Here is a 63,748-nt window from a genome sequence, read left to right on the forward strand (position 1 = left end):
TTACAAGGTCTACCAGAAGCCCCCAACAAACATGGAGATCAACTCTGCATTCGCCAAGGGGTTTGTAAAAGAATTCAGCGCGACGGCAATTGCAAGTAGCTCATCCATGCAATTCAATTGGGTTGAATTCGCTGTCCAGCATTTGCAGGACCTCCTAGAGAAAGGGTACTACGAGGCCCATGTCGAAAAGTGGAGGATGTGCAATGTATGTCAAAACATCGAGGAGGCGCAAGCTGAAATGAAGGAGGATACCAAGGAGACACCCATCTCTCGCCACAACACTCATCGGCAGGCTGAAAGCCTGTCATTTTTCGGTGTTGAGAATTTGCAGCACATAAAGGCTGCCTCTGAAATTCTCAGCAAACAACTGCAAGATGCTAAAGAACATCTTCTAACTGCAAAATCAGACTTTGAAGCTGCGAGGGTTGTCCAAGCAAGCAATGCTAGGGTCACCCCAATTGTGGATTGCTATGAGACAAAAGCTTCACGACGCTGAAAATGAATTACAGAGGTTACTACAGAGCGACAACGTGGATGCAAAGGGGAAATAGAGTGTAAAGTAAAAATAGAGACATTTAAAGAGACATTGGAAGGTTTGGCATTTCCTGACAGTGAGGACACTCTTGCTGCTGACTCAACTTGTCAGCGTGTAAGTGCGTGACTTTTATGCTTCTACCGTATGATTGGAACATGTGCACAACAAACCTATGTACTTACCATGCTCCTCTTTTTTTTGGTGTGCAGATTAATGTGGAGGTTATGGAAGCAAAAGTGAATGCATGTGAAGGTCAACTGCAGCTCCTAATGCACATGAGCAAGATGCTACAAGGCTCCTCCATTCCCACTACCCTGTGTAATATGGCTATGGGAACTTTTATAGAAAGTATAGAAGGGGTATGTGATGGGACGATGATCAACCCATGCAGTGGCTGCAGTTTTCCACTTGAAGTAAAGGGAACCAATGCCACGGTCAAGATGCCCTGTGGGAATAGCTACCACTTTCTCTGCTTTGCAGCTGCATGCTCCGTGTTGAAAAAATGTAGAGCTGTGACCTGCCAGCAAAGGATACCACAAGAATGGTGTTGGAAACCCACAGGGCAAAGACATCCAATCACACCAACATCTGGTAAGATTGTATAGGGTATCCTAATTAGCATACCCAGTGTGTTAATTAGAATATTGAGTGTGTTAACTGGATATGTTGATTAGCATACTTGATATGCTAATTAGAACACAAGATATGCTAATTAGCATACTGGGTATGCTAATTAGCATACCTTGTATGCTAATTAGCATACCCAGTGAGAATATTGAGTGTGTTAACTGGATATGCTAATTAGCATATCTTGTATGCTAATCAGCATACCCTGTGCTCAGTGTACAGATTAGAGTAAGTTTGGCATATTAGCATATCTAGTAAGTTAACTACTGTATCCAAATGCTAACTAGCAAACTGTATATGCTGATTAGCATACTGGGTATGCTGATTAGCATACTCGATATGCTTATTAGCATATTGGATATGCTAATTAGCATAGTGGGAATGCTCATTAGCATATTGGGTATGCTGATTCACGTACTGAGTATGTTGATTAGCATACTGGGAATGCTTATTAGCATATTGGACATGCTAATTAGCATACTAGATATGCTAAATAGCATACTTGGTATGCTAATTAGAATACTGGGAATACTAAATAGCATACTGGGTATGCTAATTAGCATACTGAAGACAATCCTTGTATGCTAGCTACTAGCAGTCCCAGTATGCTAATTAGCATACCCAGTATGCTCATTAGCATACCCAGTATGCTAATTAGCATATCTTGTATGCTAATTAGCATACTTGTGCTCAGTGTATAGACTAGAGTAAGTTTGTCATAATGGAAAATCTAGTAAGTAAGCTACCATCTCCAGATGCAAACTAGCATATTGGATATGCTCGTTAGCATACTCAGCAATTCGAATTAGCATACTGGGCTTGTCAGCATAATGGATTCCAATGTGTGCCAGGCCGGACACATAGTCACAGCATATCAAACATTTTCTAGCATACATGACATGCTTATATGAGTCTTAATCCACGTTTTTTTGTTGCAGGCCTATGGCAGTCCCTCCGTGATGTGGACAGTGTGCATGACACGAAGGGCAAGGGAAAGGCTGTAATGGAGGACCTTTCGATCGAGGCGAGTCATGAGCTGGATATAGGTGAGAACCCTTCGACGGAGAAGGGTGTTGAGCTGGATGCAAGGAGTGAAGGGGTGGATGAGGGCTCCTAGCAGATGCCAAATGAAAGCATGAAAACAACGGACGAAGGCGGTGATGTGAGCAGGAACTCAGAAGATGAAAAAGAAGATGATTTTTTTGTCATGGCTCCTCGTGTGCCTCGTATGCCAGCGATGCCTGCTGCAACTGACAAAGCAGAAGCTTCTCAGCAGACAGTGGCTACTGGCTCAGGGGAAACTTTGAAGAATGACAACATAGAAGATGAGCAAGAATGGGTGCCTAAGCATTTATGTGATGAAAAAAGGGCTCTGGTGCTGGACCTGAATGGTATTTTGGTGGCAGTGGTAGAGCCTTGCTTTGGTGAAAAGCCCCCGGCATATGCAGATGGAATGCTGAAATACGATGTACTTGAGAAGCAGGTGTTCTGTCGCAAGGACATCCATTTTTTTTTGGACTGGTGCCTGCAGTTCTTTAATGTTTTTATATGGAGCACAAGCCTCCGTAGTAAAGTCATGAGTATTTGCCGTACTGTTTTTAAAGAGCAGGTGCCAAAGATTACTGGGTTTTTTGCTCAAGCGCACTGTACAAAGCAATCCTGGTAGATCCAGAGAAAACCTGTGTTTATGAAAGACTTATCCTTGTTCTGGAAACACACTCCGGGGTACAACGCCCAAAACACACTTGTAATCGATAATAGCTTCTACAAAGTGATTTAGAACCCACCACAAACTTGGCTTGTTACTCCCAGTCTAGAGCACCAGAGTGCTGAGTAGAGGGAAAAGTTCCTTATAGAAACTTTGAAGTCCTGGCTTTTTCTTTGGCTGCAAATGGATGATCAGAAAGCATATGTTGCTGATAATGTGTTTGAGACAGGCTCAGATGAGTTTTCTGATGCAGTCGTCAAACGTTTGCTTGACATTCAAAAGAGGGATATAGAGGCTAAAAGACTGGAATAAATTCATCGCAAACACTGGGAAGCTGACCTAGAAGCAGAAAGAGAGAAAGAAAAGCTGGAGAGGGAAAGAAGAGAAAGTGAGCAGCATAGTGCCAACCTAGAAGCAGAGGAGGAAGCAGAGAGAAAAGAAAAGAGGCAGTAGGAAGAAGACAAATAGCAAGGACAGCCCGGTCACTACAAGCACCCTCCGAGGAGGCCTTAAGGGTTTTTGGGGCAGTGACTGTCATTGTAAAATTGGACCCTATGTAAATAATTTGATGCTGGAAATTAATGTAAACAGTTTGATAGTTAGCATGTTGACCAACTTTATAATAAAACTCCATACCCTTACAGCAAAGTGGTATATAGAAAATCTAGTGGATACAACTTAAAAGATGAAGGGCATGCTATTACAGATTGCTTCATAGCTTTCTGGAGTGATTGTGTACACCTTCCTTCTCCTTGGGACGTGCTCCATGGGTATTTTGATACATCGCACCAGATGTGAAAGTAGGTGGACGATAGGCTGCTTGTGGTCTAGCTTGAAGGTGTATGCATCCAATTTCTTGTAATACAGTCCTTGCACAACATATGAGACTCTGTCAATTACATTGCTCCATTCATCAATGTACCCCTTCTCCACCTTCTCCTTTTCTGCAACACACTTGACCAGATAGAAATCCACATCTTCGGCGTTGGTTAAAGCATCTGGATTTACAACAAATGTGTCTCCAAAACATAGAGCGCTACTCAACACATCATGATGACCTTCATATGTGAAGTCATCATAGCCAACGACTTCCTCTGTCGAAACTTCATCTGTTTGCTCAAGTAATGGCTGCAGAATCTGATAATCCCAAGCCTCCAGGTGAGCTTTATTGATGCAACGATTCCACCTTCTGTTCATGCATGCATCACAGAAGCATGCCAACTTTCTTGTTGCAAGGACAGTTGGATCCTACGGGTTGTGACCACGAATAGCATGCAAAGAGCAAGGTTTTTCCATAGTGGCACAATTCCACTTAACTTCCCTGTTAACATCTCCCTCTTTAACCTCCCAGAACACACGAGCACATTCCCTTTCTTTTGAAGGATATGATGCAAGTGCTCCATACGATAGGTTGGCCTGGCAATAAGCAACCACATCTACTGCACACTGCAATATAGATCCATTAGGTTTTAGTTGTTCATGGGTCAATGTTATTTTCACAACTGCTCCTGCACCATCATGCTCGCCCTTGCCATGCCCTGATCCAAAGAAGAACCAGCTCATCCCAATCCCTGTGAGTCCACCATATCTTACAACAAAATAGAAAGGCCTGGCTCCCTTGAATTGCGAGGCCGCACCATCTGATCACACCCAATGTTGTTTACAAGCGACACCCTCTTGTTGTAACCAGTCACGGTGTAGCATGAAGCAATGTTGCACAAATAGTGTGTCATGCACCCTATCATTTGATATGAAGAAGTGGATTGTTTTGACTACCTCCCCTGCCTTGCGGTAGTGCGTTATGTGTACAAAAATAGTTACTTGACTAGAGTGCCAATGCATTGACTGAATCTCATTTTGCTCCTTGAAGGCGTACTTTTCAGCAAAGTCAACAACTGAGACAATGACATCATCTGGAAAGCGAAGTATACAATCCTTAAATTTTTGTCCTTGCCATCGTGCCACATAGTTAGTGATGAAGAGCTTCAACTTGGCCTGCAACAGTCGAAGAAACTCCCAGCACTATATTTCTTTATGCAAAAGATATTTTCTTTTCTTACTGTTTCCATGCTTGTCTTTTGCTTATACATACGCAAATACTTTCATATTAATACTCTTACCTGGCTTTGTTGTTTCTAAGCAACATAATTCTAACTTCTTTACTCCACATATCTTACAGTCTCCCATCAGGCATTCCCTTCTATGGAAAACTGCATCTGCTGGCTTTGGACAGAGAACGGACTCCCACATCTATGTGACACCTTTGAACGTGTGATGTGAAGCCAGGCAGCCGTGCTAATGTTCTTGCATGTAGCACATATATTGCATACACAGTTGCAACATGTATCATGCAACCCAAAAGCACGAGAGCGCACGTGGTTCAGTGCGTCTTTCAAAAAGGTCATCTGCACATGTATTCGCAACAGCATGTGTACCTATCCTTCAGCCTCCTGCAAAATAATGGCTTTAACATCTCAAACATCCTCATGCCAATCTTGCAATCTGGATGTTTTTGTTTGAATCTTTGAAAGAGCTCAACCTGCAATATCCATATTTGATCAGTATGTTTACTAGGAGAAATAATCCAAACAGGACTATACGCATTGCTACTTAATACATCCACCATAGAAACAAATTGGTGTGTTAAACAACACATTGTATGGTCCTAACATGCATGTAATTGGGTATAACATTGTATACTAAGCATGCTAGTTAGCATGCTGAGTATGCTAACTAGCATGTTGAGTATGCTAACTAGAATACTAGCTGTGCTAACAAGCACAATCAGTGTGTAGTGTAGCATACGAGGCATACTCATCAGCATGCTGAGTATACTCATCAGCATGCTGAGTATACTCATCAGCATGCTGAGTATGCTAACTAGCATGCTGAGTTAGCATACTAGCTGTGCTAACTAGCATACTCATTAGCATACTAGTTAGCATACTCATCAGCATGCTAACTGCATGCTAGTTAGCATGTTGAGTATGCTAACTAGCATACTAGTTGTGCTAACAAGCACAATCAGTGTGTAGTTTAGCGAGAGTTTAGCATACGAGGCATACTCATCAGCATGCTAGTTAGCATGCTGAGTATGCTAGTTAGCATAGCTGAATATGCTAACTAGCATACTAGCTGTGATAACAAGCATAATCAGTGTGTAATTTATCATATGAGTCATTGTTAACCACATGAATGTCTGCTAAGAAGAATAGAAGGTATGATAACTAGCATACATATTGTGCTAACGAGCACACTTATTATGTTGAACAGCATAGCCAGCACACTACGAATCCTAACTAGCATAAATCGGGTTACCCGTTATGCTACTTAGCATTCTCAGTTGTGCTAACTAGAATACTCATGAGCATGCTAGTTAGCATAGCTGAATATGCTAACTAGCATACTAGCATAAACCAACTTACTCGTTATGCTACTTAGCATTCTTAGCTGTGCTAACTAGCATACTCAGCATGCTAGTTAGCTAGCTGAGTATGCTTACTAACATGCTATATTGCTAGTTATCACAGCTGAGTATGCTAACTAGCATACTAGCCGTGCTAACAAGCAAAATCAGTGTTGTGTAGTTTAACATATGAGTCATGGTTAACCACACAAAGTGTGCTAAGAAGAATAGAAGGTATGCTAACTATCATACATATTGTGTTAGCCAACACACTTGTTATGTTGAATAGCATAGCCATCACACTAGCATAAAAGGTGTTAAAGTAGCATACATATTGTGCTAACGAGCGTAGTCCTCAAGATCACTAGGCATGCTAACTAGCAGAAGATTTATTCTGAACACCATACCCACCATACAGGAATGCTAACTAGCATATACCATAAACCAACTTACCCATTATGCTAGTTAGCATACTACGAAAGGTAGCTAGCATACTCATTGTGTCAAAGAACATACAGAGCATGCTAGTTAGCATAATAGGTATGCTAACTAGCATAAAGGGTTTTATAGTAGCTCACATATTGTGCTAGACAACATACTTATCATGCTAAACAGCATACCCAACATACTAGGAGTGAGACTATGCTAACTAGCACACATGCTAGGTGGCATACATAGCATAACATATTGTGATAACTAGCATGCTCTGTATGGTAGGTAGATTACTAGCATGCTAGAATGCATAAGTTATGGCGCAAGTATGTCATTCATCACCTGAGACTCATCCAGGAGGTGCACAGGGTGTTTTATGTAGCTTTTCCTTCCCACTCTCTTTCAACAAACATCCTTCTTGTTGGGTGAAACATGAGTCTCCTCTATCCAAATGTGTAGACCAATTCCTTAATTTCATCTGTGATAGGGCTATGACGGTGTTGCTTATGAAATTCAGCCAATGAAAACAGTCGAGCATTGACACCAGACTTCACCTGCCATGATTTTGCTTTGAACAAGCTACGACGGTCGACTTAGGACTCTGGAGAATTTGGCAATAGGCATGTTTTCCTTTGAATTTATCATCATCTGCAATGCTGCATTCTTCAAAAACAGCTCCTCGTTAGAAGCTAGCTGCTTGACGATAGCTAGTGTGTTGCGGACATTGGAGACAATTGCACTCTGCACAGCAGCCTCCTCCTCTAAAGACTGATCATGGATTTCCTGAACAAGCGGATGTTGAGCAACAAGATTCCAGATTTCACACTTTGCTTCTTTGTTGAGACCTTCAGTCCTGCTCTTGAAATCTTTCACAATCTTGAAGGAGATTTTCCTTTTCTCCTCATCGTCGACGGCATGATGTTCTCGTTTAGTTGTCATCTGTCGGTGCTCCCGCTGTTTACGCTTTCTTTCTGTCTCATATTTCCTGATAATAGAAAGAGATGGATATTGGTAGTTGTGATTCATTTCCTGTAATGGCTCCCTTCTGCCTCCATTTCTAGTGGCAATAATGTTGTCTGCTGGCTTTCCATATCTGCAAGTCTGCTAAGCTTTGACAACTCAACTTCGAGGCAAGAAGCAATGCGGGAGAGAGAGAGAGAGAGAGAGAGAGAGAGAGAGAGAGAGAGAGAGAGAGAGAGAGAGAGAGAGAGAGAGAGAGAGAGAGAGAACAGAGGTCACACCCCACGTCGTCGTCGTAACTGAAAACAGAGGCCACACCCCATATGGAAGGGAACAAATAATATATCTTATGGTTATTAAAATTTCAAAATTCACTTGCTCTTTGATTTTGAATAGATGCTAACAAGCACCTCTTACTAGCATTGTCCGGGACACCAAAAAGCATGACAAGTTAACATGCTTATACCCAACTCTCTCTCTTGCACAATAACATATCCCTGCTCCATGTCTATCGACCATGGGCGGGATTTCAAAATAACGTGATCACACTATAATTTTAGGTTAATAACAACAGAAATGCAAAATAACAAATATTTTGTTAATTGACATTCATCTTTTTGGACCTCCAGAGAGACCTAGAGACCGGCTCGTAGCCCGCCGGGCTAATTAGTTGGCCCGCCGGGCTAGTGAGTCTTCCCGGTGGTCACGCCGGGTAAAGGTATTTGCCCCCCGGGCCCGCTGTAGCTCAGTATGTTATCTCTTCTTTCAAGTATTATTCAAACCAAACATTAGTGTTATAATCAATATTACACACAAGCGTAGTAGTGAAGCCTGAAGGGAATAAACCTCAATCTACTCAAACACGAGCAAGCAAATACAATGGTGAATCAAATATGTGATTAGTCCATCCCAAAAGTAGAGATATCGACCCAAAGATTCACCTTCCTACCTCCTTTTATGAATCACTCCAGTCCAAAAAAGAACTAATGACCCATGATTGGAGCTCTAATCGAAATAGCAAGCAAATACAGCGGTGAATCAAATATGTGATCAGTCCATCCCAAAGGTAGAGATATCGACCCAAGGATTCACCTTCCTACCTCCTTTCATGAATCAGTCCAGTCCAAAAAAGAACTAATGACCCATGATCGGAGCTCTAATCGGAATAGCAAGCAAATACAGCGGTGAATCAAACATGTGATCAGTCCATCCCAAAAGTAGAGATATCGACCCAAAGATTCACCTTTCTACCTCCTTTCGTGAATCAGTCCAGTCCAAAAAAGAACTAATGACCCATGATTGGAGCTCTAATCGAAATGGCAAGCAAATACATCGGTGAATCAAACATGTGATCAGTCCATCCCAAAGGTAGAGATATTGACCCAAAGATTCACCTTCCTACCTCCTTTCATGAATCAGTCCAGTCCAAAAAAGAACTAATGACCCATGATTGGAGCTCTAATCGGAATAGCAAGCAAATACAACGGTGAATCAAACATGTGATCAGTCCATCCCAAAAGTAGAGATATCAACCCAAAGATTCACCTTTCTACCTCCTTTCATGAATCAGTCCAGTCCAAAAAAGAACTAATGACCCATAATTGGAGCTCTAATCGGAATAGCAAGCAAATACAGCGGTGAATCAAACATGTAATCAGTCTATCCCAAAAGTAGAGATATCGACCCAAACATTCACCTTTCTATCTCTTTTCAAGAATCAGTTCAGTCCAAAAAAGAACTAATGACCCATGATAGAAGTTCTAATCAATATAGCAATCAATTTAGCAAATATAACGGTGAACCAAACATGAAATCATTCCATCCCAAATGTAGAGATACCGACCCAAAGATTCACCTTTCTACCTCCTTTCAAGAATCAGTTCAGTCCAAAAAAGAACTAATGATCCATGATCAGAGTTACATTAAGTTTTAATTTTTTTTAAAGACTATTCATTTTTTTACCTTTAGTTTTTCTTCTAAATTTTAAAGGATGACCAAATTTAGAGGAAGAGGTGATGTGATGTGATGTGATGTGAAGGGTTATATAGAGCCGCCAAATATGGAGGGGGTACATGACGGGCTCCGCAGGATTCTTGCTTGTCCCGCCGGCCCCGCCTGGTTTCGTATTAAACCCGGCGGGCCCGCTGGGATTGTTGGTTGTCCCGCCAGTTCTACGTTTTCTACCGGTTTTCGTAGGTCATGACATTAGATATGTTATTAACATGAAAAAAATACTGATAATAACAACAATAATTAACATTTAACAAAATGCGTCATCGCGTAATGAAAATCCCTGACCATGGGCAATGATCTAGCTCCCATTGGGGACGACTATGCATAGTTGAAGGATACATGCATGCCTCTCCACTATCAAGCTGAGTCCATGATTGTGCTAGCAGAGGAATGGCCACAATATGCCACATCCCAAGTAAATGATAGAAATATCTATAAAACATTTAGCATGCAAAAGTAAGAAAAGAACCAAATGCTTGCTAACAATTTCAAAGAAGTTTTGTAGTGATGAACTCCACCTGTAGAGAAGCCTCTGAGATGCCATACGGTAATAGTCAGTCCTTTTTAGTGTTTGCAACTCCACCTCACTATTTCTGCTCTCTAGGGACACCTCAATAGGAAATAGAAATTTCCTTGCCTCCACAACAATCTCTCTAGGAAAGATCTAGTATGGAGTATGGTGGGATAATGATTCCTCCTGGCATATCAACATAGTCAATCAAGACCGCAGTAGCACCATCGAGGAATCTTTGAATGGATCCCTCTCTCTTGAGCCAACTATACACACACATGTTTGACATAGAATTTAATGCAAATGATCACTAAAAAAGCACAAGAGGCAAAAATGTTAACTCTTTGGACTCACCTACAAAATTTGTAGTCACCATTGGACAAACCACATGAGGCTCGAGTAATCTTGCTAGCCTCCAACAAAGATAGCCAAAGAACTTTATTCTCTATCTTTGCATCGTGTAATGCTATGAGGTTTAGTTTTTCTAGTGTAGCACAACTATCAATATCCCATTTTAAACTCAGCACTTTAGTATACCACTCTTTTCCAAGGCGAGGGTATACTATATTTAGAATTTGAAACATAGAGTTTAAGATTATGCAAAAACTTATAAAACATAGAGAACTATTATCAATGCCTGAAACAAACAAGAAACATACCTTTCCAACATAATCTCCATATTTGCCGTACAACTCACCAATTATGCGTTTCTCTTCCTTCTTAAGATCATTCGGAGAGAGGATATCCTTCTTGCTATCTAATCTACTATGAAGCTCTTTGGACATTTGAACCTTTTCATATATATTTAAAAGATGATAAAAATGACATCTATCTATACTTAAAAAACCAAATATAAAATACTTTATGAAAATGAAATTTTAAATTTCAAAACGTACTTACATCAAACAGTAGACGTGCTAGATATCTCCTAGTCAATGGATAACATGGTTCTTCTCCTTTTGTGCCTCTTCTATGAAGTTTTTCATTGAGTTTTTGATCTGCTTCGGGCAATGCATGAAGATAACCCTCATGATTGGTTGCACATATGTTGTTGCAGTTCACAAGATCATCCCTCAAGTGAGAGGACCCCAAAGCATGTGTGTTCATACTAGAGAAAGCCACACAAAATTTGAGTTTGAGTACAAGAGAATTATAAGCAGATAATTTTTTCCAAAATTAAGCTATGAATTCACAAATTCATTCTTTGTAAACTTGTCAGCAAAGCTATCTCCGACACCTTTGTAGCATCAATAACAGTGCACAAAACACGGCAATGCCTATCTTTGTTGGTGGAGTACATTTCGTTGATGGCAACCAGCCACGTCACAATTCTGTGATTTCCTTCCCACACAAAAAACATCTTTTGACAAAGAGATTCAAATTCTGACTGAGCAATAAGCTCTTCTTCGTACTCCATATTAATTTGTCTCCATGTACGATCCCACGCCTCCATAACAACATCTTAAGTAGAAAACAAAACTAACATAATTTGAAAGAAACTGTTGCAATTTTCTTTTTAAAGTAAAAAGCAAGAGTAGCCAACAAAAAATACCTATCACATAAGCTTTCTCTATTTGGCATGTGGTCAAGGATACAATAAATGCACCCTTATCCTTGATGTATCCTTCTCTAGAAAATGCTGACTTTAAACCACTGACATCTGATCTCAAGCCTCGAACTTTAGCATGCGGAATGAGACGACATAATGGCACGGGAGGACACTCAAAGTAGCTAAAAATTCTGGTTTTTGAAAGGATATCCTCCCCTCTATCTAAATGCAGTGAGCTGTTGTCATCATCAATAAAACTTGGTTGGATCTCTGGTCTCATTTCAAAAGGTATTATTTGTAGCGAGGCTTCAATTGTTGCTTCCTCTAGATCTATCTCAGGCAAAGATCCCAGACCTAGATTCTGGCTATCACTGTCATCATGAAGCTACGTCTCTGCAACCGAACTAACCTGGTCACTACAAATTGGTAATGGTGTAGATGCACCTCGACCACATCTTCTAGAACCGACTCTAGAAGAATAGGTACTGCATATACAAAAAGCTTTGATTTTGATAAGATTTTTGACTAATTATTCTACTAATTTAACAATTGTCAAGTCATACAATCAATAGTTTTTTTCTCCAAACTATACCACGTCGACGCGGCATGGTTTGGACAAAAAACCCACCTTCAATGGTTTTCTGTTCGAAACTATACTGCGTCAACACGGTATGGTTTGGGGCATTAAATGCTGCTAATCAGTTGTCATGACAAACTTATCATTCAACTAGTTTTTAACAATGTGAGACAACTAGCAAAGTGCTCTTAGATACGGAATCACCAAGTTCTTCCCCATTGTCCTCATAAATTCAAAGAAAAATGCTTTAATGATAAAGAGAAATAGTTTATTGACAACACTCTTATGCTGCCATCTTGACAACATCTAGGGAAAGAATGACGGGTTTTCTATCCAAAACCATACCGCGTCGACGCGGTATAGTTTCAGACAAAAAACCTAGGCATCTATCCTCAAACTCATCATATGTTTCAAAAGATTTTCAGTTCCTACTAGGTCTTGCTTTTCACTTTCCATATGAACTAAACCACCCTTTTTAAAATATCCCACCTCACTGCATGCTTGAAGAATGGGAAGGTAGGTAATAGCATTCGGGCAGACACCTATAATTTTCTACTGTTTGAGACACTCAAGTGCCTCAGCATATTGCCATTGACCCACATAACCTGATATCATCACATTCTAGGAAACTATTGTTACCATATACATGTTATAGTGATGTGTGTGAACACACTAGGACCGCCGGGGCATTTTTTCCCTCTTTAGGAGGTTTTTCCCCCCAAGCATTGTATATACGCCCATCACTCTAGGGCTATCTATCTTTCCATTGCACACTAAGTAACACACTCTCTATTGTGTTTCTTGAGCTTCCTTCGTCTTCTCCAAGCTGTGTGCGTTTCTCGACAACCCTAATTCCAACAATTGGTATCAGAGCACATTACGTTCTCCCAGGCTTAGTCGCCAACTGCTCCAGCACATGCCTGCTCACTTTCTCCAATTACAGTGAGGTTTGGCGAGTGGTCGTAGGTCAAGAAGTATTTTGGGTTATCTCGGAGAGCTAAGTCTGCTCAAATTTCTGATTTGGGCTCATTTCGGCCTCCGTTTCCACTACAGGTAGGTCTGCACAAGCAATTTTGTCATTTTGTGCAGAATTTTTGTCAATGCCGTTTTCTGCATAAAAGGTGCCTTACAGTCTTCTACGGTTTGTGCTATATAGCATGTGTTGTTCCCGCTCCCTTTCTCCTATTTTCAGGTAGTTTTCACATTAGGTATAGCATTTACCATGGCTGACAACAACACAGATGTCTCCAAGATGTTTGCTGTTGAGCACAGGTTGGATGGGGACAATTACCCCATGTGGGCTTATATGATGCAACACGTTCTTGTGTCAAAGGGTGTATGGAATATTGTGCACGGCATTGATGTACGTCCTGGTTCTGAGGATGTAGGCGATGTTGAGGATGTTGTAGGTCTTGCTGCAAGGATTCCTGCTATTAGAGTTGTTTTGCCTACGGTAGAACAAGCTCGTTGGGATGTAAAGGATGTGCAGGCTCGTTCATTGATTGCATTTTCTGTGAAGCTCATTATTGTTCCTCACATCCACTCAACAAAATCTGCAAAACAGGCTTGGGATATTCTAGTAGGTCTTTATGCAAGCCGCAATGAGGCTAAAATTGGTTTGCTGCGTAAAGAGCTGGAGTCAAAGATTATGCATGAGGAAGATGATATGGACACTTTCCTTGCTAGTGTCAGGGATATCAATGAGCAAATTATTTTTGCACGTGAAGACATTTCAGACATTTCCCTTGTGCAGACTGTTTTTGATGGCTTACCAAATTCCTACCAGACTTTTGCTAGTACTTGGAGACTTATGACCCAAGGAAATCCAGAAGTTGTCAAGTTTGATGCATTATGCACATTGTTGTTGCAAGAGTCACTTTCCAGAAAAAATAGAACTAGACAGCGTGCAGTTGAATATGATATTATTGCCTTTCAAAGAAAGGGTGGTAACAGCAATGCAACCACTTCTTATGGTTCTGCTGCAAGTGGCAAAACTTCTATTCCCAATGCTTCTACTGGCAGTAATTCGTCTGGAAATTCTCGTGATAATGGCAAAAAGAAAATGTGTTGCAATTTTTTTAAAGCTAATGATCACTTGATCAAGTCGTTTCCTAAGTTGAAGGCCAAAGAGGCTAAGAAGAAAGAGGGTGGTTCCACTGCAAATGCTGGTTCCACTACAAATGCAACCATTGTTGAGTCTTCTGTGAAAGGAGACTGTGTTGCTGATGTTGATGCAGAATGGGCTTGTAGCACAGAGTGCACTTACAATCCTGCTATCCATGATGCATGCTTGTCAATTGCTGCAGATTCACATGTGTGGTATTTTGGCAGTGGTGCTACAAAGCACATTAGCTCACTTCATGAATTGTTCACCTCTCTCGAGTCTGTCCGTCATGGGAATTTTGTCACTTGTGCCAACAATGCCTCTTATCCAGTTCAGGGAGTTGGAAAGATTGTACTTACTGCAGCTAATGGTAGTTCTTTCACACTTGTTGACGCACTTTATGTACCTGGATCAAGAAGAATCTTGTGTCTGTATCTGCACTTGCTAGACTTGGACTTGTACTCAAATTTGTGGATGACAGATGTACAGTTCATGATCTCAGTTTTGGTGATGAAATTGTTGCATCTGGGCTTTTCTGCCGTGGGCTGTATAAGATCACTTTGTATGACAAGTGTGGACAAAATATTGCAAATGCAGTTGTAGATTCAAGGGCTATTTCAGATGCAAAACTTTGGCATGCACGTTTTGGTCATCTGAATTTTACCATTTTGCTGCGTTTGCAGAAATCTGATATGGTTGCTTCTTTGCCGCCTCTTGAAGCACTTGTCAAACATGTTTGTGAAGGCTTTATTTTGGGTAAGATGCAGCGTTCTAAGTTTCCAAAGGATGGTTCAGTTCGGGCCACATGCAGGTTGCAGCTTGTGCATAGTGATGTTTGTGGGCCCATGCAAACTCCGTCCTTGGGCAATTACCTTTACTTCATGACTTTCATTGATGATTACTCTAGGCTTGCATGGGTATTTCCGCTTAAAGCGAAGTCCTAAGTTTTTATGTGCTTCAAACAATTTTTGGCTATGGTTGAAAATGTCTCGAAGTGTACTATGGGCACCCCGGGGGTTCACTATGTGTAAAACTACCATATCACGTGCGTGCAAGACATGTTTGTAAAACCCCTCATCTGTGAATTTTTTAAAGAATATAATGTACCCTTTTCTCTTAGCATCTGTAAGGTTTTTTCAAATTTGAAAAAATAATGCCCTTCGATATATATATTTTTGTAAGTTTCAAGAACTTTAAATACCCTTATGTTGAACTCACATGTTAGGTTATACTTTTATTAGGTGACCTCCCCGGTATGGGCACCCTCCGTTCCGATCGAGGGGGGGAGTATATGTCTCATGAATTCAATGCATTTCTGGCTAGTCGTGGGATAAAACACCAATGTACAGTGCCTTATACACCTTAGCAAAATGGTGTTGCTGAGAGGAAAAACAAGTCACTTATGGAAATGGCACGGTGTATGGTCAAAAGTCAAGCTTTGCCGCAGTCTTTTTGGCTTGAGTCCATCATGTGTGCCACTTATGTACTAAACAGGTGTCCTAAGAAAGCTTTGCAGTCTATTACTCCATATGAAGCATGGCATGATAGAAAGACTTCTATTGAGCACATGCGTGTTTTTGGCCGTTTGACATATGCTTTGGTGCCACAAACACAATGCAAAAAATTGGATGATAGGGCTGTCAAATGTATTTTTGTTGGTTATAGTGCTGAAAGCAAAGGTTACAGGTTGTATCATTCGCAAACAAAACGTATTCTTGTTTCACGGGATGTAGTGTTTGTGGAAGATTCCGTTCAGCCCTTGCTGTCATGTAGTAGAGATAGTAATGTAAGCTCACATGACATTTATGACACTTTGTTGCCTCCTTTCAGTGATGGAAATACTAATGTAAGTTCGAATGAGGCAAATGTACAGCCTATGGGGGTTTCTGAAAATGTTACAGATCAGCCTATTACTGATGCAGATGTACATGATGTACTTGATGAGGAAAGGGCTAAAAATGAGCAGGCTAGAGGTATGCCAAAATGGCTGGTGCACACTTTGCGTGACAGTAAATTGGATGCGCCTTTGTCTAGTCGTACTCATTCAGGCTCTTGCCATGCATCAGATTGTTATGCTTTGGCTGTGTCTAGCTTACATGATGTTGAAGAGCCTCTGTCTTTTGATGAAGCACAGAATTCAGAAAATTGGATGGCTGCCATGCAATCAGAATATGATGCACTTATAGGAAATGACACATGGACTTTATGTGAATTGCCTCCTGGCAAAAAGGCCATTGGTACGAAGTGGGTTTAAAAGTTGAAACAAATCCGGATGGTGAGATCGATCGCCATTAGGCTCGACTTGTTGCAAAGGGTTATGCACATCAAAAAGGCATAGATTATGAAGAGACCTTTGCTCCCACTTGTTCTATGACTACTGTGCATTCTCTATGTGCATTGGCAGCTCATTTTGGTTGGGGTGTACATCAATTCGACATTGTTACTGCTTTCTTGAATGGTGACATATTTGAGGAAGTTTATGTAACGCAGCCTCGCAGTTTTGTCAAGAAAGGACAAGAGGACAAAGTGTGCAAATGTAACAAGGTTTGGTATGGGTTGAAGCAATCTCCTCGTGCTTGGTATGAGAAAGTTGACACTCATTTGGTCAAACAAGGCTTTCGTAACAGTCCAACAGAAAGCACATTGTATGTAAAGCGTGAGGGTGATGTACTTCACATTGTGGTTCTTTATGTCGATGATTTGCTTATCACTAGACCAAATGAGAGACATATTGCTGAATTTAAGGCTGATTTGAATGCTACTTTCAAGATGAAAGATTTGGGGTTGTTGCATCATTACTTGGGTATACAGTTTAAGCAGTGTGATGGTGGTATTGCCTTGTGACAGAAAAGTTACATAGAGACATTGCTATGGTAAGTTTGGACTTGAGGATTGTAAACCTATTGCCACTCCCATGGAAACAAGTTTGAAGTTGAGTCTACATAATGTTGGTGATCCTGCTGATGTCACTCTTTACCAAACTGTTGTTGGCTACCTCATTTATGTATGCAACACAAGGCCGGATATGCAGTTTGCAGTCTCACAAGTCAGTAGATTTATGCATAGCCCAAGGTCTAAGCATTGGTAGGCCCTCGAGAGGATTTTTTGCTACCTTAGTGGCACTTTACATCTTGGCTTGTTTTATCCCAAGGGGGGATCATTGCCGTCAGACTTACATGCTTTTCCGGACTCAGATTGGGCTGGTTGTTTTGACACGCAAGTGTCCACAAGTGGTTTTTGTTTCTTGCTTGGCAGTTCATGTATATCATGGTTGAGCAAGAAGCAACCTACTGTGGCCACTTCGAGTTGTGAGGCTGAGTACAGGGCAGTCTTCTCAGCTACGGTTGAGTGTGTATGGCTCAGACGCCTTATGGTTGGTCTGGGTGTTGGACAGGACACTACCAACAGTATCTACACTGACAGTCAGAGCGCATTAGCAGTTGCGGGGAACCTGCTCGCACAAAGCACATTTAGGTGCATTACCACTATGTCAGGGAGAGGCTCTCAGCAGGAGAGATCAGCTTGGCTTATGTGCCAACACAGGACAACCTTGCAGATCTTTTCACAAAGGCATTGTCTCGTGAGAAGCTTGAAGCTTTCCGCAAAGCTTTGGGCTTTCTCCCCTTTGTGGACTGATCATATCCTCAGGACATGGCACTTCCCTTTACTCATGTGCTAGCTCTCGTTCACCGCATCACTCCATTGGGAATTTGTTACCATATACATGTGGTAGTGATGTGTGTGAACACACTAGGACCATTGGGGCATTTTTCCCCACTTTAGGAGGTGTTTTCCCCCGAGCATGGTATATACGCCCATCACTCTAGGGATATCTATCTTTCCATTGCACACTAAGTAACACACTCTCTAATGTGTGCCTTGAGCTTCCTTCGTCTTCTCCAAGCTGTGTGTGTTTCTGTGCAACCCTAATTCCAACAACTACATCCCTTACCTGGAGAGAATCAAACACTTCTTGTGAGTTGCGCACTTCTTGTATACAGATCCATAATAGTGTTGCCAACGACGACATTTATTTCAAGTATTCCTTTCGTTTCAAGTATGTGCAACAAGCTGTTGCCAATTCTATTTTCTGTTTGATACTCCAAAATGATATTTTGGACAGGGAACCTACAAGGCCTAACAACCCATTCTCTACATACATGTGCAACAAGCTGCTGCCGTTGATACTCAGTTTTCAGTTTGAAACTCAGTTTTCAAACTGAAAACTCATAGGCGCATGGAATTTTGCTCAAAACCATGCCACGTTGATGCGGCATACTTTCGAGCAAAATCACAGGGTCATTGCGCAACAAGCTGTTGCCATTGATACTCAGTTTTCAATTAGCACAGTGTCGAATCGCAAACTCACCGAAGGCAAAAACTGCTTCTCAAAAAACTCACAGGTGCATGAGATATTGCTCAAAACCATCCTGCATCAACACGTCATACTTTTGAGCGAAATCATAGGGGCATTTTGGGAAATGAAACTGACCGTTTGGGAGGCATTTTGGGTAGCATGTAGGGTCGATGCTAAGCAACGGCGCGTGTCGATGCCGAACCGAGACAAGTGTAGCAGGAACCAGGAATCGGGCACGTCTCTCTCTCTCTCTCTCTCTCTCTCTCTCTGCTACTCTATTTGAGCCATACGTGTTCTGTTGAATAATAACATAAGAGTTAAAAAATTTCAATTTCCCAAAATATCTCTTGAAGGGCACAAGAAGAGAGAAGAAGAAGAAAAAGAAGAAGAGATCTTAAAGATCTAGTCGATTAAGAGAGTTGAACTCAATACCTGTTATTCAAGAGAGAGAGAGAGAGAGAGAGAGAGAGAGAGAGAGAGAGAGAGAGAGAGAGAGAGAGAGAGAGAGAGAGAGAGAGAGAGAGAGAAACCTTAATTACTTTACATTAAAAAAATCCCAAGAGATCTTAAAGATCTAGTCGACTAGAAGAGTTGAACTCAATACCTGTTATTCAAGGAGAGAGAGAGAGAGAGAGAGAGAGAGAGAGAGAGAGAGAGAGAGAGAGAGAGAGAGAGAGAGAGAGAGAGAGAGAGAGAGAGAGAGAGAGAGAGAGAGAGAGAGAGAGACAGATAGATAGATAGTTCTATTATCGTCCTGGGAGGTCAAATATGACCTATGGGACCAAATGAACATGTCACGTGGTGTGAGTGGAGTTCATAAGTGACTCTCGATGCTCAAAAATGGCTGAAATGAGCGTCGCAATAGAGAGTCCACATTGTGGTTGGGAGAGGAAGGTATGTAGGGAGAGATCATGGCTGAATATATGGGGAAAAGAGGACCTAATGTGGTCAAAAGCTGAGCACTCAAGTAGTGTGTGGTACTCACTCTCTCGCACTTGACGAGGGCATAAGGTGCAAAGTCGATGACACTCCTCGCCAGTGCCCCAACGTCCTGTCTCGCAGCGTAGAGAATGGGAGCTAAGACGAATGGAGGCAATGGTGCGGATCGCACTCAACGGGATGGGCTCAAGGATGTAGGAATGGGTTCGGTTACCTCGTTCCGAGAAGAAGAGAGATTTGTAGTTTGGGGCAACGTGTGTGGTGTAAAGGCTGAAGCGAGAACCTCAGGATTTCTCCCATGCCGTGATACATTGGCGTTGTAAGAAGGCCTCATTAACTTGGGAGTCGATCGACGCATCCTTGACCAAGTGACATGCATCCCATCTTCCAAACCATTTCTTGATATCAAGCATCCACCCCGAACTTAGTATTTTGCTCTTGCATGTCTTTTGAACCATTTGACTTGCTTCATATGCGATTCTAGGAAGTCGATGCAAAGGGCTACATTGTGTCTTACGCATGTACTCCACAACCCTTTGCATGCCCAAGACCTCAATGGGAAGCAATCCGGACTCAAGAAGTAAGAGCATGTAGGGTGTTTGTGTCTTGACTTGGAGAAAGTTGGTGAGAAAACGCTTTTGGACATTCTCAAACTCTTTCCAAGTAGACTTCCCGATGCTTCCACCCCACACCTCCACTCCATAAAGAAGCACCGCTGTCACCAATGTGTCAAAGAGGTACTTTTTGAGAGCCCAACACTTGATCTCTCCTGCATTGCACATGTTCTCAAATGCATAATAGGCCCTCTTTCCGGCTTCCAAGCGACGCATTGCACAATCCTTCCATTTATGATTGGATGGAACCTCAAGGCCAAGGTACTTGAAGTGATCTACCACTTCAAGTTTCTCATTGTTATATACAATGCATGGATTTTCATCATTGAGGGTCTTTACAAGCATAACCTTGGTTTTGGATCCATTCACGATCAGCCCGCTATGTAGGCAAAAGCGTTCCAAGACACTCATAAGCTTTTGTGCATCTTCTAAGGTATGTGCCAAGAGCACTACATCATCGGCATAAAGCAAAAGCATGATCACCGCATTTCCAATCTTAACCTCTTCTATGCCTTCTTGCTGCATAAAGTCAAGAACCATGCATTCCAATTCATCAATGAGTAGCCCAAAGAGGGTTGGGGAAAGTGGGCATCCTTGTTTGACACCAATACTGCTTGCAAAAAATTCTGAAATTCCATCTCCCATACGTAATCGACATATCACTTTTTGGTAGATGCGAAAGACTGCATGCATAAATTCTCTCGGCACTTGAAGGCTTTGCATACGTCTCCAAAGATTTCCTCGCGGTATCATGTCAAAAGCTTTCTTGAAATCCACAAAGCAACAATATAACTTTTTTCCTTTCAATCGAGACGCTTCCATAAGAACTCGAAGAGTGACAAGGTGATCAATAGTGTTATGATGCTTTCGAAAACCTGCTTGGCCAAGTGCACGTTTGCCATTCTTTTCAGCCCATTCACTTATCTTCATCTCCATGATACATCCAAATAACTTTGCCATTAAAGAACCAACCATTATAGTGCGATAGTTGTTCACATTGTTTACATCTCCTCCATTGTGCAAAGGTTTGATCCAATTTGCACTCCAATCATGAGGCATGCCATACTGAAGTGCAAGGTTAAACATATCGCATATCCAATATTGTGTTTTCTTGCTTGTCCATTTAATCATTTCAGCCTTGACACCTTGAAGGTCACCTGCCTTACGAGTAGCAAGTTTCTCAAGCGCGCGGCATACATCTTCAATGGTAAAGAAGGGAGACATAAACGGAAGGGAGCTACAACACTCCATCTTATCAACATTGGGTTGCTCATAGAGATTCTTACAATGCATATACATATCCTCAAGAGTCAAGTCACCAAAGCTCTCAACGCGCTTGCCTTTTAGATTTTGCCAAAACTTGCCACATGCATGTGCTTTCTCTTGTGCTAAAAGAAGTTGTTTTTCGACTTCCCACCTTCTCCTCTTCTTTTGAACAAGTGCTTTGTATGTGTGTGAACATTCCAAGTAAACTTCCTTGTCTTTGATTGCATCCTATCTTAGCAAGTGTTTTCGAGCTTGACTACATTCCATGTCAAACCATTTCTTCTTGGTGCTACCCTTCTTAGACCTTTTGCAAGACATGTGTTTCACCGAAAAGCATTCCTTCGCACAAGAGAAAATTACTTCTTTGAAAACTTTCCACTTGCATTCTAATGTTGGGCTCTCTTGATGCTCTATCATGCTTAACATTTGGTCCACCATATCAGCATATATAAGTGCTCGTTTGAAGTCTAGACGTAGGTACAAATGATTCACATCATGATTGGAGGCTACATGCTCGGGCCGTTTACCACACTTGAGGTCAATACATAACATCCTATGATCCGATTCCGGATTCCATTCACCAAGTGTAAAGCTTTGTATGCATTCTAGAGTGGCTTCCGAGAACAACATATAGTCAATCACGCTAGCACCGTTGTGCTTTCTACATGTAAAGTCATTGGTGCCTTGCCATAGAGATACACCATTTGCAATGAGCATTCCGGTACTGTTGCACATATGTAGAAGTGACTTTCCATAGTGATCCACTTCTTTTGCATCATTAGAACTTCGATTATACATGTATGAGTCATCCATTCTTCTTGAGACATGCGGCATGTCTACTTGTTGTGTGTCGTGTTGTAGCATATTTGTGCGAGCATTCATGTCTCCAAAAACAATGACTTCACCTTGATCCTTGTAATGAGCAATGTCTTCCTCTAGTTCAACAAAGGGCTGATCTCTATCCATATTCAAGCAAGCATAAAAGTTGGAGTCATAGTGAGGAATGTAGCAACCGGCCACAAACATGACTTGACCATTTGGTGGGCTGATTTTCAGCCATAAGTAGCGTTTATACTTATCTTCTTTGACAATGGAAACATCTTTCAAACCCTTTTTGGTCATACATGCTACGCCTCCTTGGCCTCTTCGTTGCTTTGCATTTTTGGCCCACATCAAAGAATGCACATCGTATTTGTCAAATCCAAGAATTCATTGCGCATCATGCTCCCATGTTTCGACAAGAAGTATCACATCGGAGTCATTGGTAAGCTCATCAATGCCAATTCCCGCATTCCATGGATACCCGTTACAATTCCAAAAGCTTATTCGCAAGCGTGAGTCGGTCTCATAGATCATGTGTCCCTATTTGTTGGGTGGACTTGCATCCTCCTCAAGTGGCTTCTCTTCATGAGATGATACCTTAACCTTCTTGCTTCTTTCCTCATATGCTTTGCGACGTACATTTTGTTGCATAAGAGTGAGATCCTCATATACATTACAACCCGTTCCTTTGAGGTAGATCCAACCATTGTCAAGGATGATCTTTCTCTTTACCTCATCAGCCATGGTACATACAATAGGTCTTTCTCCCGAGCGAGGGACTCCTTGTTTTCCAACTCGATGTGCACCATAAGCCATGATTTCTGACATGCCAAAGTGTGTAGCAAAAAACTCTTCAATAGCAACTGCAAGAGATTGGGGTGTTTCCATGCTTTCCTCCTTGATTCCACGAATGACGATGTTCTTTGAGCGTTTTTGTCGTTCGTGCAATTCTTGAGTGTCCACATTCTCTACATTCTTTGCTTGGACAACGGCTTGCGTGATAGGAGATGTAGAAACCACATTATCCTTACATATATCAGCCCATGATTTGGATGCATTTCTCATCTCACATACATCATGTCGTATTGTATCTATTGTTTCCTCTTTCAATACATGATCACTCTCAACTTTGCTCAAGCGCTCTTTCAATACATTCATGTCAACAAGAGAGCGTTTACATTCTTGAACTTCAGTCTCAAGATGCATCAAGCGTGTTGTTTGCATTTCAAGAACCTTCTTGAGGTGCTCATTCTCCACAACGAAAGTACCATTCTCCATTGCAAGTGCGCGCAACTCTTCACCTTGTTTGTTGACGGTTTCTTGTAACGAGATCAAGTAAGCCATGATCATTGCTTCCGTTGTTGTAGATGATGTGGTTGGATTAGCATCCAAATTCCTTGGAGATTTTGCATCATTCTCCATGGCGAGTGTGGCTTTTCCACCCTTGCGAGTTTTGTCTGACATTGCCTTCAAGTCGGCAACAAAAACGCAAAGTTTTGACAGTTTTTTCAGTTCTGAGATGCTGTTACAGCAAAGCCTTCCATTACACAGAAAAATTCTGTCTTTACATCAATGCGAGAGAGAGAGAGAGAGAGAGAGAGAGAGAGAGAGAGAGAGAGAGAGAGAGAGAAACATTAATTATTTTCCATTAAAAAATCCCAAGGTTTTAAAGATCTACCCGAGAGAGAGAGAAAAATATTTAGGGGGGGGGGGGAGAGAGAGAGAGAGAGAGAGAGAGAGAGAGAGAGAGAGAGAGAGAGAGAGAGAGAGAGAGAGAGAGAGAGAGAGAGAGAGAGAGAGAGAGAGAGAGAGAGAGAGAGATCTTAATTACTTCACTTTGCATTGAAACTATCCCAAGAGATCTTCAAGATCTAGCCAATAGAGAAGACGTTATTTTCTTCACATTAAAAAAATCCCCTGTCGACTTGCTCCTGCACGTGTTGTTAGGTTTCCCTTTTCAAGAATAGTCCTTATTCGTTAAAAATATTTTCTCTTGTTTTTTGTGTTGCAGCTTTCTCTGCAAGAAACAAGTATGAGGAAATGAGTCGTCTTATCACCATCTTCGGCCCTTCCCGGGGACAGAAGATAGTTCTTGTCTTCGACATCAAACCATCACAGTACAATCCTTAAAAGATCATTTTGAAATGGGAGACTCGGATTTCTCTCTACGGCCATTGACATTGCTTGGTGAACAGATTATGCTTGAACATGATTGCAATCAAGCAAACGAGTTGATCTAAACGCTAGACCACAAGCTGTCAGAGTTCTACAAGATTCAAGTCGATAGTCATCAAGCTTCTTCTTCCGTAGGTTCAAAGTTGTCACCAATCATTGTTGATGACAGAAGTATACATGCAAGCCATTCAAGTATTAAAAGTGTGATTTTTGTCATTCATGCACTTCCATTGCAGACTAATCTAAATGTTGCACTGTCATCTGTACAAAAGGTTGAGAATGTTTTGGAAATGCCAACATTATATGATGGCTACATTGCCTCTGAACTCCCTCCACAAAAACAATTGTCAGCTATGTATGGAATGGAGTAGAGATATTATGGGCATGCTTGGACAGAATATGTAACATGTAGTAGTGATTTGTTCAAGGGGATGGTTTGCTTTAGTCATTGTAGTGGCCATTTGCGATGCCCAAACGTGGACTGTCCTTATTTTCAGCATAGAAAGACATAGAATGAGTCTCAATGGCAGGGGAGACTATCACGTGCTCCTAGTAAGGGTATTTTGGATGCAGATAATGGAAAATTAGTTTGTGTTCATTGTCGTCAAATTCCTGAGTGCATTGGAACTTGTCTGGCGGTAATTTATTGTTGCATTCCTGTTGAAAGACTAGCATGTCTAGATGTGCTATACACCTTGGTTTTCATAAACATCCTATTGTTGAAGGGAAGAGCAGAAGTGCAGACCAAGCATTATCAGATGTTCTGTTGCATAGACCGGCCTTTAAGCCCATGACAACTGCAAAACAACTAGAAAGAGCTACTGATGTAGAAATTATTATGGATAAGCTTATCTTGCAAACATGTGATGTTGATACTCCAATGGGTGATCAAGAGTTCTCTAGCTTTCTCGATGCTATCACTCCTTTGTCGGATAAGCGTCAAGTATAAAGAAGCTTGGAGTCTGCTAAAAGAGCAAAGGGCATTACATTTGTTGGCCTTGAGTCCATCTTCAGTCTAAAATCAAAGTCAAGGTATCCTTTTATTCATAGTGTTATCTTTCCAGGACAGCTAGGACTGGGGAAACAACCACATGTATTCAAGATGCCTACTATGGGGCCAAGAAGTGGTGTTGACCTTGTGAACCGCATGCACCCGAGAGGAAACTTAAAAGACATGTGGGTGCACTTCGATCATGTGCATCGTGCGGAGGGTTGGCCTACAATGTCAGCACATGTTTATGACCCATACGTTAGAGAACTATTGACTTTGGCAATTTGTGAGTTCACTAACACGCTCAAATAGAGTTTTGGAACATGCTCAATAAAGTTGTGTTTGATAAAGGTTATGATAAGCTTGAATTTAGAGGGTTCATGGCAGATGAGGCCAATGCAAAGTGGATTGCAGTATGCACTGTTTACTTTGGTGGAGCTAAGAAAAGGATGCCAGACAAGGAGAGATCTTGTGTTTTTCTCACTGGGAACAAAGCATGATTAGGCACACTGTGAAGTGTATACGTCCATCTTTTCAAGAAGAGCATAAAATATTGTGTTAAAAATGGCTGCATGCTACATCTGAATACTCGGGAAAAGTATGTATGGAGGAGGTCAGACAATTCTGGAGAGCAGGACATGCAATTGTAGGAGAGACTCCTGCTCTGGAAACTTGTCTATCATGGTGGGATGTTAGAGTGTCTCATTGGGGGGACAAATTTATTGCACAAGACTAAACCCGAGCTTTCATTCCAAGAACAAATCTATCAGAGGTGAAACATGCAAGTATGCGAGCTTCAATTGGTTACAAATCGAACATAGGTCTTTATGAAGCCACTTGTCCAGATTTGTCTTTGGCAATTTTACAAAGTGTGCATTACAATGCTTACTTGAAGGGTGTACACACGTCTATAGGACCAATCATGGTAGATTCTTCTGCAAGATTTATGAGAAATCAATCTAGGAGTGGCTCTGGTAGAAAACTAGTAGATGCAACATCTTCGGTAGTTCTTGAAATGCAAATTCCAAGCCCGGAGATGAATAGAGATTCAATAAGGAAAACAACTGTGCACAAAACTAGACCTATCTTTATTGACCCTGATGAAACTCTCGATGAGGATAGCCATAGACCAGAGTTTTTCACAGTCAATTGTAGAGCGCAAAAGAAGTCGGTCAATTTTGCGACATCAAAGATGTGGCCATTTACAAAAGCTACCAAGAACAGTTTGGGCAATTCGACGAACAAAGCCTGGCAGAAAAATGACATGTTTTGGTGTTTTTCTTGGTGAGACAGCACGTTGAGGTAGATTTATAAATGAGACTTCAAGCAACATTAAAACTGGAGTTCCAACACCATGTTTTTGGGGAAGGAGGAAATATCCTGCTGCAAGCCCTAAACCAAGAGGGGTTGTTGAGGGATTTGTCTGGTTTTGCAACAGTAGCAATAGTCATGCTTGGAATATTGATGACATGATTATCGGACCTCCTGAACCTGTCCCTGGAACGTGGACTGTGGATGAGGGAACTTTCCTTCTGCCTTCGGAGGTTGAGATGCTTCAAACGAATGGATTTGTTTTGCAAGGTGGTAATGCATGCACACATATGGGAAACCACCCTTCAAGGCAGAATGGGCCGCATTCTAGTTCTTTTTGTGCAAAGTTTAGAGATGGAAAACAAGTGAGATGGAGGTCAAAACTAACCAAGGAGTTCCATTACTAGATTGAATTGGGAAGAAGCATGCAAGAAAAGTTTGTGCAAGAGGTAATATTGGTGCCAAATGCATCGCATGTTTTCCACATTAGCACTGTTGGTTCAACTCAAAAGGTTATGACTTATGCGGTGACCATTGCAGACTTTCCTTGAGGTACTTGTGAGGACTTTCTAAAAAGTGATAGCCAACGCCTCACGTATGTGCCATGCAAACACATGTATTTTGTGTTCTTTCTTGTCCTCTTCTTAGACTCTCTAGCTCATCAGTTTATGCATCAGGCCGCACTAACAAAAGTAGAGCTATTCCAGGGGCTAGGAGGGGCTAGAGTTTCAACATAATATTGCTCCCTTGAGAATCTGGTTGGTTCAATCAATGACGACTAAGGTCAATTTCACAAATGCTTTGGTGGTACAAAGAGGACTGTCCTTGACAGCACCTTTGACAAATCTTTGAGTTACAATTTCTACATGTCACATGAAAAACTACCTATCATACTATATATCAGTGCATAGATCTTCAAAAGGAGAATCTAAAAACACAAGGTCCGAAAAGTTTTGACCTAAACTACAAAAATTTTACCAGTCCCCACTTTTTCATTGGTAGAAGTAAAATAGGTCCTTTTTTTGTACCACCAAACCATGCTTTCACATTCCATTTTGCATATACTGCTTGTTTCACTTAAAGAAATAACAAAATCTTCAGCCTGGGAGAGTTTTTTGCCACCAAGGTTGACTTCACTGCTATCTTGAAAAAAGATAGATGCATTTTGTAATCGGATATATAGCTTGAGTAAATATGAATTTCTTTTCAAGTTTTTGAGAACTTTTGCTCGAAAAGATGTGTCGCTCAGTTTTTCTTGCTCGGAGAACGGTTCGCCCCTCATACCAAGCTCTAGGTGCTTACTTCAGCCCATACAATGCTTTCTTTAACCTACATACAAGGTCACATAGCCTCATATTTGCATAACTTTGTGGCTGCTCCATTTACACAACTTCCTCCAAATATCAAAATTGAAATGCATCCTTTACATCCATTTGCTTCAACACCCATTTTAATGCGGAAACCACTATAATAAACACACAAACGGTATCCATCTTGGCTATGGGGATAAATGTCTCCTCATAATCAATCCATAAGTTTGTGCATAACCTTTGGCTACAAGTCTTGCTTTGTACCTTCTCACACTGCCATCAACATTATGCTTTATTTTGTAAACCCACTTACATCCAATTTTCTTTTTACCTTTTGGTAACAACAACAATTACCATGTTCCATTTTCATCAAGTGCAACCATCTCTTCATCCATAGCTTTCCACCATTTTTTGTCTTTGACAACATCCTCAAAACATGTGGGTTCTACCTCCTCTATAATCTTTGCCATGTATTCACAATGACAAGCCGCATAACTGTCACAAGCAATCTTTGCACTCTTTTTGACATGTGTGGTCCCGGATCACTTCCAAGTGCCTTGTTCCATGCTTGCATCCTTCTTGCATGCAGAGTGTTCAAAGAGGTTATGCCAAACTCCTCATCTAAACTCTACTCAGAACCACTACTATCGACATCATCATAACCAACACTCAAATTTGGAAACTTAGGGGCATCGTCAACTTTTTCATTCCCTTTCCTTGATACATTTGAAGAGTTAGCAGGAATCACTCTTTCATGTTACCTGCCACTCCATAAATTCTCACCATGACCTACACTAGATGATCCTTGCAGCCCACTCAAGACTTGTGATTACGCATCTGTATTTTTTGTGGCCACATTTTCTCTTACATCAACCCCCAAATGATCTTTTACATCAGCAATACCAAATTGCCATTTCATAAATAAAAAAAACATCCTTGCTCACCCTCACTTTACCCATGACAGGATTGTAACACGTGTACCCTTTCTGCTCAAGGGAATAGCTAATGAACACACATTTTTTTTGCTTTTGGATCAAGCTTACTTCCTAGCTCATTCGGAACATGTACATAAGCAATACATCCGAACACTTTAAAATTTGATACATTCAGTTTTTCACCACCACTGAACTTCTCTCCAGTGTCATATCATGAACGGTAGCAGTAGGGGTCTTGTTCATAATGTACACACATGTAGCAATAGCCTCAGCCCAATAAAAATGAGGCATGTTTTTCTCATTCATCAATGTAGTAGCAACTTCTGCAATGTGAATGTTCTTTTGCTCAACAACACCATTTTGTCGCAATATACCTGCATGAAAGTTGCCTCCAAATTCCATGATTTTTCACAAAACCATTGTATTCATTGGAGAAGTATTCTCCCCCTTCATATAACCTCAAGCACTTTACATGTATTCTAGTTTGTTTTTCAACGATAACTTTGAAATTCTAAAAGTGGATGAGCACCTCACTTTTCTACTTCATGAAATAGATCCATACCTTCCTCGTATGGTCATCAATGAAACTCACATAATATTTATATCCACCCATCAATGCAGTCTTTGCCTAAACCCATACTCGAGACCCCATATATTTGTATGCACCAATTTCAATACATTCCTTCTTACATGCTTATCATGAGGAAAGGATGCTTTTGATTGCTTTCCAAATTGACAAGCTTCAAAAACTTTCTACATTTCAACAACTTTAAATGTTGGAAAACCTATAACCATCTCTTTACTTTGCATAATTTTCAGCCTGTGCAAATTTACATGAACTATACATTTGTGCTAAATCTCAATGTTTGGAACAACACTTGCCCCTCGTGCAAACATGGCAGCATTCACCTCAGGCACATTTACATCCAAAGGAAACAGTTCACCCACTTTCATTCCTTGCACAACCAACCTTCCATTCTTCTTATGCTCTTTGACAAGGAGGTCACTGGAGCTAAATTTGACCTGCAAACCCTGCTCAGCCATTTTCCTAACAGAAACAAGGTTCTTTGTAATGTTGGGTACAAACAGTACATCATCCAGGTAAATTACCATTTGTCATAGACAATGACACATTTCTAGTATGCATAATGGGATGTATAGTATCATTTGCAATTTTTACATAATCAAGACTTTGTAGAGTCTTTATTTTCTTGATCCATTCACCATGACTGGTCATGTGATTCGATGCGTTAGAATCCACATACGAGACATTCTGACTGGATGTTTCCACATTTGTAGACATAGTATTCAACATGTCTTGTGTAATGAAATTGGCATATTAACTTAGATTGTAGCGGAAATAGAATAACATAGTGAGCATTTTATTAAGAAAGTTCCTTCTTGTAGGTAGAGAGAGTGCTTGAATGGAGAGAGCAACATTAAACACATTTCCTAGCTAGCATGGCATGAGCAATAACTTGGAAAAGAGAGATAATTAGAGACATACAACATTTGAGGACCAGATTTATGTGGATCCAGTCCCCCCTCCAATAGCCATTTGTATTATAGATTCTCCCATCAAGAGAGACTTGGTACAATAGAGTCTTTGTGTTACTTGTGACCTAGGTGATGCAATGAAGATGGAAAGCTTCATGCATCACAAGCACAACATAGACTTGTAAAAATCATTAACTATCCCAAGCCTCAGTCCCAAGGCCTCAAACGCCTTTGAAGGTGTAGAGAGCTAGAGGGGAATGAGGGTAGGGAAGAGGAAGAAGAAATATTCATAGGAGAAATAAATAGTTCCTCACTTATCATCACTCTTCTTGCTAGCATACATAATAGCATAGTAATGAAGATGGAGAAGATGGTAAGCTTAAGCATTGAATCTGGCTCTTGGTTGGATTTGTATTCCATAGCCAAGAGTGTTGGTGTAGGCTCTCAATTTCTCTACTAGCTTGGAGAAGGAGATGGAGCTCTTGCACTTTGCACTTCACACAATGAGAGTGCGTGTAAGTGTGTGTGGGAGAGCATACCCCCTAAGTCAACCCCCTCTTCTAGCTCAACATTGAAGGTCATTGGACCCCTGCAAGCCTCGCCAATCACATGAAAAATGCATATCAAGCAACAAGGGTAGCCTTGGGACAAGTTTCCCCCTTTCCCCTTTGAGAGAGAGGACTTGATAAATGCAAAAAAAAGTATCTAAATCAAGTAAATTACCATTGGACCCCCTTGGGAGGCTAACCAACAGGCTTTAGGCACACCATGACGGCAACATGCAGAGGAGCTTGACAAGTGTCCTATTTGCCTTCTTGATAACAAGTTCGCCTTGTGTGAGGGTGTGTGTGTTCTCTCTCTAGCCCCTAGAATGAGGGCTCCCCCCCCCCCCCCCTCCCCCTTGTGTAGGGATACTTTGACTTTTTGGAACACCTTACCCTCAAGCACCTTAGTCATGGATCACCTAAGCACCTTAGTCATTAAGCACATCAAGCACCTTAGTCAGCAAGCACGACAAGCACCTCAAGCTTGGGCCGGGCTCCACCTCAAGCACAGCGCTAGCTTACCTAAGTTCAAAGGACTTTTAGCACTAATCATTGGAGGTCTTTAATGCAACTAACCCTAAGGTCTTTAGACTCCATTAGCTAGCCTTTCTCTTTGACAGATCATCTCTCATTTGGACCCCTTTACCATTGGCCCCATGTTGAGATAGACCCGTAAGCACATGTCTATATTCTAACCCTTGTTCCCTTCTATTCTCCTACATTTAATGGTTATTTTAATATGATAAAATCATTTGGGTTGGCTAGATATTAGATTTTATGACATGCTATACCACAAATGGCCTCTTGGACTCATCTCCATTCTAGCTAGTGGTTGTATAGTTGTTTTGTTACTTCTTGTCTGGGCAGTCACGTTCAAAGTGATCATGTTTTCCACAACCCCACCAACATACTAAATTTTTGTGCTGACTTGCAATATTGCGTTGCACATCCTTATGACCTCCTTCATCAAATTTTTTCTCGACCACTTGCTTTCTAACCTTGATTGTTATTTTTCTATTGTGCTTGGTGGTTGCCTTTTCCTTGGTCTCGCCCAAGACATGTACCACGTCCTCTTCCTCTGTTGTTGAAAATAACTTGCTCAAAATTTCTTTCACCCTGCATAGAGGACTCTTATTCAAGTTACATATCTTCCACAAGCAGTAAGGAGACCAAATCTGTGAATGAGGCAATGTTCTCTCGAAGATGGATGCTAGTTTTGAACTGTTTGTATTCTGGACCCAAACCTCCCAAACAGAATTCTACTTTGTCATCATCATTAGCTGTAACAGCAACCGATGCAAGTGACTCACATATGTTCTTTATCTTCAGTGAATAGTCATTGATGTATGGTTTTTCTTTTGCACAGTATTCAGCTCAGTCTTCAACTGCAGCTTCCTTGCCTTTGTGTTGGTCACATCCAATGACAGTAAAATGTCCCAAGCCTGCTTAGGGGTATGAGCATCTTATATATGCCCAATCATAGTGTCATGTACACTAACAGAAATCTAGCACATGACCTTACAAGCTCCCTAGTTGCAATCTTTAAATTTCTTAATTTGTACAACACTCACACCTTCCTCTGGCAATGATGGTGTTGTCTCATGCTCTCCATCAATGTAGTCCCAATAGCCTTTTCCAAAAAGAAGATTGGACATTTTGAACTTCCAAGCATGGAAGAAAGTTGTTCCTGTCCAGGTTCTCATTGACAGTCTGGTTAAGCCCATCATTGTTGGGCGACATGTTCCAGCCCGTCATACAGTCTTTGAGAAGCCTGCTAAAAATAGTCAGTTACCACGTGTAACCACAACTCTCATAAGTACATTTCTTTCAGTGTGCTAAAAAATATCCCTACACACTATAGCCAAACCAAATCTTTTTGCACCACCAATATGCAGATCTACAAAATTCACGTTTCTGCATGCAAACACACTCTAACTCTAAAACAGGGTTGAAACGTGCCCAAAACTAAAATATGGCTCCACAATTTTAGTCAATCCAAAGGTCTGTATAGAACCTTAAGACGCACAATCTCCAGCACGAATCACCTGAATCGGAGATCGTTGATGATGGTTCCTTGGAATACCGAAGCTGCTTCTTAGGCTGCTCCTGCTTGCTGCTCAAAGCTCCTTAGACACAACCAAGCTCTAATATTATGTCAAGAGATAGATAGGGAGAGAGCTTGAGCTCTTGAAAGCACACACACACACACACACAAAGATGGAGGAAAAATATTGTACTTCTTCTTCTTTACTAACTGGAGATAAGAGGTTTACAAAACATAAGGGAAATTGCAACATAAAAGGAGAACTAGTACAATGGTCTAGTGTAAATTGCTAATGAGTGAGGTGAGTAGATAAGTGTGCCATCACTTTGGTAGGTATACCAGCTCGGTGTAGTACAATTCTAGTATCACTAGAGAAGATATGAGTATCCACCAAGGCGTGCCAATGATAATGATTGTCGGGTCATCCAGGAGTCACATTTGTTGAGCTTGACATCTCAACAATAGACCTTCTAATAATTGGTTGAGCCTGTTGTCCCTCAGCAATATCTTCTACTATAAGATGATTATTGCCTTGTTGCCTAACATTATTCAATTCAGTCCTATTATGAACAACTCCATCTTCTTGGAAGACAACTCTCTTGACCTCCACTATATGCACATGCTTCTTATGCATCTTGTCTTCATTGAAGTATACATCATTGTTGTGAACACTCTTTTTAGCTTTAGTTTCCCATCACCAAAATTGCAATTTTTTAGGGTCTTTGACTTAGGAGCCAACTTGCTTTTGAATTCCTTTGGAACATGGCAATATGTTTTGCATCCAAAGACTCTAAGATGATTGTAAGAAGGTGGCTTCCCAGACCAAAGCTCTTTACGTACCTTCTCATCTAAAGCCTTGTTGGGAGATCTATGAATAAGATGGGCAGTACTTGCTAAGGCTTATGCCTGAGATCTCATTAGACAACATGCTACACAACTTCTCTTGTATGGTACGGTTCAACCTGTCAGAAACACCATTTTATGGAGGGTTATATGGAGCGATAAAATCTCTTTTTATGCCTTTGTAATCACAAAAATTCTAAAAGGCTTTAGTGACATACTCACCACCATTGTCTGACTTAAAGTACTTGTCTTTCTTGCCAGATTGATTCTCCAATAATGCCACAAAATTCTAAATTTTTTAATGGAATTCGTCCTTCTTCTCGATAGGATATACCCACACTTTCCTTGAGAAGTCATCTATGAATGTAACAAAGTACAATGAACCTCTACATTAGGCATAGGCCCACACACATCACTATGTGGTAACTCTAACTACTCATTTTTTTGAGTGTTGCCCCTTTTCTGTGGTGATTGTGTTTGTTTACCATAAAGACAATGTTCACAAATTGAAAAGTCTAAGAAATTGAAGCCAGGAACATAACCAAAATAAGACAAGGTTTTCATTCCCTTTTGAGATATATGTCCTAGCCGGTGATGGCACAAAGAAACACTTGGCTGCTCGGTTACCCAAATTACATGGGTTTTAACAGTGATACATGGAGCATGTACAAAGTCCCAAACTTTGAACCATGTGCTAGCACTAAAGAACCTTTGGTGATCTTCCACAAACTATCACCAAATGCGTAGTAATATCCTACATCATCCAATTGTCCTATACTAATCAAGATTTTGGTAAGCTTCGCCACATGTCTCACATTCTTGAGCATGAATGAAGGACCATTCATAAATTTCAGCTACACATCACCAACACCGACTATGTTGCAAGCAAAATCATTGCCAAGACAAACACGACGTTTACGGGCTGCATCATATATACTGAACCACTCCCTGTGAGGAGTCACATGAAAAGATGCACCTAAGTCAAGAACCCAATCTTGTACCGCTCATCAGTGGAAATAAATTTTTTTGAATCCATGGCGAATGTGAGATAAATATCTCCATCAAGATCTTCAAGAAAAACATTGTTGATCTCTTCAATCTTCACGTTGCTTTCTTTAGTCTTGCCTTCTTCCCGCTTATTGTCTTTACCTTTCTCATGTTTCCACTTTTGACAATCTTTCTTTATGTGACCCTTTTTGTGACAATGGTATCACTCAATTTCTTTTGGGCCACATGATTTTCTACGAGATTCTCCTCTCTGATTTTTCTTGGCCTTTTCTTGTGATCGACCACAAACAACAAGAGCATTGCTACCACCACGAGAAGCATCAATTAAGAAAACTTTCCTCAAAATTAGCACATGCTAAACCATCAAGAGGTGTTGAGTTACTTATGATTGTGCAGAGTATTCCAACGTTTTGGCAATGTAAGCCAAAAAAAAATTTCTTTGACGAAATCATCAAAATTGACTCCTTGCATAGAAAGCTGACTCAAATTGGGTCGAACTCATTGAGATGGTTGCACATGGATGTGCCCTTGTCCATCTTCAAATCAACTAACTTTTTCATCCAATAAATCTATGATGTTGCACATTGCTTCTCATATAGGTCACATAACTTTTGTAACAGCTCATAGCTAGTCTTCTCCATGTTTACATTGAAGTACACATTATTTGACAAAGTCAGCATGATGTTGAACCTGGCAAGCTCATCCAACTCCTACCAATCATACTCATCCATATCCTCAGGACCCTTCATCTTTATTGGCCAGAATTTCTTTTTCTATACTAAGGCATTGTAAATTTGTTCCTTTCAAAATGGCCATCTAACTTCTCAATGTTGAGCAAAGAGTTTTTTGATGTGATGAAGCCATCATTCAACAAGAAACAAAAGCGGTAGATCCACTAAACTAAACAAGACAATAGAAAACTTGAAAATTTTTGACAGAGTCTTCCCAACAAAGCTGACTTTTGAACCCAAAACAAATGTGTACAATGACAAGACAATGACTAAAATGCTGATCAAAGTGGCTAAACTAGCAAGATAGAATCTCAGAAACTGTCATTGTCAATGTCTCCGACTCTAGAAGAATGTCTCTGACCAACTGAACAATGTCAAACAAATACACATAAAGATAACAGCAATGCCAACAATGGCGGGTCAGCAGAAACACCAATACTGCACTAGCCGCATAAACATGCATCCTATGTCGATGCCAAAACTATAGGGATGTCAAGGACATGCTCCAAAATATGTATCACCGAAAGGATCTCCACATTTGAGAATCCCCCAGCTCAATAAAACCTTACCACGAACCTCAAAAATAGGCTTTGCATATTTCCATCAATACATAAACCGCATAAGATCTTACATCAACCACGAAAACCCTTTTTGGTAACCATTGTGGCGGTTTTCTTGATTTGACATACTGCCAAGATCTTACATCAAATATTCATGTGACAGAGATTTCAAAAAGAGTCTGCAATCATGATTTAAACTTGTACGCAGAGGAACCAGCAAAAGTAGGCCACCCTGCCGTCTGAAGTAGATAACTCTCAAATCGTGTGGAATTCGCATTTCCTTTTGCAAAATTGTAGAGCACACCAAAATGGTCATGGATGGTAGGAATCAATCTGAAATGTTGATTCTAACCAGGAGAAATTTTATCTATAAAATTTCTAGCATGTCCACATAACTTATAAGCAATTTGAGCAACGTATCTCAAAACTGATGAAGATTTTGAGAAAAATTTCTTCTGCAAAGTTGAAGAGCATGAAAACTTAGTCAAGATAATTGGAAATTGACATGAACAAAAACCTTTTGAGAGACCAAGGGTTTGTGAAAAAGAATTTCCAAGGCATAAGTTGGTTTCTTGAGAGGGTTAGTGAAGAGAGAGAAAATGGAGAAAATTAAGTCACATATGACATGATAAGATCTACTTTAAAATGTTGAGTTGATTAATTGGCAGGCAATAGGAAAAGGCATTGCCAAAGTGTCGAGTACTTAAACATCCATTCGTAGCTCCAAATCCATAGTGTATATGGATGATGAAGTTAGTATGGGGAAGAGCTCAATAGCAAACAATCTATGACCAGCCATTCAAATTGAAGAAATTATAATGGAAAGAGGTCATTTTTACTACAATTTACTATTGGTTTCCTTATAGTAATGGAGTTTTTCAATGTGTTCCAATGCCCATGACTTTGTGTTGGAGTCCATATTTGCTCTTTGAGGTTATTCGTTTTGTTTGGCTCCATGAAGCAATGATTGTTGAAGAGGCTAATGAGGGATACACCCCATATTTGAATTGGATCATATCTAAGATGTATTCTTTTAGAGGATACCCATTATCTAGATTGGGTTATGCTTGGAAGTATTGGTGCATACAACACCCTCATTTCATGACTCGTTCATTAGTTGGCGGATGATGAGACTCTTCTTTATTGAAAAATTTGAGATGGAGGTAAATTACCCAGTGGCAAAAAATAGCCCCATATTTTATTTAGCCACGCTGAAGGTAATTTTCTAAGAGTTGTAAGTGTATGTGCATGGGTTAAACAATGAAAGAATTCCTAAGGCATGTGTGTAATGGTAAGACATCCTACTATGAATACTCATAAATCATGCAATAAGAACACTATGTGGTGCAAGAAAAGAGTTTTGATGTGTTCTCTAAAAACTTTATGTAGCAATTTTTGAAGTCTCATAAAGGTTAGCACAAGGTGAAAGAGGGATTTTGTGTAAAAGGTTTCTCCACTCTTTCCTCACAATGCACAAGTGTGAGAGTGTACTCCTCCATCTCTTCCAAACTCTTATCTCAAACTTGAACTTCACTCTTATGCTCATCTCATGCAACATGAGTGACACAACTTACATTTGCTTAACTTTCTAAATTGAGCTAAAAGTGCACTAAACAAGTAAATATAAAGAAAAATATGTGAAAGTAGTCTATTTATAGTAAGTAGATAGGACTTGCAGCTTTGGGTCTAGCATCCAAGTACATTTTGTCTCTAGAATATCTGATTTTTGACTCTTATGCTAGAGGTATATGCTTTTTCACCCTAAAATCTTTTCTATAGTGCACATGAAAAATTCTATGAAGTGAAGGTTGAAAAATTTGAGCAATTTTCTTGATTGTTTTCATGGTAGAAGGTTCATTAGCACCATGGTGCATGTTGACATTATTGTCTTCAACTTTGTTATCAATGGACTTAGATATGTCTTCTACCTTCTCATTTGTATGGTGCAATGAGGAGATACTTGGGTACCAATTTTTTAATTGGTTTCTAGGAGGGATGATAGTGAGATTTAGGAGCAACTATGGTAGTCCTACAAGGTGATTAGGTCTTATGTAGATTACACCTAGATTTTCTTGAACTTTGCTAAAGTTGACGCCCTTGTTTCTTTTTTATAGCTTGTTATTTGTGAAAGTGGTAATCACAAAGTCTTTTGACCTTCATAGAATTTCTATGCAGTCAATGTCTTTTGAGTGGTGAGCCACCCACTTACCTCTTTGAAATTTGTCATTTTTTTGTTCATCCTTTTGTATTCATCATTATCACTTAGCTTTTGTGCTTGGACTAGTTATTTTTGCACTAGTACCTATTGTGAATGTCATTTTTTCTCTCTAAGTGAGGGATACTGGGGTTGGAATATCATTGGTCTTGCGTTGAAAGGTTGTGTTCTTGCTTCTTTCCTCAATGGGGGTATCCTTTTTGGAGAAATCAATGTATATGCATAAGGTATGTGGAGATAAGAGGCCTGAGGGAGCTCCACTTTTGATTTTCCTTGTCCCTTGGATTGAATAGGGAGCTTTAGTCTTGGACTCCTTGAATTTTGGATCATGGTTATAATATTTTTGAGCTAGTAAGCAACGTTTTTTCATCCATTTTTGAGAGTTGTTAGCTCTTGTCTCTTGTTTGGAATGACCTTCAACTTTTGTTGCACTTGGGTTGGTTGAGGTATCTTTTTGGGACTTCTGTCTAATACTTGTGGTTGCCTTGCTAGACTTTTGACGATGGGTAAGGATAAGAGGACTTTTACCTTTTCCTTTAGGATTACTGGTAGCTTGGAGAAAGATTTTCATGATTGCATTAACTAGCTTTGTAGGCTCCTCATGGGACTACATTACATTCTTCTTAGGCAAAATGCTAGACAACATAGAATTGTTAATCTTGTCATTCTTTTGAGAGAGATGATCCTTCATGACTAGAATTTCCTTATTGGTACAATGCCATAGCCATTCTCATTTTTAAAAAATGGGTCAATGCAAAGGATGAAGGACACATGTATCAATTGTTTCCAAGATGTGCATCCACACTTGACTGATTGAATCATCATTAGGGAACTGCTCGAAGACACAATATTCATTTAAGGGGACATTAGATTCTATTTGAGCTACATTTAGGTAAAAAATGTTTCTTTCTTTGGCCTCAAAGAGAAACACATTATCATATCCCTCATATAACTCATTATCCTCACTTTGTGTTAGGGGTGTAGCCGATTCAAAATGTTCTATCGATATTCTTGCTATATCTCAATATTATGAGTGACTAGATTAATCCTTGTTGTCACTTCCTCATGACACAAATAAAGATATCCATAGCCCCCATCTTGAAAAACCATAAATCATCTCATGAAAACCCTCCTAAGATCACTTGGTAGTTGATGACTTCAATGTCTCAAGGACTCCCATGGGTTTTGAAAGAATTCCACCATTTAGGTGAAGGACCATCTATTCTTCTTAGAGCTAGTCTTCCCCACTTTCTTCACATAATTTTGTGGCTATGCTAACTCTTGCCTAAGTAACCAATATTTCCATCACCATTTGCTTGTTATATTATAATAATAGGGTTGCATTTCCCTTTTTTCATCACTATTTTGTCTATAAGACATTGTTGATTGGCAATGGATTTTGCAATTTGGACCTCCTTTTTTGTACCTCGTTTTAAGAACTCTTGTTCAAACCCATGTTTAGTACATATATTAGTGATTGTGTTTAGGTTACCAAGATCCTCCCATAATTTGGGATGTATAGTCAATAAATCCACTAGAGGAGGAGCGCGTGTCATTGGTGGAGACATCATAGCATGCTAGTTACTAGTGTCCTTTTCATCAGCAGTCATCTCTTTTGCAATTGGCACATGTACGATCTTTGATTTAGCTTCATACTCTCCTAGATATTAAGGAAGTGTAGCTAGAGTGTTTGCATCACTCACGCTATAATTGTTGTCCTCTAGGAGGTCTTTAATGCTTGAGCTCATCTCACCAAATTCATGGTATTTGTTGCAAAATCAAAATAATCCAAGGGTGGAGGAACTGGACCCTCCTTGTCACACTTATTTCTTAGTTGTTTCCACATCATTGGGCTAGTCCATTTGGGCATCCAACTATTGCATGGTTTGAGATCTTCTTGATGTGTAGCAGGTGATGTAGCAATAGGAGGAAAATTTATTGCCAGCTCATTGTAGAGAGTTGGCCAATGATACTTAGCTATGGACTTTCCAATTATGCACCCCTTCTTGCTATAGGCACCTTGGAACTATCTTCTGACTTGAGGTAGCCCTTGATTGTACCGCCTCATTAAAGTTTTGGGTTTTTCCATGGTTTTGTATATGGATTTCATTTTTGAACCCACCTTGTATAGACTGTTTTAAGGTTTCCTCTTGCTCAAGTATAGCTCTCATAGCATTGGCTCCTCACTTAAGGGAATTATGGGTTGGTTCAGAGATTTTTTTGCTTGCACTCTTGTTCATCACTCAGTTTTAGATGAATTTGGAGATAAATGACTTCAAGATAGTACTATAATGGCTTCTTAACTCTATGTCTGAACACATCCTTTGGTGACTCTTTAGGTGCTTCATATGAAATTCCTAGCTAAATGATGTATGCCACAACCGATGCCATGACTTGGAATGCTTGGCTAACTAGCTTTCTTCCTCTCTAGCTTCCATAGAGTTTAAAAGGAAATATTTTTGTCATAAAATCTAATATCTAACCAACCCAAATGATTTTTCTCGTATTAAACTGATCACTTAAAGTGGGAGAAAAAATGGGAACAAGGGTTAGAATATAGACATGTGCTTTCAGATATATCTCAACACGGGGCCAATGGTAAAGGGGTCCAAATGAGAGATGGTCTATCAAAGAGAAAGGCTAGCTAATGGAGCTTAAAGACCTTAGGTTTAGCTTCATTAAAGACCTCCAAAGGCTAGTGTTAAAAAAGTCATTTGACCTTAAGTAAGTTAGGGCTCAAGCTTAAGGTGCTTGTCATGCTTGTTGACTAAGGTGCTTGAGGTGCTTATCATACTTAATGACTACGATGCTTGAGGTGCTTCTCGTGCTTGCGGACTAGGGAGCATGAGGTGCTTGTGGGAACACTACCTAGGATTGAGGTGCTTTGTCATGCTTGTTGACTAAGGTGCTTGGGGGTAAGGTGTGAAAAATTCAACAATTATCCCTACAAGGAGGGGGTGAGCCCTACAAGAGGGGGGTAGAGAGAGAACACACACACCCTCACACAAGGCACGCTTGGTACAAAGAAAGCAAAAGGGACACTTGTCAAGCTCCTCGTCATGTTACCCTCATGGTGTGCCTAAAGCCTCTATCGGTTGGCCTCCCAAGGGGTCCGATGATAAATTATTTAATTTAATTAATCCTTGTTGCATTTATCAAGTCCTCTCTCTCAAAGGGAAAGGGGGACACTTGTCCCAAGACTAGCAAGCTTGCTTGATATGCCTCTTGCTTGTGATTGACTAGGCTTGGAGGGTCCAATGAGCTTCAATCATGAGCTACAAGGGGGGGTCAACCAAAGCAAGATAGGGGGTTTCTTGAGGGGTATACCCTCCCACACACACTCTCATTATGTGTAGTCCAAAGTGCAAGAGCTCCCTCTACTTCTCCAAGCAAGTAGAAAGGTTGAGAGCCTACACTAACACTCTTGGCTATGGAATGCAAATCCAACCAAGAGCCATGCTTCAATGCTTAAGCTTTCCATCTTCTCCATCTTCATTACTATGCTATTATGTATGCTAGCAAGAAGAGTGATGATAAGTGAGGAACTAGTTCTTTCTCCTATGAAAGGTTTCTTCTTCCTCTTCCCTACCCTCATTCCCTGCTAGCTCTCTCCACCTTCAAAGGTGTTTGAGGTCTTGGGACTGAGGCTTGGGATAGTTAATGCTTTCTACAAAGTTTATGTTATGCTCAAGATGCATGAAGCTTTCCATCTTCATTGCATCACCTAGGTGACAAGGAACACGAAGATTGTATTGTACCAAGTCTCTGTTGATGGGAGAAACTATAATACAAATTCCTATTGGAAGGGGGACCGGATCCACATAAATCCGGTCCTCAAATGTTGTCATGTTCTCTAAACTCTCTCTCTTGCAAACGTATTGTTCATGCCAAGTTAACTAAATGCTATGTTCATGTTGCTACCATCAATTAAGTTCACCCTCTATGCTCACAAAGTAATTCCACAAAAGTAATTTCTCTAATTTCTGCTAATCTCAAAGTTAATAGACCATTTCCATTACATTTTAGTCAGTGTGGGCCAAAGAATTTTGAGCACATGACAAGTGTAGCTTGTGGGTATTTAAGTAGATCTCTAGCTATGTCACCACTTATGCTAGTGCTAGTACTAGGATTATCCTATCTATGATACACTTGGGTTGGCACTAGAGACAAAATATTTCCTTTTCTTGCTTGAGTTGATATTGTCTTGGGAAATATAGTGGGTTGGCATAGTGTTCATCAACATTGCACTCTAAGATTTTGTGTTTGGTATTTGAGTCATTGAGTTGCCATGCTCTTGCATATATTGCAACCTATGATGGAAATGGGAGAGCCCATGATTTGTCTAAAGTTGGCAAAAATCACACCAAAAGGCTTTGCACTCTTCCATTGGATAATCATAGCACTCAAAAATCAGGCATGAATAAGCACCTAGACTCACTTGTGGAAAGGGTGGATTAGTCTTTGACAAGTGAATAACAACTTCTTCAAAAAAATGCAGACTATTTCCTTGGAAATAACTCTTGAGCCTTTGGGAATGGTCCAGACAATTTAATATTGTCTAGGCCTAGCTTGGATATCCAAAGGGTTGTTATTCTCTTAATATCCACTCCATTCTTGGGACCACTAGTTGCTTTCGATGTTCTGTCTAGAGAGGCATTAGAATCGTTTGGCCACTTGTCATCAAGAAGGATTTCCTTTCAAAAACAATTGTCAAGTTTCCATATCTCTTGTCCAAGTAAATGGGTATAAAGCTCTCAATTTCTAAATCCTTGAGGAAACATGACACAACTCTCTCTTGGATTGGCATTGCATTATCTAGACGCATGGTTATGTATTACTTCAATTGCACAATACTATATCTTGTGGACTCGCCCTCTCTTTGGTTGAATTGCAGGACTTTTGTGAGGGTGTTATGCTTAATGCTCCTCTTAGGGTGGGCTTCTGTAAAGTGTTGGATCAGGATCTCAAATTCATGTAGAATGCTTGGATCAAGCATTTGGAACCGATTCAATGCTCTTTCCTTTGAAGTGAGATCAAACTCTCTTACCATTATGTTTGTTGTTCACTCTTTCAGAATAGACCACTTGTTGGAAGTAGGCAACATGATTGTAAGGATTACTTGTACCATTTGAGTTTAAGGATGTGGGTCAAGCAATAACCATTGACACTTTTTGAGGCTACAAGGATTCCCATCAAGCCCTTTCTTTCATACAAAATTTTGACACCACTTTCTTTGGATGGAACTTCTAGGAACCCTCTAAAGTAAGAAAGGTGGCATCTTGTCTAAAAGGGAATGCTAATACATGGTGATTGACTCTACTTCACTATAGCAAGGCACCAATCAAGTGGGGTAAATTCAAGATTTTTTTTTTATGGTATGGTTGACAAAACAATATGAGGAGGATACGATAACAACATGGAAACATTTGAAGATGTGAGAAGATGACACTTTGCCTATTTATAGCCAATGTTTTTGGGATAACCTTTTGTGAGTTGCTTCTTTTGAGAAGATCTCTTTTTTGAAGCAGATGGAATGGTATTGTTGCAAACAAACCATAGACATCTGGCAATACTATTTGATGCAACCGTCTCCACGAGAGGAGTATTTTCCATGATGGCATAGAGACGACACTTAAGGGTGCTGAGAGATACTTCTACTAACCAAAGCTCAAGAAGCATGTGGATGAGCTCTATCTCCTTGAGTTTTAAAACTCTCTCTCTACCCATTGGCTAAGCTTATGCTCAAGTATAGATGCATATAACTTGGCCAACAAAGGGCCAACCATGATGGTGAAATAGTTTCTAGGTACGATAGGATCTCTGGTCTACAATATGGCGACGATGGTAATAGTGCTTTGACTATCAGGAAAGTGTCTTAATCCTAATTCAAACCAAAAATTCATGACCAAAAACTCACATTTATTTCTTCAAACAAATCTATTTAATGGGTCCCACATTAGACCGAGTAGGTATACTACTAACCTTGAAGGGCCTATTACGAGTTGGTAACATCCCAAAGGAGAAGGCAACGGAGGACATCATAGAGTACCATCAACTCTCCAATGAGGACTTGTAGGCTACAATACAGAGGCTACAAGAGATGTTTAGGCATGTATACATAGATGATGGCATTTCAAGACCCACATACAAGACAAGCATGCAGGTTCAATCTCATTTTACATAAAGAATTTATGTACGTATGCATGTGCACATAAGTATATCATTTCCTCATCGAAATTCTAACTTGTAGTAGTAGGAAGATTCCTCTTCTAGAGGAAACAACCACTACTCAGTCACCAAACGATGGAAACATGACACAACAAGACCATGCTACATGGTATTATTTCATGGTCTATAATTATAAAAGTGTAATGTTGTCACAAATTTTTATCTAGATTTTTTTATTAGTTCATGCACATAGTGAGCCTTCCCAAAAAATGTGACCTTGGTAGACTCTAAGACCCTTGACACCCTCTCCATTGGGTACCATGTGTCTACCACACCCTCACTATATAAGATTCTCAATTTTCGGGTCTCTTTTAAAAATAAGAAAAATAGATTTCGCTTTGTGAAATTTTGGTTCAGAATGCTTGTTTGGCAGTGTTGTGAAATTCTAAAATAAAAGTCAAAGTCTTTTTCATATTCTCGTAGAGGTAAAACGGACGTTTGGTTTAGTTTTTTTTAAAAAATGTTCTTTTTTTGTTTTTCATGCTTTTCAGTGCTTTTTTGCAAAAAGCAAGTCCATATCCTTAATCTACGGGTCCCGAGAAAGCTTTGGTTTAATTTTGTAAAAATCTACTTTTCGGGCACTTTTCACATTCTTTTTAGCTTTTCATGATTTTTGGTGCTTTTTAGTAAAAAGCAAGTCCGCTTTCTTGTTCAGGCGGACAAGGGGAACCCGTGGTTCAATTATAGAAAATTTTATCTTTTTTGCTTTTTATACTATTTTTAGCTTTTTTTGCTTTTTGGTGTTTTTGAAAAGCAACTTTTTTTTTAGGACGACCTAGATATAAAAATAGCAATTTTAGCCATCTTCAACTATAAAAATGACCATTCGATGAAAAATTAGGATTTAATGGAATCTTTACAAAAATTATTTTTATGAAAAAGAGCACCATAAATATGTCAGGGCAATACGAAAAAGTCATAATTATGTCGGGGCATCACAGTACATCATAATTTAATCACTGTCACATTAGTTACCAGGATCCAATCAATCAATTTTTACTACAAAGACTAAAGGGAAAGGGGTGAGAGTTGACCGCCCTGTTTTTAGAGCTATATCTAATGAGAGAGGGGGCACTACTTGTTTCCTTGGGGCACACTCCTGCCACCGAGAAAACTAGCTCCTGCCTGATTCATAAGGTAAGGTAATGAGCAAAGAGACACCATAAAGGATAAATATAAATAATCCTAAGAATCTCTTGGAAAGAAGATGGAAAGAAAAGAGAAAGATGGAGTTAAGATTATTGTGAGAGGGAGACAAGAATAGATTGCACCTTATATAATGAGCAAATTACAAAGAATGAGTTAGCATAACCTAGAAGTTGAAGGTGTAACTTGCAGATGTATATTTGTCGCCTTCCGAATGCAAGCTAAATTGAAGCACCAAAGTTTAGTCACAAGACACTTTTGGTTTACACCATAGAGACATGGGCATAACCAATGCATGGGAAATTAGCTTTTGATTTTCAAGAAAATTAGCCTAAGGAAAAAGAAAGAGAAGATAAGGGTAAGGTAAGTAAGTAGCTTGCTGAAGAAGTTTTGAAAATCAAGATAAGTAAAAAGAACTTATCTACTATAAGGAAGATAAGCTATCTAGATTGGTGAAAGATCCTATAAAAAATCAGTATGAAAGGAGGCCTTCTCTACTCATTCAACACTTTTCTCCTTCATTTTTGAAGGTGCAAACTTGAGAGTAAGCCACTTTCACACACACCCCCCTCTTCAACAGAAGCCATGGCCAAAACCCCAATCAAGCATGTCATAACTTGATCTTCTTCTTCTTATTACACTCTACCTCTCCTCTGTCTTAACCCTCAAGCTTTCCATAGCTTGAATTTCCTATGTCTCATTCCAAGTTGCGGTCTTCAAGTGAAGGTGAAGAAGAAGAGGGATGACTATGTCAACAAGCTTCATCAATACTCCCCCAAAGCAAAGTAAATACTCTACCATACATATACAAGTTAATTTTTTCTTGTCATGTTCATGCTATTTCACATCTTAAAACAAAATTGGGTTACTTTTCATTCTAAGTTAACTCATGTTTAAGCTCTCATGTTTCCATAAGCAAGGTTTCTTAGAAGAACAAAATTTTATTATTTCTTGTTAACTAACAATATTACTAACCACTAATTATCACTATTTATGATTTTATTTCAAGTTTCATTGTCTCAAGTTCTTTAGAGTATCAAGCTAATATGGCCTAGAGAGAGTAGAAAGCACTCTTTTTATCCATAGGTGCCTTCAGATCATACTTATCTCGATAAATCTAAGGATATTCCTTTTGCAATTGGCCATATAGTAGGATGGCTTGCTGGTTTCTCCTTCACAATTTTTGCTGGCTCCCATGTATGATCAATGTTGTTGCCACAAAACCATACAAATTGTTTTCTGAGACCTGAAGGGATTTCAATGAGACGCTCAAAACAAGGGGCAGGAACCCCTAATAATCCTCCTCTACCTTTCTTATCAATTAGCTCATTTCACTTTTTGTTTTTATGTCGTAAGTACCCTTGGCATCGCACTTCACTCCATGGATATGTCCTTTGAATAGCCCATCGTGTGTGGTGAACATCGACCTCAATAGTGCTTTGTATTCCAATTGAGCTATGGGTAGGTCGTGCTGAGCGATGTGCAGGTTGTGTAACATACTCAAATTCAGGCCGATGTGAATCTCTATCTCTAATTGGATTATTGTGCCTACCTTGTCGTCGTCGCCTCACTGTCCTTGAGTCACCATCTGCCAAAAAGTTTCTACTAGCAGCATTAAGCTCAATTGCTGCCTCATTAGTTAGATTCACCACTTATGTAGGTCTTGGGAGGGTTGCCCTAGATGAAGCTCGTCTTTTTTTAATTTTCTCAATTACAGGGCCACATCCAAGGTGTCCACCCTTAAGAAAAGAGTCATATTTTGACTGTTGCAAAAGAACAGTACAAATATCACCATAGCAAGCACTGTATAGAGAAATATATTTAACCCCATCATTGGAAGCTAGCCAGCTCCCATGCACGGACTCCGCTAAGTTTGCCTATGGTACTAGTTGCCTGTCACTCCCCTCCAAAGCCTGAAATAAATTCAGAACATTTAAACTTGCAATTATTTTATCTACTATAAATATTTAACAATGACTCACCTTGAACATGTATTCACCCCAATGTGCAACTCTGGCATGCCACCAGACAATCCATGTCTCAAGAATTGAAATCTTAGTCTTGTCTAAATGTCCTTTTCTCAACCACATACGTAGTCGGCAGCCTCTTTAGAAGGTGCAATCCTCCATGCTCTACACTTTTGTTTAAACTCTTCTTGATTGTGGAGAAGGATACATTTTCTTGCATGTTGTTGCATACTCTGTTCCCAAGGAAATGAGCATGATCTTTCCTGTCCAACCATAACATTATTAGGGCCTCCATTAAAAACTGTCCTCACAGCTCGCCAATTTGCCTGAGCTTCATCAACCATAAATCCTTTGAATTCAGCCTTTTTGTAACCGTCCTTTTGCATCACTCGATTCAGTAGCATCCAAAAAAGAGTTCGAGCTTCAGTATCTTCGACTTTAAAATCTCCAATAGCCATGGTTTGCATTTCTTGAACATAAGGGTTATATACATGGCATGCCATAGTTGTCCATTCTTGCATTCTTTTAACAAAATCAAAGAAAACTCAACAACTTTCCAATTCACCCCACCAGGACGCATTTTATTAACCAAACCAACACCATTGCCAGGTCCTTGGGTTGACATTTTAAAAATGTGACATCTATCAAAGCCAGAGATATCACTCTGTAACAGCTTCTTTAATATCCGAAGATCCCAGACTACTTAGCAGAGTTGTCTTTAAAAAGTGTTGATTGCAGTACTATTTCCTTTGCCAATTTTTTCTGGAGAGACCTTGGCCTACCCACAAAATCTTTAGATATCATGTCCTTAACTTTGACTTTAACATCCACCATTGCTTGTTTTGCAACACCCTCAGCAACTGGGTGTAAGTGACAACCCATGTGAAGAATCCCTCTCGTTATTCTCTTACCAGGGATCTCTGAGGGAAAGCAAAGAATGAGCTTACAAGGGCATTCATAGATGTAAGTTGGGGGAAGATTACAATAAAAGCATTTAAGGCTTCCATAACTGCCTGTCGTGGATCTTGCGAGACAGACTTTTGACAAACGCCATGTCCAAAACTTTTCGTTCATTTCTTTTGATCTTTGCACTCCTGAACATATATTGTTTAGGCACATCAAGTTTCCACCACATTTTTTGAATCTGACAATCCCATCAAATCCAGCGATATTGCTTGTTACTGCATTTGTCCAAACATGTCCATCAAATTTGTCATTTGCTCCCATTGTCCTATTGTTAGGGTCTACATATGGAAGCTCAAACATGATGTTTCCATCATATATTTGTGGTAGCTCATCAATCTTTCTTATCTCACAAACTAGCTCAAAGTTTGCTCTTAAAGAGTTCTTTTGTGGCAGATTTCTAAGCATCTCAACTATGCTATGTGCAGTGGCAGTTTCCAAGCTAGCATCCTTTGTTGCTTTTGGCTCACCTTTCTCCTCCACTGCTTGCTATATTGAACACTCTTCCTCAATTTCTATAACAGGAGCTTGTCTTGATAGCTGTTTGCCATGCAAAACAAATGTCCTTCCAAATTGAATATCCAATTGAAACACAGTATTCTCTCCTCTGTGAATATTTGGCACCTCAAAAGAAAGACCTTCATTCTGCTCACCAAATATTTGATGCAAACTTATTGTATGCTCTACTAATCTAAAACGTGCACTTAACTCATGGCATGAGATCTCCAAAACACTGTTTTGAGTTGAAAGCTTTATCTGTTTAGTGTTGCTCTCATCTCGTATAATTTCAATATTCATATTTGCAGAAAGTAGAAGGCAAAAGGCGAAAGTGGCAAAAGACAATGTTAAACAGAAAACAAGACTCGTATATATGATGGTATGAGAGTGAACAATAAAGCACAAGATATTCTGCTTTAAAGTGATGATTGACGGTATTCAATGCAGAGTATCTTACTTTAGATATGATCACGAAGTATCTTGCATTATTATCATTTTTATTATATATCTTGTATTATCATTTTTATAGTTTCCACACTACATATATTCAATAAATTAAAAAATAGATTTAAAATGTCCTGGTCTTCGACTGTGTGGACCGCTTGAAAATGTAGCTCTGTGTGCGATCCCTACAGCAAACAATGAAACGACGCAACCAGCAAAAACGTGAACAGGTACTCCTCTCTCTCTGTTGTTTTTGCTACCAAGTCCTGGAGGGGTTTCGGCGGAGAAACTCCTCTGTTTCTTAGCAGATGGGTTTCGGGAGCGCGTACTGGTACAGGGTTGGGGCAGTCGGGTGCACACAATAGCAGTCGAGTGCACACAGTACCGGGTGCAGAGGACAAGGGTTGGGGCAGTTGGGTGCTCACAGTAGTAGGATGTGCGGCTCGACTTGACCCTCGCACACAGTCCCTATCCTTAACACAGTCGGGGGCAGCCCCTATCCTTGACCCTCGCACACAGTAGCAGGGTGTGCAGCATGTGTGACCAGGTAGTTTCTGCGGGCAAAACTCTTGCAGTTGAAGGTTGCCTTTTGCTTTCCACAGCAGGAGCATTCCAACTTTTTCCCCCCTACCCGCGTGTTTAGCGACTTTTGGAATCAAGGGAATGTTGAGAAGCATCTGCATAGAGGTAGTGGGAAACATCAAATTGAGCCATTGAGGGTAAGGTCGAACAGTTGAGCGGTGCACAATTTATCGGCGGCAGTAGGGTCGGTGACTAAACCAATGAACTCAAATTAATAAGAAGCCAAGCAACAGGAGTAGGTCGGCATCGAGTTCGTGAGAGTGGAAGCAAAGGCAAGCCTTGTGTGCAAAGATCTTGTGAGCAGTAGCGTGAGAAAGCCCAAGCACTAAGGGACTCACAACTAGCAGTAGGTCGGGCAGTTAGCTTGCAATTGAAGGCATGTGAGCCTGGAAACTCAAATCGAGGCCAAGCTTGAAGGAGTCTACAAGCCTTGAGGGATTGAGCAGGTCGAACAGAGCACAGTGGGTTGCAGCACTGCAAAGCAAATTGAGTGCAATTAGCAGCTCATGAAGCGATGAGCTCAGTGAAGCAAGTAAGGGGATGAACCCAAGCAAATCGGATGTCAGAGCCGAGCAGCAGGGAAGAGAGATCTTGAGTTGAAAGCAAATCAGCGTTGGCCCGTGAGCAAGGAATTCAAAGCATAATCTTGATTCTGTTGCAAATCTGTTGATAGCCTGGCCATATTCCAAGCTCAAGAAGTCGAATTAGGAAGTTCATTCAGTTGTTGCAACCTAGGCTTCAAGATAAACAATGAGAACTTCAAGCTTAAAATGAAGCAACAAGAGGCACTTAGAGAGAGAATGAATTGCCTGCGCTCTTGAAATGAGCAGGTGGTTGGAGCTATTGGGATGATGCCATGGCAATGACTGAGCAGGTGGTTGGGAGATATTGGGATGTTGACTGAGCAAGATTGGGTTTCGCCGGCGAAATACCTGTGAAGACGTAGATTCTAGACCAACATGAAGGATTTGTAATCATATGTAGGGGACTCGCTAGCGCTTGTTCCTCGTATTGGAAGTTAGTTGAGGATGTGTAAGAGCCATCAGCGGCCTTGAGTTGTTGACAAGCCAAGTGCTGTCTTCCAACCCCACCTATGCTAAAGCTCGCCAGCACCTTGGCCTCACCCCCATACTTTGGCGCCGTATTGTACAAGCTCGCAAGGTCTATCACAAAGCTGTGTATTGGCTTTCCACACCATCAAAAGGGGCTATAAATGCCACACTTATTACCCCTTTGACCTTCAACTATCTTATGAGCTTCCCAATGTGTGACACAAAGGTCTGCGTCAAGACCCCATCGAAATGCTTTCGAAGTATACCACATATGGCATACATATCTCATATGGCATATATATCTCAGTCAAGTCATAAGATGAGCAAAGGTCGTTTCAACACTGCTCCATGCCAGGGGTTTTGCCGGTGAAACCCTTGTGAAAATTTAGAATGATGTATGGAAGAGAGCGCGCGCGCACATACACACACACACACAATGCATGTGATGTTGGATTTTGACTGAAATGCATGTTCTTAAGTTTTGAATTTTAAATTTGGTCCATAAATAAGAATCTTGTTTTGAAGAAATTTTAAATGTATGTAGCTTTAATATTTTTGTTGAATTTGTTTATTTGTTCTTTATGAAAGGCTTCTAGCTTTGGAAAGAGGACAAAAGGTTCACCCAAAGTCATACGCAAGAAGAGGAAATCTGTTTCTAGCAGTGAGGATGGCGAGAAATCAGTTGATAAAGCTGAAAATGCTCAGGCTAATCAACAAGTAGAAGACATTCATGATGATCAAGGAGATAAAGAGGCCACCAATGATAAGGATGTAGATGGGGGTATGAAGGACAATGAGAAGGTGATAGATGACAAAGAGGTTGAGGAGGTTATCCCACAAGTACTATCAGGCCTCAAAGCTCCGAGTTTATAGACAGTTTAACCCTGAATAAAGGATGTATACCCCCTATGATTCCTCTTTGTAGGTGTTTGATAAATGAGAGAGTACGAGAGCTTAGAAGGGACCTTTCTCTACTTAAGAAGGTTTTTGAAGAAGAAGGGTACCTTAAGATGAAAGGTATGTTCATCTTATCCATAAATCTTCTAGATGGTTCAACTAGAGATGTTAATGAGGACATTACAAAAACTTGGGACAAGTATTGGCATATGGTTAACAAAGAGTTTGAGGATGAGCTTGAAAACAACGATCAATGGTCCATGTTGAAGGGAAAGATGTTCTTTTTCTGGGAAGGGAATCATCGAGCGGCCTCTTGGATGGAGAGCATAAGCAAGGTCTCACGTAATGACAAGAAGAAACATGTGAGGGTTTTGGCACAATTTATTGTCCCTACCCAGCAAGAGGAGTTGAGATTAATTGCTGCTCTTCAAAGATTGAACATGTAAGTCTTACTTTCATTTGTACATTAAATTTTTCTTTGTCTTTGTTCTAATGATACGTCTTGAGGTAAATTTTTTATGGTTTATTGTTTATGTAGAATGAATGAAGAAGCAATCATTAAGACCAATCTCAAAGACTACTTGAATCATACAAGTACCATTTGTTCTTTAGATGGGTCTCAAATCACTGAAAATTTTACTGAGGCTGAACGAGTGTCAATGGAGAAAGCAAGGGCTCAAGAAGGACAATCAGAAAAGAGGGTTTGGTATCCTCTTACTCAGTCTATCCTTGGTCCCATTGTTTATGGGGTATGTACTTAAATTTGTTAAGATTTGGTAAGATTCTAATAATCTTTTTGGTTCTTGATACATTTTATTGAAATGGTGTATGCAGAATAAATGGAAGTCTGATTTACAGGTAGCATTAAATAAGATACCTCTTACTTTGTCACAAGATGAGCGTGTGAGGGCTGAGATCAAGCAAAGAGGAATGTTGTGAAAGCTTACAATAGATGCATGTCTCGGGTAAGTACTACACTCTATTAAAAGTATAATAAAAAGATTTTTTTGGTTTATTTTGTTTGGTTATTGTAGAATCTATCCGTGGTGAATCCTGCTAATGGAGAAGAATGGTTTCTAATTTTATGGAGTCTTCCTTTTGAGGATCAAAAATTCAAGATTACAATAGAGAAACTCTACTCTATATCTTGTGCTACATGTTCTCAAGAGATAAAGATAAAAATGCTCAAGCTTTTGGGAGCAGATGAGAACTTTCGCCAAAGTTTTGGAATGCCTTTGGGAGATCATTTCTATACCCCTTGGTTGGCCAAGGAAGTATGGATGGATCAAGTCTTGGATGATGCAAGAAGGCTTTTACAACAGGTTGTAGATTCCACACATGGAGTTCACAAGGTGGTTTTTCCTTTAGATGTTCACTTGGAGTCATATTTTGAAGACATTGTTAGTAGATATAGAGGAGTACTTTTTTACAAATTTCAAAAGGAGATGAATGTGTCTACTCCACCATCAAAGCATGTGGACTTGAAAAATTCTTCCCGTCGATTGGTCTATAGGTAATTCCTATGTTATGCATTTTGCTAAGTGACTATTGTTGTACTATATAAGTTCGTTTTATTTAAGGTTTATGTAATCATATTGTTGTAGGTTCTTGATGTATCTCATTAGAAGTAAGAAGATCACTTGCATGCCTGACATATGTAAAGCATGGAAAATTATGTGTCCTCCTACATATAGTATGTACACCTCCACTGGAGCCTTTCTTCTCACGGAATTCCCAGCGTAAGAATTGCCCTTGGTGGATTGATATGAAGAAAGTTGGTGTCTAGAAGAGGAGAAGGAGAATTATCTTCGCCATTTGAAGGGTGAATGTAAGTCCAACTCAGGGTCATCACGAGAGATGACTGTTGAGCAAAGGAAGAAGATGGAGGAAGAGTTGAAATCTCTCAAAGAAAAGGAAGATCAAGAAAGACAAGAGAAAGGCAAGAATCGTGGAGGCCGTCCACCATCAAGCAAGGGTGGAATGTCAATCAAGGGTAAGTAAGCTAAATTGTTGGTGGGAACAATATGTTCTTGCTATTCTTTCTTTTGTTATGTCTTATGCTAATCATTATGGCATGGATTGATTTGAAGAAAAATGTGTTATTTTTTTGGCTATTGTTAGATACAAGAAACTTAGGAAGTTCTTATACCCAAAAGAATGTTGGAAAGGGAGCTTTGATTCATGCACCTTTGGCTAGTTTCTATTCCATTCAAAAGAAAGGAGACATAAAAAATTTCAAAGGTTTGGATTTATGATTACATTGAGCTTGGAAAGGAGTTCACTGCAAGAAACTTCAAGGATGGTTTTGTGGTGATGCGAGAGTTTTTTGTTGGCTTGGGTGAACGTGAGAAGATAAGAAATGGAAAACCTAGTGCATGGAGTGTTGATCTTACTGTTATTGATCTTCCTACTGGTAAGAGAGTTTTCAATGCTATCTTGTATACACCATGCATATACTTAGCTCAAATTCTTAACACTCAAATACAATAATTTATTTTGTAAGTGGACTTGTTCAAGGTTTTGATGGCATTCCTGCATGGAATGAGCTAACAGATGACCATGTCAAGTTTTCATTGGTGGTTGCATCTACAGTGACGGATGACATGGGTTGGGTGATTGTTCTTTGTCCTAGCACCGCTCTTAGTCTTGTGGAGCGCTTGGCCACACGCACAGGCCTAGAGCTGAGTTTTAGGTGGATCATGGAGAGATTTGAGCCATTTTCATCACGAACAAAGAATGGGCATACACAAAAGGTAATAAAGCATCCTTCAAAAAACATGAACAATTCTTTAAAAGAAATTTGATACATGCAAAATTGACTTTTTTTATGTGTTGTTTTGATAGATGAATGTATTCTATTGTTTGGCATTTCACAAGGCAGGAAGTAATCCTTCATTTGATCATGAGAGTGCTCAAAAGGTTTGTGTGTCATTGTTTATTATTCAATGTGATTGTTTTTGCACTAAAATTCTTAAATGTTCATGCATAAAGATCATTTTCTTGCCTCATTTTCTTGTATGGTAGGTGGGGAGAGTCTTGCAACAAGATCTCTCAATGGAGATTATCAGTCAACTGCTTGCCATCGTCTGCTCGTACAACACGTAATGGCAAGAGTGGTGGGTGGAGAGGCATGTTAGAGAGGAGTGTTGCCCATATGCTATTGTTTGTAGAGGACTTGTGCCCTAAAATAGGTACATGTTTGGAGCTTGGTGGTGGTATAGGGACTTTATTAAAGGCGGCTATGCACACTTTTCGTGGTTGCTTGGTCGTGGAGAGTGATCTAGAGATATGTGAGGGATACTTGTCTCCTTTTGTACAGGATTACTATGGTGCTCCGCAGGTTGGCGAGCTTGGAGATAGTGTTGATAGCATTGATGATGTGGGGAATGATTTGGTTGTTAATGATGTGCCTTCAGACTAGTGAGTTTTCCTTATTCATTATTTTATAGCACCTAATTTTTTTTTTAATGACATTATTATCTCATTGTGATTGATAGTGAGCTTCCTTGCTATGCAGAGGCAATGGCAAGGCACATGGCGACCACCTATTCATATGACCAATCACTCGTGCGCGAGAGGCGAAGGCGAAGCTGTATCTTCATTGATGACCACACAGATTTGGAGTAGTCTTCTTTAGAGTGGATCTTATTTTGCATGATCACTTAGCTTCTTTTTGGGTGTGCAAAAACTTGATTCTAGCCATGCAACTACTATTGTCTTTTAGTTTTATTGACTTCTAAACTTTGAGAAATATGTATTTGGGCAAAACATTACCTAGACTTTTGGACTACATTAAGCTTGTTTTGTCTATGCAAACACTTGATTATGGGCTTGCAATATGCTATTGTCATTTGGTGTAGAGCGATGCTTTCTTTGAAGCCTCATAAAAATGTTACATATATGGACATAACAATGCCGAGACTAGTGGACAATATCGTTATTGTCAATCTTCTTGTCATTCATTGATGATTGCTCAATATTAAGATGACACTAGCTAATTGTTTATTGTTAAATGTACTTTTTTCTTGTCACTCATTATTGAGTGCTCAAAATTGGGATGACATTAGGGTCTACCAATGTTTGAAGTGGATGTTGAGGGTATTTTGCAGAAAGATGAAGGATCAGAGTCTAGGGAAGAAGCCTTTTTGCTATCATTTTGTCTCATTTTCCTTCCATGAATTTCTTTAACTAATGTTGAAGGGTAAATACAAAGTCGGATATGTAGCAAATCGGTTATCGCATGTATTGTCTGATTATTAGTAGCTAGTCGGATATTGTAAGCCTGAAGACCTTAATCGGATATTGTTAGTGTATGCCAAGAATCGGGCAGTTCTAACTGAATTTAGGGCGCAGCTTTATACTTGGGAATGTGGAACTTTGGGAAGTCAGATTGTATTGAGTCTTGCTTAAAAAACTTGTACTAGTGATTTCTTGATATACAATCTCTGAGTTTTTTTTGAGTCTCTCTCTCTCTCTCTCTCTCTCTCTCTCTCTCTCTCTCTCTCTCTCTCTCTCTCTCTCTCTCTCTCTCTCTGATTTTCTAATTCTATCTCACACACAGTACTACTTAACTCGGAATTAGTCAGAACTCAATTTTTTGGTGATTATTCATTGCATGTGTGGTTATCCAGCAACACATTTGGCGATCCTGTTGTTTGCAGACCTCTCATTGAGGCTGTAATTCAGGTTCTAAGGGTCGTACTGTGCTTTGTGTATTATTCAGAGATGATGCATGTCCAAGAGGGGTAGGAGAAGGTCGAGGGTGTACTATACCCATGCTCAGACTCAAGCAGGAAATATAGATCCCTTTCATTTTGATTATTTCAGTGATGATAATTTGTTAACCCTCACGGCTCACGGACACCCTATCACCTACAAGATGGACGTTGTAACCTACGGCGGACATTGTATTATTTATTGGTAGAGTCAGGTACCGGGCTTGTCGGTCCAATAGGAAAGAGGAAGAGTGATCGCCGATGAGAGGCGCACTCTAGCTGGAACATTCAAGGGATTAGTTGGCTAAGCATGGGCGCCCAAGTGTGAATGGGGTGAGCTCATATAAAAGTCAACTAAACCTAAAATTCACTCATTCTCTCATTTGTGCAATAGAAGAGTGCTCTTGCTCCATCTTCTTCTTCTTCACCTCCTTGTGTGTGTGTGTGTGTGTGTGTGTGTGTGTGTGTGTGTGTGAGAGAGAGAGAGAGAGAGAGAGAGAGAGAGAGTGGGCGATCGAGCATTACGAAGGCACGATGGCGGTGAAGCGGTTGAGCGCGGCATAGAGGCGTCTCCTTCTTCTTCGCGGCGAGGAATCCTCCACGAAGCAAGCGTAGAGCGGTGAGTGACACACCATCGCCTTCTTTGAGCTTACTAGTTTAGGCTTGTTGTGTGCTTGGAGCCATTTGTGGCTTGCACACGGTGTATCGGCAAGTTCCTTGCATTGACACGTGCGACATACGCACACATTTTTGGCGCCGCTACCAGGGAATGCCATACATGAAGCTCGAGTAGCACTCTGTGCTTCTCCATGGTGCAATTTCTATTGTAGGAAAGGTAAGGAAGGAGTGTGTGTGTGTCGAGAAGAGGGATTTGGTATTATACTGTGTGTGTTTTTTATTAATGGAGTTTTCAAAGTTTCTGTGTTTATTCTCTGTGTATTAAGGTAGTTAGTTTTCTTTGTTAATAGAGATTTCAAAGGTTCTGTGTTTATTCTCTGTGTATTAAGGTAGTTAGTTTTCTGTGTACAGTAAGTAGGAAGTAGATTAGTGAGAGTTAATAGAGTGTGTTAGTGTGTAAGAGTAGGTATATTAGTTAGAAGTAGGTAGATAGAGTGTGTGTGTGTGTGCTCTCGCGCAGGCCGCTGCGACCTTATCCTTATAATTTTTTATTTTTTATTTTAAGAATAAAAAAATAAAAAATTTTAAAGGTAGGACCGGGATCGGGAATATCTCCCAGATCCAAGCCCAAGCTTACGCTCAAGCCTAGGCCTCAGTCGCCTTTAAGAAAACGAATTTTAGCTTCACACATAGCTAAAAATTGATTTTTTGAGGACCAACGGAACGTCAGATGCCCGAAAATTGTGTTGTAAAGCACACAGCGACCCTTTAAGTGATACGCTCGTTTCGAGCTATCACACACTTCAATCAAAAAAATCAAACATAAAAAAAATTTCAAAAAACATCAAAAACAAGAAAAAATCAAGTAGAAAACGGGGTGCAAAACACCCACAAAACAAAGCAAGTAACCTTTGAGGGTACTTGCTGACACTTGTAGGGCACCCAAAGAACATGTATCTACGCTCTGGTCGTGTGCTAGAGTCCGAACAACTAGCTAGTGCTTCGATTTACGGGGGTACTCACTGTCCTTCCACGCTAGGGTCTACTCCCTCGGCAGGGACCCAAGGTAGTGCAACCCAAGACCCAAATATAGCGGCTAGCAACTCTTCCTCTGACTATGATATTATGGAAGAGCATCTTACACAAAGCCCCGGGGGAACAAATGAAACCGTGCCTAGCTGGGCCCAACAACCTGGAACTAGTGTTTTTAGCCGTTTGATGGAAACTTTTAGTAGAGCTACGCGCTCTGAACCTACGGCTAGTGAAGTAAACGAAGGGGGTGGGGAAGTAGAATCACCATTCACATCTCCTATAGACCCCACACTCCCTCAGAGTGTCCACGTGGACATTCCACCTATCTCATTTAATGAGGGCCCTACCGAGCTACCACCTTCCAAAGTCGCCTCTAAGGTAGCGGTGACTAAAAGTCAAAACACGGGAAGCAACAGTGCATCCACCTCACGGCAACCCTCTAGTACGGGCAAAGAGAAACAATCCACTCTATCACAAATGGAGACTCCCCCAGTGAGTCCCACCGATCCCCCATATGTTGTTTCGCGAGGGGTCTCAATGCAATCTAAGCCCACAAGTGATAGCTTTACTTTTCCAAGTCTATCTCATCTTTCCGTGGATGACACCACGGATATCATGCCTACCCCAATGATGGGCATGCCAAGAAACACACCATGGACCTCATTTGTTAGTAAAGCACCGCTACATGGTAGCTCAATGCATGCAATAGTACCTACAAGTGCGTACCAATTGTATGCACCTATGGGTCCACGTACTCATGTAGTCCCTACCCCTCCCATTGTTTCAACTACCTATGCTCCACAACCACAATACACAAGTTCTTATTTTCATGGGACTACACCGGCTAGCATTAGCATGTCACATCCAACGTCTGCTATGCCTAGGCCCACTCATATGAACTATGGACCACCACATGGCACAACATTGTACCCAACGTGGAACCCAAAGGCTTCCTATGCACCAAGCCCAATGCCAATACCTACTCCACATGTAGTCTCTGGAGCTCCTTCACCCACGGTACCTGCTCACTTAGGTGACTTGGCAACATTTGCTCAAGCTATTGGTCAATCTATTGCTAAGAATATGCATAACACGCCTGATAGAGAGCCTAGAAGTAAGGCAGTACAAATAGCCAAGCTCACACAAAAATTTAGTGGAGACGGGGATGTGAGAAAGCATATTGAAGTGTTTGAAAAAATATGCGATTCTCTAGGAGAACACAATGACCTACACAAGAGCAATTCTTTAAGCCTAACCTTAAGTGGAAAGGCTGGGGATTGGTATAGAACCCTAAGGGTGGAAGAAAAAACGATTTACCCTACTCTTAGGAGACTGTTCTTAAAAGAATATATACTAGAGGGAGTGCTTTGGGGTGTAGCCTCTCAGCTTCAGAAAGCCCAACGAGAGGAAGGAGAGTTGGTGAGAGACTTTATAAGTCGCTTGAAGCATTTGAATTCTTGTTGTAATCCAAATGAGCGCTTCAACAATAACCAATTGCTTGATAGATTCATTAGGGGATTACGACATGAGGATATCTACAATGGCCTAGTCATTAGAGGTATCACCACTTGGGAAGCAGTCACCACCAATGCGATCCAATTGGAGGATAATTTAATGATTCAAGGAGAAAGAGTGTCTTTTGAGTCTAAATCTATTAGCTCGCAAGCATCAGGGCATCAGCCAATGACCCTAAAGCCTATTGCTAAGGAGCCAAAGATATCTGAGATGACTTTAGCAGATCTCACCAAGGCTATTCAAGAGAGTCTTAGAGACAATCGTGCTCCGCAAAACAATCATATGTATCCAAGAAGGGAGCAGCAATGGTGCTCAGTATGCTATGGACCGCATAGTACCGGTGAATGCCCTACTTTTAGAGTAAAATTCAATGGGAACTGCAATGCATGTGGAAGGTATGGTCATCAAGCTAAGGATTTCATAGTATTTAAGCGCGCGATGGCCAATAGACCAACCTTAGCATGGACAGACACACCTCGAGTGCCTGCCTTGATGCCGGCCCCACCTCTTGAACAAACAGCACAACACTTGGTCCCTAGGGCCCAAGATGTTGTTCAAACAACACCCTTACCCCCTCCATTGCTACATTAGGGAATTTCAGAGGTCATTTGGAGGGCCTTCTAAGAAAATGTATTTTTTTCACTCTCTCCCTAGAAAAAATGGCAAATAATAGAGCTGGGTCTTTCATAGTAAAAGTTCAAAAAGTGTACTTTAAGTAGATTCCTTACTCTTCTGAACATTTGTTCGTAGTGATTGAGGGATAATCCTCTTTTCAGCTGCATTGAATGAACCTCGTCAATATGGAGGGAATGAGGCTAACATGGAGGGACGAAGGCGCAGCCGCTATTCACTTTCCATTAAACCTGCACATTTGGCTAATGGCGCACTCCTCAAATGGCACAAATGTTACCCAGAAACGAGCCAAATATCACCTTCACATTGATTTGGACAATGAGTACCAACCATTGATTAAGCGTAGTAAAACAAACACACATATACCTCCCGCTTCCATAGACACGCTCAGAGCTCAGGGAGCTAAACACATAGATATCTGGATGAGAGGCTCTCTCTACCCTAAGAATCCAATGACTAATGCGTCTCCACCATTTGTCAATCCTACAAGATTATTGACCTTTGCTGGTGATGGAGAAAAGGGCCTTTTGGGTTATTGTAAATCTCTTACAAGAGAAGATGAAACTTACAAGGGTATTCTCCAAGCTCAACAATGTGAGATTGTTCGCCTTTCACATTTACATTCTACAGATCAGGTTACCATTTTGCAACACAAAACAGAGGTACAAGAACTGAAAGGAAACGTGCGAAGTTGTCAAATGAAGGACACCATCTTGGGTGGTCGTATCCGAAAGTAGAAATTGCGCAATCTTGAAACATTGCAGGTTGCATCCGGAGGTCTCAAGAAAAGAATCCGAGCATTAAGGTGATGCTTCTTGGTTGGCTACATTGTCTTAGTTAAGTAATCTTTTTGTTTTTTCTTGTTATGCATTGTTTTCATGTGCCTAAATAGTGTTAGTGAAGCAAATTTTCTGTTATTTACTTATGCATTGTCTTCATGTAGAGATTCAATCTATCTTGACAAGGAAAACATTGACCCCAAAGCCAATATAGGAAAGAGATTGAAGCCACTTATAAGTAGAAGCGTGGCAATAGATATAGTACATGACAAGAAGTGTAAGGTCCTACAACGAAATGTAGTGGACCGCTTTATTTCAGAGAACTCAGTGCCTGCAAAAGAGATACAAGGCACACTTGATTCACTTGGTGTAAGAAAAAGAGGATATTTGGCTATCCAAAAGTCTGTCTCATCCATCTTTGTTAAGAAGGGTATAAAATCCAAACTTCTACCATCAGCCTCAAGTGTTTGGAAAGAGAGGCTTCAGCTTAACGAGGCACAGGGAGACTATCGTGGACAGCCCTTTCATATTAAAGCAACTTACAGTGGCCATGGAGCAAACATGGCATATGATGAGTTCAATAATATTTTTATGGACCTGTAGATGTTACAGAAGAGAATGGTGGAGTTTTACAACATCACATTTGAAGAGTCACGAGGGGCATTACATTTTGTGTTAAAACTGGATGAGTGTGAGCTTGTTAAAGAGAAAAATCTAGAGCATGTTACTATTACTTTAATGAATAGAGCCCTCTCAAAGTGTCCCAGTGATGATCCTTTGTATTTTAGTGTTCAATCAGAATCTAACATATGGTGGCTTGGTGCGTTTGAGGTAAGCGAGATTCTCAGGTAAGCTCAAATGTTCACATCTACTTAAGTCTCATTTATTTTGTGTTGTAGGTAAAGAAAGAAGATCATGAGATTCTATATTGGGTGTTCCATAGAACTAATATTCCGGAGGTGATTGATCGACAGACTAACCAGGGAGAGGTACTACGTCTAGATGGAAGGGGAGACTTTCAAGTTCAGTGGCATCTTGCAGGTGACCTCAAAACATTAAAGTGCATGTATAATTGTGGAATGGGTGCAATGGAAAAGTCGTCGTGTTTGTTCTGCATGGAGCCTACAAAGGTCATGGACCCAAAGTGGTGGAGAAAAGCTCCAACACGTCACATTGAGGATCCTGCTTTTTGACCGGTTTTGAAAATACCACTTGTGAATGTCCACATTTGTACAATGCATGCCCTTTGTAGAATTGTGGAGAAATTGGTCTACTTATATATCGGGTTTGCTTGGAAGATTAAGAACTCAGCAGAGCGACAAGTAGCCCTACAGTGCTTAGAATTGGTATTGTCGAATATGGGGCTTCATGGTGGCAATGTGAAAATCCAACGGGATGAAAAGACATCAACTGCTGAGAAGGATGTCCCATGCAAACCATCCATCGGTGGGGTGAAGGCACGGAGGTTTTTATCTAAACCCCAAGGTACAAGAGATCCAAAGCTAACAAAACATAGAAAAATATATAACACATCTTATGTTAGCAAGGTAGAGTATCAGAGCTGGAAAAAGCTACATATTGATCAAGAACCAACTACTCATAACGCGAAGGCTGAGGTTTGGCGATCAATAGACATCCTATTTTTGATGTGCGACAAAGATGATTGGTCACAAGGTGATATGAACAAGTTCAAGGAGAATCTCAACCTTCTCAAAAAATCATTCAAGACAGCATGGACAGACACCCAGATTACTCACTACATGGTATTATCATGTATTTGATTCTCTTTTATGTGCAACTATGTGAGTGTAAAACATTCTAACTAATCTGTTTTCATATCCAGCACATCATCTTCAATCATTTACTATATTTTATACAAAAGTATGGGAACCTGGCAATATGGAATACCCAAGGGATGGAAAAGTCTCATTACATGGCGAGAAATGCTTATTTCAGGCACACACGACATGGTGGCTCTCGAATCAAGGCTAACAGTTTGAGAGAACTATTTGAATGGTTCTATCATAGAATCATTCATCGAATGCAGGCAAAAGAAGTCTTGTCAAATTCAGCAACAGCACAAGCCATCAGACA

General features: G+C 40.3%; 3 pseudogenes; 2 read left to right on the forward strand and 1 right to left on the reverse strand.

Moving 5' to 3' along the window:
* Window positions 1-48,625: 48,625 nt before the first annotated feature.
* LOC147460693 (uncharacterized) lies at window positions 48,626-49,687 on the reverse strand (annotated as a pseudogene).
* A 341-nt stretch (window positions 49,688-50,028) lies between these two features.
* LOC147460694 (uncharacterized) lies at window positions 50,029-53,301 on the forward strand (annotated as a pseudogene).
* A 242-nt stretch (window positions 53,302-53,543) lies between these two features.
* On the forward strand, window positions 53,544-55,989 carry LOC147460695 (uncharacterized; annotated as a pseudogene).
* The last annotated feature ends 7,759 nt before the right edge of the window (window positions 55,990-63,748 follow it).

This window comes from Adiantum capillus-veneris, chromosome 3, assembly GCF_014529385.1.
Source record: "Adiantum capillus-veneris isolate H3 chromosome 3, ASM1452938v2, whole genome shotgun sequence".
Classification (NCBI taxonomy): domain Eukaryota; kingdom Viridiplantae; phylum Streptophyta; class Polypodiopsida; order Polypodiales; family Pteridaceae; genus Adiantum; species Adiantum capillus-veneris.